Raw genomic sequence first — 68,494 nt, forward strand, 5'->3', positions numbered from 1 at the left:
AGGCTCGCTGGCCTCACGTGGTCAGGGGGCACTGGACTCCACACAGTGCTTTCCTCCCGCACACGCCAGCCACGTAGTTCTGCAGCATCAGCATGTCTCACCACGCTTAGACCAAGCCGTCGATTCTCCTCCAACGTGTTCCTCAAGAAACTGCGGCAGTTGAGCTTCATAACACAAAACAAACAAGCCAGCACCTGCTGTCGGGCCTGCGGCCAGCTTCAGCGTTTGGGGGTTTGCCCCTGAGCCCCTGTCCTGTCCCCCCACACAGCCCCCTTTCTCCGCCCCTCGCAGACCCTGGGCCACCCTGACGCGGGGGACGTCCGTCTGCCGCCTCTTCGTTCTGTGATAGAACCCAGGCTCTTCCTTCATCCTCAGCCGGTCTCGCTATCCTCGTTATCCTGAGGGTAGTTGGGTTCCAGCCGCCCGCTGGGAGAACTGGGTTGAGTTTCCTGCTTCAGCATGAGCCCGGGCCCAGCCCACGCCGTCGTGAGCATTTGGGGGGTGAACCAGCAGCAGGGAACTTCCCCTCTACCTCTCAGAAAAACATGCTCTAGAACACTCCCAAAGCCCCCAAAACTTGCTGGGGGAATCGCTCTAGAACCTCACACTGGGCCTGCTGACGGGACCCACAGCGAGCCAGCAGCTGACGGCAGGGCGGCAGAAGGCAGGTGTCTACGGCAAGGCAGAGAGCTATCACCCTGCCCCCCGAGGGGTTATGGGTCAATGTCCTTACAGACGGAGGCCAGGTCCGAGAGGGGCCTGTTCTGCTCGTGCCTGGGTCCCTGGTCAGTCTGCAGTGCCCTTGGCCCTCTGTCCATGGCTCAGGGATGTCGCGTCCTTTAGGGAATTTTGGTGATGATGGAAGGGTGGGCCCTGGTCGATCTGGGGACTGTGTGTAGCTGGAGTTCATGATTTTGCTCAGGGCCTGGGTTTCCTGTGAAAGAAACCGCTCAAGGCAAGGCTGCACAGGGAAGATAACCGACCTCACAAATCCCGTGTTCAGGGACCCTGTAGGGCAGGCGGCACCACTCCCTCAAGTCAATGAGCTAACTTTATTTATTTTAAAGATTTTATTTATTTATTTGAAAGGTAAAGTTATACAGTGAGAGAGAAAGGTCTTCCATCCGATAGTTCACTCCCCAGATGGCCACAACAGACAGATCTGGGCCAATCTGAAGCCAGGAGTCAGGAGCTTCCTCCAGGTCTCCCACGCGGATGCAGGGGTCCAAGCACTTGGGCCATCTTCCACTGCTTTCCCAGGCCACAGCAGAGAGCTGGATCAGAAGTGGAGCAGCTGGGACTCAAACCGGCGCCCATATGGGATGCCGGCGTGGCAGGCAGAAGATTAACCTACTGCGCCCCAGCACCGGCCCCTCAATGAGCTAATTCTAGTAAGAGGTCAGTTTGCAATCATGGAAACACGGCAGGGGAACTTATGGTGAGGAGGGGAGGCTAGGAGACCTCAGACCAGGGCCCGAGGTGTCTATCACCTGGATCCCAGACGGCTTCGGCAATATTTGCGTGCGACCCACACGTGTCCTCCCAGACACTTCCAATCATCTGCTCTATACCACGCCTGCCACAGCGTGGCTGCCCCACAGACAGTGCACGCTCGGCCGTGACTGGCGGGGATGCAATGGGGCCCTCCCGGAGGCGAGCCCAGCCGCACCCAGCCAGACCCTGAGCCCTCCCCTCCACCCAGCAGGCCCTCTGGGAGCCTCCCCCGCAGCGACGCCCTGTGGAGGGCAGCCCCGAGCCCACCACCGGCTGTTCATTCCCTGCGTGACACCCCTGCCCTGAGAAGGGAGTGGACCTAGTGATGGACCAGACCACGTCTCTCGGGGTCTGGTTGCTCGCGGAGCTGGGCGCCACCTTGTGGACAGCCAAGGAGCTCCAGGCAGCGCTAACCTCAGCGCCCACCCAGGAGGAACTGCCTGTGGGCAGCCAATGGGGAGCTCGGGGCGGGTCCTCCGCAGCTGGGCCCTGGTGGGGGCTGCAGGCTGGAGGGAGACGGAGCCAGAGCACCCAGGAGGGCCTGGGAGTGTCCCATCTTACAGAGATGGGGGGAGAGAGAGAGAGGGAGGGAGGGAGGGAGAGAGAGAGAGCGAGCGAGCGAGAGCTCTAAGAAATGATACAGCCCATTTCTAGGGTGTTACTGGTGAGTAAAGGCAAAGGCAAACGTAACCAGAGAGCGCACACGTGTCAGTGTATGTAGGAGGGGGGGTGGGGAAGGTGTGCACACGTGTCAGTGTATGTAGGGGGGGGTGGGGAAGGTGTGCACACGTGTCAGTGTATGTAGGAGGGGGGTGTGGGGAAGGTGTGCACACGTGTCAGTGTATGTAGGAGGGGGTGTGGGGAAGGTGTGCACACGTGTCAGTGTATGTAGGAAGGCGGGTGTGGGGAAGGTGTGCACATGTGTCAGTGTATGTAGGAGGGGGGTGTGGGGAAGGTGTGCACACGTGTCAGTGCATGTAGGAGGGGGGTGTGGGGAAGGTGTGCACACGTGTCAGTGTATGTAGGAGGGGGTGTGGGGAAGGTGTGCACACGTGTCAGTGCATGTAGGAGGGGGGTGTGGGGAAGGTGTGCACACGTGTCAGTGTATGTAGGAGGGGGGTGTGGGGAAGGTGTGTGTACACGTGTCAGTGTATGTAGGGGGGGTGTGGGGAAGGTGTGCACACGTGTCAGTGTATGTAGGAGGGGGGTGTGGGGAAGGTGTGTACACGTGTCAGTGTATGTAGCGGGTGTGTGGGGAAGGTGTGCACACGTGTCAGTGTATGTAGGACAAGGCCACGTGTGGGGAAGGTGTGCACACGTGTCAGCGCATGTAGGAGGGGGGTGTGGGGAAGGTGTGCACACGTGTCAGTGTATGTAGGAGGGGGGTGTGGGGAAGGTGTGCACACGTGTCAGTGTATGTAGGACAAGGCCACGTGTGGGGAAGGTGTGCACACGTGTCAGTGTATGTAGGAGGGGGGTGTGGGGAAGGCGTGCACACGTGTCAGTGTATGTAGGAGGGGGGTGTGGGGAAGGTGTGCACACGTGTCAGTGTATGTAGGGGGGGTGTGGGGAAGGTGTGCACACGTGTCAGTGTATGTAGGACAAGGCCACGTGTGGGGAAGGTGTGCACACGTGTCAGTGTATGCAGGAAGGGGGGTGTGGGGAAGGTGTGCACACGCGTCAGTGTATGTAGGAGGGGGGTGTGGGGAAGGTGTGCACACGTGTCAGTGTATGTAGGACAAGGCCACGTGTGGGGAAGGTGTGCACACGTGTCAGTGTATGTAGGAAGGGGGTGTGGGGAAGGTGTGCACACGCGTCAGTGTATGTAGGGGGTGTGGGGAAGGTGTGCACACGTGTCAGTGTATGTAGGAAAAGGTCACATGTGGGGAATGTGTGCACATGCGTCACCGGGAGTGTAACCTGGCATCCAGTGGCAGCAGCCCCCGGGGGTGGTGGGTAGCCCACCCTGCGCTGAGCTCTGATTCCTAGACATGGTGTCAGCGAGGACCTGGGGGGCCCAAGCAGAACCAGACGGTAATGCAGGAGCCGCACTGAATCCTGGGTAAGTCACATTACTGCACCAGGGCTGGGCATGCAAACAGCTCCCCTGTGAATCCGAAGGCAGTGTGCTGTGGCCACGGTAAACCACGAGACAGGGATCTTACACGGATTCTGCACGCTCACCGGGCGGTTCCCGCGGAGTGTGGGTAAGGGGTGCTCACAGGTGTCTGCTGTATGTAGGATTCAGCGAATGAGCAACTGTAGCGTAGGTGACGGGAGCCAAGTGTCTCCCTGTCAGGAAAGACGATGCATTAGGAAAACCGCAGGATGGGGCCAGCGCTCGGCACAGTGGGTTAAGCTGCCGCCTGCCACGCTGGGGTCCTGTGCAGGCACCAGTTCAAGTCCCGGCTGCTCCACTTTCCATCCAGCTCCCTGCCAATGTCCCTGGGAAAGCAGCAGATGGCCCAGGTCCTAGATCCCCTGCATCCACACAGGAGACCCGGATTGAAGCCCCAGGCTCCTGGCTCCTTGCTCCGGATCTGCCCAGCTCCAGCCTTTGTAGCCATCGGGAGTGAAGCAGCGGACGGAAGACCTCTCTCTCTCTTTCCCTTTCTCCTCTCTCTCTGTAGCTCTTTCAAATAAATATAACAAATCTTTAAAAAGAAGACAGAATGCATGCAGGTATCAGCATGAATTGATGGTTAACATAAATAACAGGTTAACATTTTATTGTTAATAATACGTGAACCAAAAGTGTTAATAAATACAGAGACCCCTGACTGTCGTACACAGCCGTCTCAACCGCAAGTTCTGTGTGATACGTATGGATAGGTATAGAAGCCCGTGAAAGGCAAGGACATGGGTCCCCGACATGCTGTGTACCCCAGCTCTGCCTGCTCAGGTGACCTGAAGGAAACGATGTCCCAGTAGCAATGGGAACTTCTAGAATCCAGCTGTTAGCTTCTGAATACAAATGGAAGGGAACCGGACGCCTTGGAAATGGCCGACTCCAGGTTTGGCGTGGCAGGTGCAGGATGAGCTTGGAGCGTCCGTGGCACCAGAAGCTAAGGACACAATCAGGGCAGGGCAAGAGGACATGAGAGCCTCACCGCAGACGCTCCCCTGGCCCAGGTGGGACCATGTGAGCCACGAAACACACACGGTGTAACTCGGAATCCATAGGATAAAACAAGCACCCGAGGCCACGGTCACGTGGGTGAGGAAATGGACGAATGCGTAGGTGCACAGGAGCAGAGGGGACGGCTCTGCCTTGGGCAGAATCCCAAGAGCAAGGAGGGGGGAACGACGGAAATCAAACAGTGCCGCTCGCAGACCGGAGTCATGAAGTGCAGCCAGGGGCCTCCACAGGCCACTGCAAAAAGTCTGGAGAATGGAATTAAAAGGTAAGTTTATTATGGTACGAAAAATGCCTTAACCCATGCATATTTTTTTCTCATAGTGATGATCAGGCTGTGGGCAGAAGGATGGTGAGAAATGGGACTGGGCGTCCGAGATCCTCCCCCTAGCCAAGCGCTGGTCAGAGGAAAACAGGGCGTCCACAGTGGGTGAGCCTGGCTGCCCCCATCCTGTCCTCACGGTCAGAGCCCACAGTGAGTGCACGGGACACATGGGACACGTGGCCCCCCACGGCACGCCCTCTCCGACTCGGGGCCCTGCCAGGCCGTGGCTGTTCTGTGGCATGCGTCACCTCCACACCACCAGGAGCCCCCAAGGCCAAGATGAACCCAAATGCAGCAGCGTCCTGCAGAGGGACTGGCCAGCAGCCTTCAGATCCACCCGGACTGTGAAACTCAGAGAGAGGCCGTGCCCCGGCCCAGGGGAGGAGGCCAGGGCGCCCGCCAACGGGGCGCGGGGGGCAGTGGGTCCTGGACCTGCAGCAGCCCCTCCCAGGGCGGCCGCAGAGCCGTGGGCAGGGGCAGGTGGGGCAGCCGGGCGGCGGTGCTGGGCGACACGTGATCATTGCTGCCCGGTGGGGGCGGGAAGGGTGGGCAGGAGCAAGCACTGCCCTTCTGTGCACAAGTGATTTCGATGGCGACACGAGGGGCCCACGATGGACACTATAGTAGCTAACATTAGGTGGGCACCCAGGATGTTTTGGGAACCTCCCACACCACACACGCTCCCGTTCACAGGTGCAGGGAGGCTGAACACTTGTCTGGGGTGAGCTGGAGCCTGCGGGGGCCGATGCGCTCGCCCAGCTGCTCGGCGAGGCTGTGGGCCACAGCCCGGCCGTGCTCTGCTGAGTGGCGGCGGTAGGCGGGTCTGACTGTTGTGTGGCCAACGCGTGTGCTGGTCTTGCTTCACTTGGTTCTCGGCTCAGCTCCTAAAAAGGAGCCCGGGCATTTCCAGTCCCGCAGAGTTTTCCCAGCTTGGGCGCAACAGAGCCGGGAGAGCTCGGAGCCGCTCTCAGGCCAGGGGCGGCCTCGGGCTGTGGGGAGCAATCCGGACTGGACTAAGTTACTGAAATTAAGACTTATTCTATGCATCTGCTCTCCCACAACATGGCGTTGGGAGAGAAGTAAACAGCTTCCGCACAGCTGCCTCCAGTTCAACTAATAAACTGTAGGACTTGCTCCTGATTGGAGAGCAGCGTACTCGGCGTGTGGGCAGCCGAGTTGGGATTGGCGGAGGAGGACTATAAAGGAGGAGAGAGACGGCATGCACCAGGAACATCTATGGGGAACATCTAAGGGAACCCGTGCAGCCCCCGAGAAAGCCGGCCGGCGGTCTGCCGCTCCCCTGCGGAAGTGGGGAATGTGGCCAGGGGGAACTGCCCTTCCACGGAGGTGGAAGGGATAGTAGCCAACCCGGGAAGAACCAGCAGCAAACCCGGGGAGGGCCGAGCAGACGAAAGAACAGCGCAGGGTCCTGTGTCGTTCCTCCACGAAGAGGGGGAGCGACATAATGGTGCCGTGACTCGGATATGAAGCCTAGGCAGGGTTTAGTGTCGTTCCTCCACGAAGAGGGGGAGCGACATAATGGTGCCGTGACTCGGATATGAAGCCTAGGCAGGGTTTAGTGTCGTTCCTCCACGAAGAGGGGGAGCGACATAATGGTGCCGTGACTCGGATAGGAAACCTGACTCGGATAGGAAACTTAGGACGGATATGAAACTTAGGAGGGAAGAAGTGACTCGGATTAAGAAACCTAGCTCGGATTAGGAAACCTAGCTCGGATAGGAAACCTAGGACGGATAGGAAACTTAGGAGGGAAGAAACGGGAAGAACTAGGGAAAATATCGGAGAGAGAAACTAGCAAACAGCCTAGGGAAAAGCCGGACGAAAAAGGAGCCGGAAGAAGCTATTGAAAGCCTAGGCATAGACTCGGATACGGACTACGGGGGGAAGCTGGGAGAAATCTCTAAGGTCGAAAGCGAAAGTGAAAGCTAGAACAAACAGACTCGGACGTGGACTGTGGGGAGAGGCCAGGAGAAATGAGGGAGGAATATCGTTGGAGGAAAGCTTGGGGAAACATACCGGGTAGAGAAAAATGTTAGGGAAATTGAAGCCGCGGGGGGCAGGCCGAGGCGGAAACGGAAGCCACTTTGGGGTTCTCAAGTTAGCCCGGGAATAGGGGGCGAAAAGTTGAAACCAGAAGCTGAAACGTGAGCCAGGTTGGGATCCGTCTGGTTAGCCCGGGGAGCAAAGGACGGGAAGCCAAACCGTGGGGCGGAGACGTACGCTGGGTTGAATTCGCCAGGCTAGCCCGGGGAACTTGGATTGAATGCTAGTGGTGGAGACGCAAGCTACGCTGTGTTACTCGCGGAAGCCGCCGCGTGCAGAGAGAGCACGGGGCGTGAATAGATAGGGAACGCTGGCGTAGGCCGTGGTTCAGACGCGAAAGGGTTAAGCGTGGAGACCGCGGAGCGCGAGAAGCCGAGCCGCGCAAAGCCGGGAAGCTGCGCAGATGAGAGAGGTGCGCGGGCTGAAGCGGCGAGGTGCCGGGAAGCTGCGGGGATAAGAGAAACAGAAGTTTGGAAGTGAAGTAAAAGAGAAATGGGAATGCTGGAAGATAGAAGTGAAATGGGAGAGGTAGGAATGCCCGGAGATAGAGAAATAGAGAAAAATAAGGCCTCCCCTCAACATGCCAATTAGAAGGCTTGGATTCGGTCTGCCCGATTAGTGAGGCGATGAGCACCTGGGCGGCTAGCCGCAGGTCACCGAAGACAGGCACGAATTAACATCAGTAAAGCTTCCCCACAATGCAACAATTAGGAGGCTTGGATTCGGTCTGCCTGATTTAAGGCGGTAAGCGCCAGCAAAGCTGGACCAGAGTATGAGCTGCAGGTCACCGAAGATAGGCACGAACCAACACTAATAAGTCTCCCCCACAATACGGCAATGAGAAGGCTTGGATTCGGTTTGCCTGATAGAGCTTGTAAGCCCCTGCAGGCTCGACCAGAGCATGCGCTGCAGGGCACCGAATACAGGCACGCATCAGCGCCTAAAAACCTCCTCACAACATGGCGAAGAGAGGACCCGGATTCGGTTTGCCTGATAGGACTTGTAAGAGCCTGTGGCAACTCTAGCAAGTAGAGCAGAGTGTGTGCCGCGGGACACCGAAGACAGGCGCGTATCAACGCCAAAAATAAAAAGAAAGGGGGATCTGTGGGGAGCAATCCGGACTGGACTAAGTTACTGAAATTAAGACTTATTCTATGCATCTGCTCTCCCACAACATGGCGTTGGGAGAGAAGTAAACAGCTTCCGCACAGCTGCCTCCAGTTCAACTAATAAACTGTAGGACTTGCTCCTGATTGGAGAGCAGCGTACTCGGCGTGTGGGCAGCCGAGTTGGGATTGGCGGAGGAGGACTATAAAGGAGGAGAGAGACGGCATGCACCAGGAACATCTATGGGGAACATCTGAGGGAACACCTGTGCAGCCCCCGAGACGAGCCGGCCGGCGGTCTGCCGCTCCCCTGCGGAAGTGGGGAATGTGGCCAGGGGGAACTGCCCTTCCACGGAGGTGGAAGGGATAGTAGCCAACCCGGGAAGAACCAGCAGCAAACCCGGGGAGGGCCGAGCAGACGAAAGAACAGCGCAGGGTCCTGTGTTGCTCCTCCATGAAGAGGGGGAGCGACATCGGGCCTCTCGCCTTCCCTGTTTACTTGGGCTCGGGCGCGAGGGCTAGAAAAAAAAAAAAAAAATATATATATATATATATATATATATATTTGTTGACTTGATGTTGGTTTTAGCAACCGATCAAGTATAAAATATAAATATAAATATAAATATAAAATCTTGACGTCATTGCCACACCCATGAGTGACTCAGAGCCGAAGCTCCCTGGGCGTGAGGCCCCCAGCCCGTGAGAGAAGTGATGTGCAGCTGCCCAGGACAGCCTGGACACTCCCAGCATGCCCCGGGGACGCCAAGAGCCCCCATGCGCCCTGTCCTGGGGACAAAGACGATTGGTGGTGAAATGGTGTCCCCTTGTGGCAAAGTTAATGATTCACGCCCTGAGGGCCGAGTTGTGCACCCAGACTCCAGTTTGCCTAATTGTTGTAGGGAAAACACAAACATTTTCAACACACACACACACACATTCTCCTTCATAGTCCATCCCTTTAACTAACCCATATATGCATGAAAACCAGAGACAAAATCCCAAAACCCTTATGGATTTTTTAAAAAATTTATTTGACAGGTAGAGTTACAGACAGTGAGAGTGAGAGAGACAGAAAGGTCTTCCTTCCGTTGGTTCACTCCCCAAATGGCCACTATGGCCAGAGCTGCGCCGATCCAAAGCCAGGAGCCAGGAGCTTCTTCCTGGTCTCCCACGTGGGTGCAGGGGCCCAAGCACTTGGGCCATACTCCACTGCCCTCCCGGGCCACAGCAGAGAGCTGGACTGGAAGAGGAACAGCCAGGACTAGAACCCGGCGCCCGTGTGGGGTGCTGGCGCTGCAGGCGGAGGATTAACCAAGTGAGCCACAGCGCCGGCCCAAAACCCTTATGGATTTTTGTAAATGTAAAATTTTCAGATTTAGTGTCCGAGCAGATTGCCTGGGACAGTGTAGAAATTTTATTTTTTGTTTGTCTCAATCCTTCTGCAAGAGCGATTAACACATGGTTACACTACTCCGGGAGTAGCTGAGGAAGCTAGCTCTCAGCCCCCACCGCCCGGAAGGGAAGGGAAGGGAGTTGGGGCCCATGGCCGACGGTCCTGAGTCCCACCGGCTGCTGTATCAGAGCAGGAGACAGAGGCCACGCCTTCCCGGAAAAGGAGAAGCAGGAGAACCAAGACCCTGCTCTCCCGAGGGACTGCTCGTCTCTGCGCTCGTTAAGTTCCTTTTAAGCAGTTATCTCCAGCTCCTCCCCCCCCACACACACACCATGGCGAGTCCTGGCCACTGCCCTGGGTGTGCCTCACATCTGCCTGGTCTTTTATCCTTCATATCAATTTATTTTAAAGGCAGAGTGCTAGAGGGGGAGACACACACACACACACACACAAATATCTTCCACCCACTTGTTCGCACCCCAAATGCCAGCAGCAGCCGGAGCCTGGCACTCCATCCCAGGCCCCCACGTGGCTGGCAGGGTCCCGAGGACTTGGGCCATCCCAGCAGCGTTAGCAGGAAGCTGACCCAGAAGCAGGGCACAGCTGGAATTGGAACCAGGCGCTCCTGTGTGGGCTGCAGGCACCCTAAGCAGGGGCGTAACCCCTGTGCCCCGAGGCCCACCCCTCCTCCCGGTCTCCTGCCGCTGCACAGAGGACCCAAGTGGGAAACTGCTCGTTCCCAGCCTCGGGGGTCTTTCATCTTGACGGGAGCACAGAGGCTGCATCAGCGTCTGGAGCAAGACTGGCGGCCCTGGCCGGAGGAGCAGTTGAGCTCAGGAGGGCGGAAGGAGCCCGGGGAGGGGCTGCCACGGGATGTCCGACACTCAGGGCCGTGCGGACTTCTTCACACGGTCCTGCCCTCAGGCTGAACGCCACAGGAGAGTGTGTGACTCAGTGCGCGTTCTCCCCCAGCACAGGCTGCCGGCTCCCAGACGGGGAACGGGAAACTTGGAACCCTGGGAGGGGGCTGCAGCGTCTCTGCTTTAAAATGCCCATGAGGCCCCGCGGGGAGAGCCTCCTGTGTGCATTTGTGAGGCCGCCGGGACGGCGGGCGTGGCGGCCAGAGGCCAGCAGCCTGCGTGGGCACTGGTGTGAGTCCCGGCTTCTGCTCCGCTGTGGTCCAGCTCCCTGCTGTGGCCTGGGAAAGCCGCAGAAGACAGCCCGAGTGCTGGGCCCCTGCGCCCACGTGGGAGACCCGGAAGAAGCTCCCGGCTTTGGCCCGGCCCAGCCCAGCTCAGACTCGGCTGCTGTGGCCATGTGGGGAGTGAACCAGTGGATGGAAGACTCCTGTCTCTCCTCTGTAACTCTGCCTTTTAATTAAATAAATAAATCTTAAAAAAAAAAAAAAAAAAAGAGGAAGAAGAAGAAGAGGAAGAGGAAGAAGCCCTCTGGGAACCCAGCCCCTCTGGCCCCAGTCATGGGCACGGGTGGGAGGAGGTGTGTGTGGGGTCCCATCAGGGCATGGTTCCTGCTGCGGGGCACACAGCCTCACGGCCTCACCCACTGGCACCTGCTCCTCTCTCTGAATTTGCCTTCGCCCCTCTCACTTCTGCTTTCCTGCAGCCAGGGAAGAGAAGGAGGGGCCGGGCTGACCTCCAGTGTGGAGCGCATGACCTTGACTCCGCGGCCCTGGGCAGGCAGAAGGGCAGAGTGCTCAGCCCAGGGCATGGTGGACACCGCTCCCCAAGGGCCTTGCCTCTCCACTCTTGTGCCCTCCTCCTTGTGCCCTGACTGCCTCTGTCCTGGAGGGCTGTGAGGCCAGGAGGCAGGAGGAGCAAGCCAGTCGGAAGCTGCCTGGAGTGTCTTCTCTGAGGCCATGGGCGCAGTAAAAGCCCACGGCTTTCCTCACAAAGCGTCATGGTTTGCACAGGATTCGGCTCCCGAGACGAGGCCAGATGTTGAAACCACAAAGTGTTTTTTAACGAGCTGTTTGAAAGGCAGAAGGACAGAGAGTGTAAGAGACCTCGCATCTGTGGGCTCGCTCCTCTAATGCCCTCAGCGGCTGGGCCTGGCCCGGCTGAAGCCGGGAGCCGGGAGCTCCATCCAGGTCTCCCAGGTGGGTGGCAGGAAGGAGCCCAAGGACTGCAGGCGCCATCTGCTGCCTCCCAGGCACAGCAGCAGGAAGCTGGATCACGAGGGGAGGTGGGACTTAATCCCAGCACTGATAGGGGACACAGCGGGGCCAAGTGTTGGCTTCACCCGCTGCACCGCAGTGCCTGCCCCCGAACCCCAAGATCTCAGGCTAATGACTGATAGTTGAGGACCCGAGGGTGGAGCGCTGATCTAAGTGGGGGCCCAGCGGGGCCAGGCACGGGGGGCTGCCCTCGGAAGGTGGCTCTTGCAGGAGGGCTGTTTCGGGGGGGGGCTGTTTCAGCGCCTGGCTGCCTGTGTTCCTCCACGCAGGCTCCACCGGACCTCAGACCCGTGGGGCCGGGGATCGTGGGCGAGAGCCTGCAGACTGAGAGCCGGCGTGACCGCCTTTCGGGTACCTTAGAGCAGTAAGAAGCCACCACAGTGTTCAGTAATTCACCGGGGTGAGAAGCCAGGCAGGGAGGGAGCACACAGGACGTGGGATGAAGCAAACTGCTAGATGACAAAACCCAGCGCTCAGCCAGCACTGGGCGGTGCTGGGCCCTGGTCGGTCTACAGGTCTGCAGGGACAACCGGTTCTGGTGACTCGGGGCAGACACAGTCTCCGTGAAGCCGCAAACGCTCGCTCCCCACCCCCCGCTCCTGGGGGAATCCAGGTGAGCTTCTTGCAAGCCGCCACTCGGCATCGCCTTGTATTCTGTGTGCTTATCTTACTGACTGGCTAAGCTTCAGCCCTGACCACAGCTCCCTGACTCACCTGAGCCACGCCTCTCCAGCCCACGCATTTTCTCCGTGAGGCACGTGGCAGCCTTCTTGTGTTTGTGTTAGGTAGGAAGTCAGTTATGAGCTTCTGTGTGTGTGACATGAAGGCCTAAAGAGAAGACATCTATGTCCAGCATATGCATCTGCTGACAATGTTTCAGGGGCAGCCCGGCCTTCGCATCCTGCCCTGCCCCTCCTACCTGACAACCTGCCAGGCACTGCGGTGCAGCGGGTAAAGCCAACACCCACTGTGTCCCCTATCAGTGCTGGGATTAAGTCCCACCTCCCCTCGTGATCCAGCCAGGTGGAGGTCCCGCCCCTTCTGCCTGACAAACCTTCCACAGTCTCCCGGTGCAGCCCAGTATCTGCATCTCAAACACCCTGCTCTGATCCCCATTCTCCAGGGGTCTTGCTCACCCTTCCTCTGAACCCAGGATGGCGCCAGCTAGGCTTCCTCCTGTCTGATACCTTCAGGGGAAAACTCAGATAGGAGCTTCTTAATATTTACAGCCATAAAATCCTGTGTTTCAGGAGGAGATGTGTGAAGACAAAGACCCATCTCCTTAAAAACCCCCGGCCTCAACCGGACTGTGCGCTCAGCCCTCTGCCTCTCTGCTGAGCTGCCCGCCTGGTCTGGCCTGGTGTAATCTCTCCACTCAACCATGTAACCTCGATCCTTCCTCCCCCCGCCCCCCCCGCCCCCAGTCCGAGCTACTACACTGTTTCCCAGGTCCTGTCTGGGGAGGTGCCCATCCATTCTTGCGGATGTCCCTTCCCTAATAAACCTTGCTATTTTACCTCCCACTACTCTCTGTCTCATGCCTGAATTCTTTTCTTGTGCGAAGACAAGAACCCTGCAATTTCTCCGGTAACATTTGGACCTGATAGCCTCCCAGTTAAACAGTAAAGCCGCCAACACAAAGCACGAGCCAAAGAATCCAGGAGCCTGCTCACGGTAGAGTTACAGCAAAGAGGCAGAGCGCGGCCGCGGTCAGCCTCGGCTGGGAATGTGCACTTCAGGTAACTGCAGTTTCTCTCCTCTGCCCGTGACCCTGAGAGTGCTTTGAGCATTCACTGGGGAGGGAACAAGTTTTAGTGAATTGTGAATGCAAAGCCTGTGTAGGAAGAGACTCCAAAAACATCAGTGGAAACGGAGTTAAATATCAGCGCTGTGGCATATTGGGTAAAGCCGCCACCTGCAGTGCTGGCATCCTATATGGGCTGCTCCACTTCCCGTCCAGCTCTCTGCTGTGGCCTGGGAAAGCAGTGGAAGATGGCCCGAGTCCTTGGGCCCCTGCACCCATGTGGGAGACCCAGAAGAAGCTCCTGGGTTCTCCGCTTTGACCCGGCTCCCTGCTGATGTGCTGGGGGAAGCAGAGGGAGACGGGGCCCTGCCACCCGTGCGGGAGACCGAGCTCCTGGCTCTGGCCTGGCCACTGCGGGAGGATCCTGTCTGTGTCTCCCTCTCTGCATTGCAGATGAGCAAGTTCCTGGGGTGAGGACACGAGTGAGCGGGCGCTGTCCCGTGGGTGGAGGACCCTGGGGAGGCTTTCCTGGGCTCCCTTTCTCAAAGCACTCTAGGGCGTCACCAAACGCCAGGAGCTCCCGGAGACAGGCGGCCAGAGCTTCGATCTCCGGTCTGCTTTTGCCGGGCCTGGCCCACTTCCCACGCCCGGGATCACCCGGCTGGTTCTTGGAGGAAATGCTTCCGGATCCCTAGCCGGCTGCCGGCTGTGCAGTTTTGACAGTCTGCTCCATTTTCTTTCTTCCTGTTAAACAGCATTTTATTATTTGAAAGGCAGAGGCAGACTCTTCCGGAACCGGAAACGGAGCAGCCGGGACTCGAACCGGCGCCCAGATCAGCCCCGCTTTCTGACCCATCCCACGCCCCACTGCGCACGCTCCCATCACGTGAGCGCGCGCAGCCGACGCGCATGCGCACATTGCCCCGGGGAAAGGGGTGGGGCCGCAGGGCGAGCGCCCGTGCGCCGGAAGTAGGCGAAACGGACTTCCGGTGGGCTCTGGGGCTCGGGTTCCGGGTTTCCCGGTGGTCGCGAGGGGCCGGCGCTGCGGCCCGGGAGCAGGGCCATGGAGAAGCTGCGGCGGGTGCTGAGCGGCCAGGACGACGAGGAGCAGGGCCTGACCGCGCAGGTAGCCGAGGGGCGGACGAGGCGGGGTCCGGGAGAATCAGGGCGCCCGCCGGCCGCGGGAGAACTGGCGCTGTCCGGGGTCCCGGGTCCGCGGAAGCCTGCCTGGAAGGCCACCCCACCTGGCCTTTGGCCGTCGGGGCCCGGGCGCCGGCTGCGGGGTGCGGCGCGGCTGTGCGGGCGGCCCGGGCCCAGCTCCTTCGGCCCCGGGGTGACCGACGGGCTGTGACTGTGTGGCGGGTGTCGTCTGCAAGCGGGGAGACGGCAGGACTTACAGGTCACTGCGAGCGACATCGCGCCCAGTGGGGAGTTACGGCCGTGACAGCCCCGTGGGGGCTTCTGTAAAACCCTGCGTCTGCTTCGCCCCGGGGCGGGAGGAGGGGCCCCGGGAGGTGTCCAGCCGCCGGGTCAGCCGCCCTTCCTGATTGCCTGTCCGGGAGCGGACGCCCGCACGCCGGCTCGGGGGCGCAGGCTCTTTCCTGCCCCCTTTCCTGCCCTGCTGTGCAGCAGAGTCGGGGCCGAGACCGGCGCGGGCGGCCGGCGGGCTCCCTACACTGGAGTCCGAGAGCCGGAAGCAGTGACCGTCAGCCGGTCGGTGGGGCGGCCCGTGCCCGTTCTCCCTGAACGTTCCTGCCAGAGATCGCCCGCCCGCTGGTTTACGCCCCCGAAGCCTGCAGCCGCTGGGGCTGGGCTGGAGCCAGGAGCCGGGGGCTCCGTCCAGGCCCCCCCACCCCGCCTGTGCAGCGGTCACCTGCCGCGCCCCAGCGTGCACCGGCAGGAGGCTGAGCCCAGGCACGCCCTGTGGGGTGCCAGCAGCCCGGGTGCATCAAACCACGCACCGCGTGCCCGTCAGGCCCTTTGACGGCTGGGGACCTGGTGCCACAGCTGCGTGCCGCGTAAAGTAAACTGTAAAACTGCGTTCCGAGGCCGGCCCTGCGCCCGGGGGCTTGGCGGGCACGGGTGGTTCCTGGTGATTGTATCGGACGGTGCAGATACCAGCATCGCCTTGGAGGACGTTCTGTCGGACAGCGCTCCTCTAAGCGCGGGGACGTGGAAGGGAGTGGACACTCACCTTGAGCAGACTGGAGGAGTGGCTGGCCGGGGGTAGAGTGACAGCGCTGTCGGGCGGTGTCCTGAGCTCATCTTCCAGCCGATTGGCAGGTTGCCGCATACGGGTGCCCGGCTCAGGATGCGGGGTTACAGGGTACCAGCACAGAGGTCGCCCACGTGGAGCTTACATTGCAGTGGGGGAAACAGAAAAAACAGTCCTGGGTGTGGGACGTGCTGAGCGCCATGGGAAGGTTTTCGGTGGGTTGAGGAGGTTGGAGGTGGTCAGATGAGACCCTGTTGGGGTGAGAGGGGGTGCAGGGGTGCCTCAGGGCGGGCGTGTCCTGCGTGTGGAGGTGCGGGTGCGGTTCCTGAGACACAGCGCCCGAGAACAGTGTGGTTGCCCCTTCCAGGCCATCGGGAGGCCCAGAGCAGGAGTGGGCAGAGGGATCTGCCGACCGTGGTCAGTGGTCCGGAGCCTGAAGCAGTCATCAGCATAGCACGTCCCTGTCCACTTCAGCAGCAGGCGTTCAGGGCAGAGGTGAAGTGGGGGATGTCTGAGGAGTGGCTGCGGGACGGGTGCGGGCGGGGTGGGAGGGGGGGCTGTGGGTTGTGAAGTCGGGCAGAGTGGGGGGGTCTGTGGGTTGTGAGGTCGGGTGGGGTGGGAGGGTAGGGGGGGCTGTGGGTTGTGAGGTCGGGCAGAGTGGGGGGGTCTGTGGGTTGTGAGGTCCGGCAGAGTGGGGGGGTCTGTGGGTTGTGAGGTTGGGGAGGTTGGGGGGGGTCTGTGGGTTGTGAGGTTGGGGAGGTTGGGGGGGGTCTGTGGGCTGTGAGGTCGGGCAGAGGAGGGGGTCTGTGGGTTGTGAGGTCGGGTGGGGTGGGGGGTCTGTGGGTTGTGAGGTCGGGCAGAGTGGGGGGGTCTGTGGGTTGTGAGGTCGGGTGGGGTGGGGGGTCTGTGGGTTGTGAGGTCGGGGAGGGTGGGGGGGTCTGTGGGTTGTGAGGTCGGGTGGGGTGGGAGGGTAGGGGGGACTGTGGGTTGTGAGGTCGGGCAGAGTGGGGGGGTTCTGTGGGTTGTGAGGTCGGGGAGGGTGGGGGGGTCTGTGGGTTGTGAGGTCGGGCAGAGTGGGGGGGTCTGTGGGTTGTGAGGTCGGGGAGGGTGGGGGGTCTGTGGGTTGTGAGGTCGGGCAGAGTGGGAGGGTGGCGGGGTCTGTGGGTTGTGAGGTTGGGCAGAGTGGGAGGGGGTCTGTGGGTTGTGAGGTCGGGCAGAGGGGGGGTCTGTGGGTTGTGCGTGTGGTGTGGGGATGACGGGAGGTGTTGGAGGGCAGAAAAGCAGGAGACACGAGTCGGAGGTCACAGTGCGTTGTTACTGACAGGCGGGTGTGGAGGAGAGGAAAAGGAACTGAGAGTGTTTATTCCAGTGTGAAGCCCCCAAGCGTGAAGACACACATGGTGGGGGTGATGGGGACCCCGTGCACAGATGCTGGCAGGACGAGGTGGAGCCAGGCACCGTGTCGTGGCAGGAAGGGCCGGGAGGGCATCTTGCCCACCACCTGTCCCGTGGTCCAGGTTGTCTGGGAGAGAGGGTGCAGGGTGCACTGCAAGTCAGAGCCAGCAGGGAGGAGAGGGGGGGAGGGGCTCAGAGCAAAGGTGCCCAGGCCGAGCGGGCTGAGGGCTCTGCGGCAGGGTGTCATCAGGAAGTGATGGGAGCACCTGGGCTGCCCAGGGTGTTGTTGACACGGGGTGGGGGGTCAGGGCAGGTGGCATCCTGCGGTCTGGGCTGCTCCATCCGCCAAGGTGGTTGGTGGCCTGGGAGAGACAGAACGGGCTGAGCCGTGGTCCTGGGCTCGCCACAGTCAGCCGACTCTGCTGCTCAGGGCGAGCCCTTCTGTGTCCAGGGCCCTGGTCTCCTTTTTGAGGTCGAATTTGTCAGCTCTGTGTCTTCACTCAGGGTTCAGTTGTTCACTCGATGTCGCTGGGCCAGGCCAACTTTATAAAGAGGCTCCCGGGGCCCACCTTTGAGGAGGCTGAGCCTCGGGACAGCAGGTGCTGGTTCTTGCGAGGACTGCCCCTGGAAGCAGAGAGCTAGGTGGGGCTGGCCTTGCTCCGTGCCTGGCACCCCCTCCCAAGAAGGACCTCTTGGTCTTGGGAGAACTACCTGGTGACCTCCCACGAGGGCCTGCCACCCCCCAGAGCCACCACCCTGGGGGCCAGGCCTCCGGCACGGGAACCCCTGGGGGACACTCAGGCCTGCTCCCAGCTACGGGGCCCCTGGGCCTCCTCTGCAGAGCTGGCCCCAGTCTGAAGCTGTGTCTCTCGCCTGTTCCCCTCAACTGCACCGGAAAGGCTTAGAGCTTGTCTTATTCCTTACGTGTATCTAGAGTCGTCCAGGTCCCTAATAGCTGTCACAAAGACTTGTTGAGTGGACAGAGCAGTGAAGGAGTGATGGGCAGTGCACAGCTGCTGAGAGGAGCCCTTGCTGGGGGGGTAACAACGGAACACCTGCAGGGGTCCTTTGCTGGACACCCGCACCCCCACGGCCACTGCAGCTTTATCAGATCTGCAAAGTATCCTACCCCGGCTTCTGTAACAAAGCACCTGAGACCCGCGGCCCAGTAGCTGCGGGGGCTCAGTTCTGGGGGGTGAAGCGCGAGATCACGGCAGACCCAGGCCCTCTCCTCCTCCCTGGTGCGGGATCGGGAAGGGGCGTGGGGGCTCTCCCGACTAGGGGATGCTGGGACCAGGCCCTCCCACCGCCAGGGCCCTGCTCTCCACCTCATCCCGTCCCCTCCCCTCCCCTCCCCTCCCCACGGCTCCACTTCCCAACACCACCACTTCAGGGGTTAGGATTGCACATAGGAGTTTTAGGGGAACATGGTAGCACAGGGTTTGAGAAAAATCATTTGTGTATGGATAGTCCATAGTCAGGATGTAACTAACTTGTCAAAATGTTTCACTTGGCAGGTGGTAATGAGAGAAAATCCCCTTTGCTAGACAAGTTAAGCTTCTCTCTGCCTCTCACCGGGAAGTTTACATCGTGGTCTTGGAGAGGGTGGAGGGGCACCCTGGGGGTCCTGGGGGAAAGGCTTCCTTTCCTGACGGAGGCTGGGAGCTGAGCCCGCAGAGGAAGCCTGGAGAGCGGGCGTGGGGAGATGGGCCGCAGGTGTTGGAGGTGGGGTGTGCGTGGGGTCCAGAGCTGTGGTGGAGCAGAGGAGACCAGGGTCTCCGAAGGGGGCTGAATGAACGGCAGGGAGGTGACTGCTTCCGGGGCTCTCAGTCAGATGAGGGGGGAGGCTGGAGTGGGCAAGCCAGCTCCCAGCCTGCGGGCCCAGAGCCCTGGGAACGAGGGCCCCCCGCGGCTAGAGGGCACCTGTGTGAAGCCTTCCTGCTTGGGGTGTGCTGGCCGAGCTCGGAGCCCGTGGGAGGGTGCAGCCCGGCATGGCGCCCTCCAGGGAGAGCCTGTGTCATTGCTGGGTCAGGCAGGGAAAGTCCCCCAAAACCTCACCCCACTGTGACTGTTGAGAGGTAGATGTGCGGTGTGACAGAGAGACCCCTGCCTGTTCCTCCCTGTGAGGTGCGAGCAGCCAGGTGCTGTTTGTGTGCCAGAGCGGGGCCCAGGCCCACACGGCACCTGCTGCGCCTGGTCGCGGGCGTCAGAGCCGGGAAGTCTGCGCACATGTGTGTAACCAGGAGCCGGGCCCACGCAGCGCTCTGGCTCTGTTGGCTCGGTGAATGACCGCACAGGCTGGGGGCAAACTCAAGTGAGCTCTTTGTCATGAGACAGACAAGCTTTAGGTGATTTCCTGCAGAAATCTCCAAGTCATCTGAGCCCCCCCCTCAAGGTGGAGATGAAGAGCCCCTCCCTGGAACCAGAAAGGGTGAGGGATGGGTGCTGTGGCAGCAGCCGGGGCTGGGGGTTCTCTGAAGCAGAGGAGGGGAGACTGGGGCAGGGGTAGAGAAAGTGGTTGACTTGAAGCAGTGAGAGTTAGGTGCCAGGCGGGAGGAGGCCCCTGCCTGCCCCACCCACCCGGAGCTGAGGAAGGAAGGCGTGGCCTGGGTGTTTTGCCAGATGGACGCAGGAGAAAGGGGATTTCAATTCTTGTTGCGGTAATGGACCTTGTGGTTCCCACTGACAGAGCAGAAGGCCCGGGGCGGCATACAGGGGCCCTGGCGTGGGAGGAGGGCAGCTGTTGCGTGTTGGAGATGGAGTGGGCCCGGTCACTGTGGGTTAGGCAATGAGAAACAGAAAGGCCAGGCTGTCTGTGTGCTTGTGGAAACCATGCCGGTTCCGTGACGTGGGTCCTGGGCGGTACTAGGGACCCGGAGTCCTGAAAGAGCAGTGCCAGGTGGAGGGCAGCTCTTGAATGGGTCGTGGTGGAGCCAGCAGGCAGTGCTGAGGGGCAGGTGCAGCGTGGAGCCCACTCGAGAGGATCTGCTCTCCAGCCATCACTGTAGCTTTGGAAGAGGACTGGTCGGAAGAGTGGGTTCGGGGTGTTTGTTCACGGAGGCCGCTGGTGACGTGGCGGCAGCCGTGCCCTGGCCACGGGGCTCGGGCTGCATTCTTCCTCCGTGGTGCGGTTGCTGCTAGGAGACGTCCCCCAGCCGGCTTGCTGAATTGGCTCGGTTGTCCTTGTAGGCAGTGTTGTTTATTGGGTCAGGAAGAGAGCACCTGAGAGCAGGGAGCGCTGCCCCCTAGAGATGTTGTACTTGGTGCTGGGGCGGTGTCTTTAGTGCAGCTGTGTTTCTCCTTTGAGGACGATGCAGAGAGAACAGAGTTGCTGGCTTGGTGGGATTGTTGCGCCCTACCTGGAAAGCAGAGTGGTTCCTGCGTGCCGTGCCGTGAGAGTGGACCTGGTGCCGCCGCCGCCGCTCAGAAAGGCAGGGCGGGTTCTCTTGTTCACTGCAGCATGGCCCCGCCTTCCCAGTCAGGAGTTGGGGATCAGTGATTTGTGTCTGTGTCCTGGGTAATTTGCAAGGCATGAGACAAGTCACTTGCTTGTGGATTGAATGTTCCCCATTTAGGAGTGGGGGTAGTTGGTCAGGGTGTTTTGTCTTTGTTTTAAATGCCGTCATGTGGAATATGCAGTCAGGGAAGAGCTCCACCAGAACGCACTGTGCTGTTTTGTTGCTGAGAGAAAAATGAACTATTGAAAACCAGCGGCTCAGCTCAGGAACAATGGGGTGATTTAAAGTTGACGGAAAGGAAAGTGGCGTTTAGAAGTCAGCATTGGGTACTGCCTCTGGTTTTAAATCGACAAATAAAATTGTATGTGCTCATGGTCTGTAACAATGTTTTGATGTGAATATGTGGCGGGATGGTTAAACTAATCAACATTCCCCCCTTTTTTTCTTTTTTACATTTTAAAAATTTTTATAAAGGTAACAAGTTTCATGTATTTTCTGTGTTTTTAACCCTCTAGGCCACCTGCTGTGTGATGTGCTTAGGGTGTATCCTGCTGCGTGTATTAGAATAGACTCAGCATTTGTCCTAATCAGGAAGCGGGAAGTGTGGGTGTTCTCCTTTCTACAGGCGTGTTTGTTCTGTGGTTAAACCGAGTGAGCGTAAACCAGTGGTACTGCTAGAAACAAGTGTGCCTGAAGTCGAGCACATTTACAATACCGTGTTAAATATGTTCAGAGTGACGTGTTGACAGCACACTTGTTCTTGTCTGCTTTCCATGCTGCGTGAGGACTCACAGGTGCATCTGCTGAGGTAAGGAATGTGACCACAGGTACCTTGTGTGTACACATCTCAGTGGGGAGTGTAAGTCCTCATCCTGTCCTGGAACAGCCGCCGCTGGCACTTCTTCAGCCTTGTTGGGAACAGAAGTAGCAGTGTGTGGCGTCACGTACAGGCGTCCGCTCAGTCACTGTGTGCTGGGATGTCACACTTGGTGAAGTGTGCGTAGTCGTTTCTGCTTTTCCCGCACAGTTAGAATTTGCACGGCACAGAGGCATGTTGATGCTGCAGATCAAATTCTCATCTCAAAAGCTGGTTTTAACGCAGTTGCGGGACACCCAGGCTTTCACAAGCTGGCAGCGGTGAACCTCCACGGTGGAACCGTCAGATGTGTGCGGTGTAGCACTCCTGGGGCCTGCTCAGGCTCCCTCTGTGGGCCGCATGCCCCCCCCCCACCCCCGGCTGCTGGGCACCCCCCGCAGGTGCTGTGCCCTCTGCTCGCCCTGGAGCTGTACGGTCTGTACAGTCAACCCCTGCCACCCCAGCCAGCAGCCAGGGGCCATCGCCGAGGGGAGGTGGCTCCGGAAAGCCAGCCTGCCCCCCACCCCCCCCCCCCGCGGGGCTCACCTGCCTGCAGCACAGGCCCGGCCCGTCTCTGGATGAGCTCGTCCTTGACGCTCCTCTGCCCTTCCATCCGACCTCCCCGCCGGGAGGTTTCTGCTGAGAGCATTTTCCAAAGGAACTACGGCCCCTCCCCGCTCAGTCTGTGTGGAGCGAGAGCGCTGCAGAGCCACGGGAGTTGAGGGGGTGAATCGCGAGTCCTGTGCCCCCGAGAGTCACTTGCCTGCCTGGTTCCGTCTCTGTCTGGCTTTAAATCCTCACGGGTGTGTGTGTGTGTGTGTGTGTGTGTGTGTGAAGATTAGTTGATAGAGTTGAAAGGCAGAATAACCGAGGAGACACGCAGACACGTAACGAGCTTCCATTGCTGATTCACTTCCCAACAGGTGCAGTAGCAAGGCGCCTGGAACCCCATTGGGGTCTCCCACGTGGGTGGCGGGGGCCTAAGGACTTGGGCCATCCTCCACTGGTTTTCCAGGCACATTAGCATGAAGCTGGATCGGACCTGAAACAGCCAGGACTTGAACCGGCACTCGGGTGTCAGGTGCCGTCCTTGCAAGCTGGTGTCTCAAGGGCAGCTTAGCCTGCTGTGCCACGGCGCTGGCCCCAAAGCGCTCGTGTGTTTTCTAACGTGTCACAGCTGCTGTCCTTCCATCTGTCAGCATGCGTCTCCTGTCCGTAACGGGGAGCAGTAGTATGTTCAGACCTGGGCAGTCGTTCTGATGTACTCTGGTGCTCCATGTCCAGCTGCCCCTTGGCAGCCTGGAAGTGGTGCTGGGATACGGGTGTGTGTTAGTGGAAGGTTGCCTGCATTTAGTGTAGAGGAGGAGCTGGGGAGTGCTGATGTGAGCACATGTTCGATTCTCTCCCTCCCAGGTGCTGGACGCCTCGTCGCTTAGCTTTAACACCAGGTTGAAGTGGTTTGCCATCTGCTTCGCAGCCGGCATCTTCTTTTCCCTCCTCGTGAGTGAAGGCTTTTGTTACTTACTTTGTTTTATACTAGACTGGCTGTCTGTTTAGTACCAGCAAGCACCTAACCCTGTTAAACACTTTTGATGGAACGTATTTAGTTAAATGAAGGGCTAGAGATCAGTAAGATGTACAAATATTTTGGGGAGATTTGCATTTTGAAATAATTTTATTTAAGAAAAATCAGCATATGTGAAAAGAGCAGGACATTCGGGGATGTAACTGTATTGCCTCTTCTACCTGCCGTTTAAGATGTTTAGGTAGGGTGAGATTCACTGACAGGTAGGAAGAGAAGTGCGTATGGCTCAATTATGTGCACTTAGCAAATCAGGGTCCAGTTAGTGCCTGACACTGAAAACCAGCGGATAGTTTTCACTATCATCAGAGACTGTGAACTAGCACATTTGTATTTTAATATTGTTAATATATTATTGCTATCATAGTGGCATATTTATGTTTTAGGCCATTAATATCATAAAGCTTTTTAATACCGCACTATCTTAACCTAGGGAACTGGATTGCTGTGGCTTCCTGGTGGCATAAAGCTCTTTGCCGTATTTTACACCCTTGGAAATCTTGCTGCCTTAGCCAGGTATGTATGTAAGTCTGACTTCTCAAACTAGTTTGTGTGCTGTCGCTTCCAAATGCACCTTTCTCTGGAGCACTGTGCTAACATAGGGCATGTTTCCGTGGCTCTGTCTGTGGTGTGATTTCAGCCACAACATTTATGTTCATTCAATAAATATTTATTGGCTCTTGTTCTGTGCCAGCTGCTATAACCGACGGAGCGTTAATGGTGACAGTAGCTTTGGGGGCACCTCCTGTGTGCCGGGGACTGGGTGCTTCACCCCTACTCCAGCACGCTCATGGGGCAGGCACTGTCACCTGGAGGTGGCAGCTCAGAGAAGGTTTGTTGCTTGCCCTCGTCACGATCCTGGTGAGCTGACTGAGGCTGGAGCCCAGGCGTGGAGCTGCCACCCTCAGCACCGTGCCGTGGACCTGGGGCTTTAGTGCGTGAGACAGTTGGGCCATAGCTGGAAAAGGATCGAGGTGTTGTGCTGCACAGAGATTTTTTTTTTTTTTTTTTAAGATTTATTGATTTCTTTGAAAGGCAGAGTTACAGAGAGGGAGAGAGAGAGAGAGAGAGGGAGAGAGAGAGAGAGAGAGAGAGACCTTCCATCTGCTGGTCCCCTCCCAGGGTTGGGCCAGGCCAGGAGCTTCTTTTGGATCTCCCACATGGATGTGGGGGCCCAAGCACACACTGATTCCAAAGCACATGAGCAGGGAGTTGGATTGGAAGTGGAGCAGCCAGGACTGCGGACGGTGCCCCTGTGGGATGCTGGTGCTGCAGATGGCTGCTTGCCCCGCTGTGCCTCAGTGCCCGCCCCCTGCACAGAGATTTTAGATGGTGTGAAGCAGCAGTGACCGGTGGCTGCTTTAGACTGGGTGTTCGGGGTCCCTCCTGAGAGCGCTGGTCGATCTTTGGTTTGCTGATTGCCTTGGTCTGTGCCGCTGTAGCGGAATACACAGCCTGGGCAGTTCACAGAGAACAGGAGCTTATTCCTCAGAGTTCTGCAGGCTGGGGGTCTGCGCTGGGGCACTGCACTGTGCCCCCTCCCGTGGCAGGAGAGAAGCCGGCAAACGGGCTGAGCGCTGCGCGGAGCTGCTCTTGCAAAGGCCCTGGTCCTGCTCCCAAGGGACAGCCCTCGTGGCCCGGCCCCTCTTGATGCCGTCGCTGTGGGCAGTGGATAGGTCCTGCTCCCGAGGGAGAGCCCTCGTGGCCCGGCCCCTCCTGATGCCTCGCTGTGGGCAGTGGATAGGTCCTGCTCCCGAGGGAGAGCCCTCGTGGCCCGGCCCCTCCTGATGCCTCGCTGTGGGCAGTGAATAGGTCACGTTCAGCCCAGGTTCGTGGGTCCCGCAGGGATGGAACTACTAAGTGGAGCCTGGTACTGTGTACAAACAGGAGACTGTTTGGCAGTGAGGGAATAAGCACATATGCACACAGGAGTGTGGACCGCCCCACACTGGGAAATACCCAACGTGATTGGGCCAAAGAGTCGCCTATAATCTAGAGAGAAAGAAAAACCAAACATGGCACCTGTCACTGGGAAGGTGGGCCTGAGAGTGGGTTAGTGGGGCAGTGGGAGAGGCCTGTCCGACAGCGCTCCACGAGGAAGGAGAGAATGGGAGCAGGTGCTCCAGGTGAGGGCCACGGCAGGGAGAGTGCTCTCCTCCTCCCACCTCCCACCCTTTTTATAAGGAGGGGGTGACACCGTAATAGGATATGCAAATGGAGTGGGGTCTGAGCATACGCCTGGTCCCTGATGGAACAGGTGCATCCTGGGAGGGTGGAGGTACCAGACTGATGACGGCATCATTGTGTGGGGTACATGAGTTCCGGCTCGCCTAGACTCACTTCCTGCCTGTTTATCCCACATCAGTGCCACAGCGATGGCACCTGGGTTTTAGAAGGGACGCCTCAAGCCACAGTAGTATGTTGGAAAAGCAGATTCATCGTGAGACTTTTCTCAAGCTAATGTAGGGTTTCTTTTTTTAAAAAGCTGTTTACTTTTGCATACCCAGACAAATTAGTTGCCTGTCTCAGTTACTGTTCTTTTTTAAGATTTATTTATTTATTTGAAAGTCAGTTTCAGAGAAAGAGAGGTCTCTATCTGTTGGCTCACTCCCCAGGTGACTGCAGTGCCCAAGGCTGGGCTGGGTTGGGCTGGGCTGGGCGAAGCCAGGAGCCAGGAGCTTCTTCCGGCTCTCTCACATGGGTGCAGGGGCCCTAGCACTTGGGCCATGCTCTCCTGTTCTCCCAGGCCATTAGCAGGGAGCTGGATCAGAAGTGGAGCAGCTGGGACTTGAACTGGCGCCCATAAGGATGCCGGCACTGCAGATGACGGCTTTACCCGTTGTGCCACAGTGCCGGCCCCACAGCTCAGTTACTTTATTTTTTTCAATAGTACCTGCTTCTTGATGGGACCCATGAAGCAACTGAAGAAAATGTTTGAAACAACAAGATTGCTTGCAACAATTGTTATGCTCGTAAGTAAATGTGGTCATTTTAAAACCTTTTATTGAAGATTTTGCTCCGTGAGAAATGATTTCTGCGTATGTTGCTGTGACTTGTTGAGTGGAGTTGTTGCGTCCTCCAGGCTGCGTGGTGTGAGTGTGGCTGGGGAAGCCTGCTTCTGTTCCTGTGTCTGGTGTGACTTCTGAGTTCATTTGCGTCTCCTTGGGAGACGTGGCGTTATTTATCATTTCCTGCCTCTTGTCCCTTGCCTGCTCACCTGCCTGACAAGTGATCCCACTTGTGTGGCTTCTGTAGCCGCGTCTTTAGAAGAGCCGCGCATTGCATTGTGGGTCAGGCCGTCCTCCTCCGGCTGAGTGTCCTCTGTCTGGAGCCTGAGCCTGGGGAGGGCGTGAGCTCACACCAGGCTTAGAAAGGCTGTGTTTGTCATCTTCTGTTTGGGTTTTGGCTGCTCACTGGGAGAGGGCCCCGTGTTCCCAGGAGCCGAACGGTCTCCGGCATCTGCTTAGGTTTTGCTCTCAGCTGTGAGCACGAGCGTTCTGAACACAGCCACCCACAGTAACTGATAAGGAGGAAGTGTTCTCAGCTGCTTCTGCCGGTCTTCTCCTGTCCAGAAAAATGCTCATTTTAGCTTACTTTTTAATTTTTTGTTTTTGTTCAACTTCCTGTTTATCACCATTTTTGTAACCTCCACTTTTGAGTTTAATATTAGAATCCGTGTCAACATACATATTACTGCTGACTCACCTAGACGACTGAGTATGAATCATTTCACGCCGTTAGCTGGAAGAAGCCTACGTTCTCTTTGTCACTTAGCCTTTCTCAGGTGTGCCTTCGTACCTTGCACAGGCAGGGTGGAGGTGAGAGACTGGAGCACGCTGGGAAGCCTGGAGCGCCGTGGCCTTTCCGTGGTGGGACGTGGCTGTTTCCCACTGATGCCTGCTGCGCAGGTGGCACCGTGGGGAGCGCTGCCGGCCCCTCCCGCGGGCCCGCTGCCCAGACACCCGACACGCTCCTCTTGGCAGCACGTAACCATGAACCAGTGTAACCAGAGCCCAGGCCTCTCCATCTCCAGCCTTAACTCCAGACTTGCCGTGTGGTTGCGCGGTGCCTGGCTTTGCGCCACAGGTGACGGGACCGCGGAGTCGCTCTCGCAGGGTGTGGGATGACGGTCTCACCTCTGTGTGAACGGTTGTTCGGAGCTGACCGTGTGCCGGCCAGCGGGTGTGACAGTCGGCGCTGTCGCGGAACCGCACAAGCGTCCGTAGGTGCAGTTTTGCCGGTCTGACCAACCGTCTTCTGGTACTGCTTCCACGCCTTCCGTTAGCCAGGGAGAGCCGGTGACCCCGTGTTGTTGGTAGTAACTTTCTGTGCGAGTGGGGACAGCGTAGCTGTGTGTTCTCGGGCTTTGAGGGGATCTAACCGCCCTGTGCTCTCCTTCCCGTAGCTGTGCCTCGTATTCACGCTGTGTGCTGCTCTCTGGGTAAGTCGCCCAGCCCTGCTGGCTTCCTCCTGACTGAGCAGTGTCCTCACGTCCCCTTCTCAGCGTAGCTCCCAGTGGGGTCTTCAGACCATCCAGAGAGATCCTGGAGTCTGACAGGGCAGTGCCCAGCGGGGTCCTCTGGGCTTTAGGGCCTGCGCCCTGCACGGGAGGCCTGTGCTCCCTCGTCCTGCTGCCGGCTCTCGGGCTGTGCTATGACCCTGTAGCTCAGGGAGGTGCTGCTCACGAGGCAGGTGTGTTGAGGAATGACAAAGTGGTTAAAAAAAAAAAAAGGAGAGAAGAAGCCGGTGTCTCGGCGTAGCAGGTAAAACTGCCACCTGCAGTGCAGGCATCCCATATGGGTACCAGTTCGAGTCCCAGCTGCTCCACTTCCGATCCAGCTCTCTGCTGGGCCTCTGCACCTGCGTGGGAGACCTGGAAGAAGCTCCTAGCTTCAGATCGGTGCAGCTCTGACCGTTGCGGCCATTTGCAGAGTGAATCAGTGAATGGAAGACCTCTCTCTCTCTCTCTCTCTCTCTCCCTCTCTCCCTCTCTCCCTCTCTCCCTCTCTCCCTCTCTCCCTCTCCCTCTCCCTCCCTCTCCCTCCCTCTCCTCTCTGTGTGTAACTCTGACTTTCAAATAAATAAATAAATCTTTAAAAAAAAAGAGAGAGAGAGAAGGCAGGAAAACAAGGCAGCAGAACCTGAGTCAGTGTTGTAGCACCAACGGGTAAGATGAGCTCTCTCCATCAGCCTTCAAGCAAATCCCATTGTTCAGTTCAGTTCCTGGTGCTGCTGACTCTTACTGTGTGTTAGCCAGCCAGCTCCCGAAGTGCTTGAGGTGGTTTGTTTTTTTTTTTTTTTTAGATTTATTTATTTATTTGAGAGAGAGAGAAAGAGGTCTTCCATTTGCTGGTTCACTCCCCAGATGGCCACAATAGCTGGAGCTGCATCAATCCAAAGCCAGGAGCCTGGAGTTTCTTCCAGGTCTCCCATGTGGGTGCAGGGGCCCAAGGACTTTGGCCATCTTCTACTGCTTTCCCAGGCCACAGCATAGAGCTGGCTTGGAAGTGGTGCAGCCAGGACTTGAACTGGTGCCCATATGGAATGCTGGCCCTGCAGGTGGCAGCTTTACCCACTATGCCACAGGCGGTTCTTGAGCTGTCGACAAAAGCATTTTTTTTTTTTTTTTTTGGAAAGGCAGTGTGTAATATATTTTAGAAATACCACGTGAAACATGTTGTGATTTTCTTTTTTGTTTTAGTGCTACATGGAGTGAACATAAGATATAATGTGCACCTCATTTATCAAAGATGATGTAAGAGGAGATTTTTAGATTTTGCATGTCCCTATGGATCATTGATTCTGATTTTAGGATGGCATAGCAAACTGTTAATGAACTGTAGACTAAAACTAAAGTAAATAAAAATTTAAAAACAATGGTGGAAAAAGAATTCCCCAAATAGGTAATTTTAAAACAATCATAGAAACTGTTTATATTATTCCAGAAGATCACAATAAAATACATTTTTCCTTTAAAATATAAGTGAGAATAAGTAAAGTAAGTAAATTCCACGTGGGAGATAGATGGATAACTAATGAGGCTGATTCTAGAAAAGCTGACTGGAGTTGGAAGACCTAACCTTTAAGAACTTAATATTGTGGGGTGGGCATTCGATGCAGCGGTTAGGGTGCTCCCGGGGTGCCCCTGGGTTGAGTCCCTGCTGTGCTCCCGAGTCCGCCTTCCTGCTGACTGTGCCTCGGGTGGCAGCCGGTGATCGCTCCGGAGGTTCGGTCCCCGCCACCCACGTAGGAGACCCGGGTGGAGTTTCTGGTTCTTGGCGTCAGCCTGGCCCAGTCCTGGCTGTTGCAGGCATTTAGGGAGTGAACCAGCCTTTCAAATCAATATATAATTGTTTCAGTAATGTTTAATATGTTTCGTAATATTCAACTTGATGGTTAGTCTTAGAATGAAATAGGGATATTTTCAGATCAGTTGTATCTTAAATTTATTAGACTAACAAAATAAATGGAGCTGCTGTCCACGTTTTTGAAGACAAGAACTTGATTGTGGAAACACTCCTTAAACGTAACCCAGTTCTCTTGACTGTTTTTAGTGGCATAAGAAGGGGCTGGCCTTACTATTCTGCATATTGCAGTTCTTGTCAATGACCTGGTAAGTCGTCTCCCGTGCTGGGTAAGTCTTCAGACTGCCTGAGAGTTGGGTGGGCAGGTGTCAGGTGGGTCCTGTGGCACCTCCAGCGTGGTTCCAGGCTGCCTCTGGGTGCCTGACGCTGGGGCGAACAGCGGAGGGTGGGTGCCTGCTCACGTGGCGACATGGCATGGCTCTCTGTGAAGAGCTGATGGACCGGCAGGTGGTGCCGTACGGGTCCATGGAAGCAAGGCCAAGTCACAGGACGGGCCCGAGAAGGACGAGTCTGCCAGGCACTGTGCGCCCGGCCGTGGGGTGATGGGGGGCTGGTTGTGATGCCGGCTCTGTGGCCGTGCTCCGAGCCGGCAGTGACGCCGTACTTGGGTCCTGCCTCCCGCTGTGTTCTGGGTGCCGAGCAGGGCTGTTCCTCTCCTTACGCCCGCGTGCAGGGCTGCGAGCGTTAGTCGGATGCCTGGCTGTGCCCGCTGGCTCCCTGCCCACCTCCAGGTCAGACGGGAGGGTGTCGGTCCTTTCTTTTCAGAGCCAGCTGTGTCTCCTCTTTGACGTTGCCCACTCGGGGCCACTGGTTCTGTTGGCCCTTTTCCTCCCTCTCTGCTGATGTAATAACAGCAAATGATAAATGTGGTTCTCTGTGTGCTCCAAATTAAGTACATGAAGTTAGCTTTTCCATTGATGTGGAAAAATTGAAATTGAATCTCGTGGTTATCTTCTAATATTTTGCCAATCCATACTTAATAGCTGATCTATTCCTGAATGAGAATGCAATTTATTTTCAGTTGTTTTGCCTCTATTAACAAAAATAAGTTTAAAGGTAACTGGAGAAGTTCAACCTTTAGCACGCATCAACCCTGGAGGGTTGGTAGGACACAGACGGTTAACTTGGCCTCTGATCGGGAATCCGAGCTGAGCCTAAGCTCCCGGGCAGTGCTGCTCTGCCGCCGGGTTCTGGGGTGCTCTGCTCTGCCGCTGGGTTCTGGGGTACACTGCTCTGCCATTGGGTTCTGGGGTACACTGCTGCTGGGTTCTGGGGTACACTGCTCTGCTGGGTTCTGGGGTGCACTGCTCTGCTGGGTTCTGGGGTGTACTGCTCTGCCGCTGGGTTCTGGGGTACACTGCTCTGCTGCTGGGTTCTGGGGTACACTGCTCTGCTGGGTTCTGGGGTACACTGCTCTGCCGCTGGGTTCTGGGGTACACTGCTGCTGGGTTCTGGGGTGCACTGCTCTGCTGGGTTCTGGGGTGCACTGCTCTGCTGGGTTCTGGGGCACACTGCTCTGCCGCTGGGTTCTGGGGTACACTGCTGCTGGGTTCTGGGGTGCACTGCTCTGCCGCTGGGTTCTGGGGTACACTGCTGCTGGGTTCTGGGGTGCACTGCTCTGCCGCTGGGTTCTGGGGTGCTGTGGGTTCTGGGGTGCTGCTGGGTTCTGGGGTGCTGTGGGTTCTGGGGTGCACTGCTCTGCCATTGGGTTCTGGGGTACACTGCTCTGCTGTTGGGTTCTGGGGTGCTGTGGGTTCTGGGGGCGCAGTGCCCTGCCGTTGGGTGTAGCCCCTTGGTTGAAAGAAAATCATTTAGATGAGATTTCAACGTGCTTGGTTTTTTCTTGCAGGTACAGTCTGTCGTACATCCCATATGCAAGGTGAGCTTGTTTAAATTTCATTTTATTTCTGGCCCTTTAATTGCCTTTACACAAATTTAGGAATTTAAAGTATTTTTACATTAAAGATTGTTTTAAAGACTTTGCATGGTTGACTTTGACTTCCTTCCTGCTGAGATGGGTGGACGTCTGCAGTGGGTGGCAGGTGTGGGCTCTGAGGGGTGGACGTCTGCAGTGAGTGACCCAGGTGTGGGCTCTGAGGGGTGGACGTCTGCAGTGAGAGTGACCCAGGTGTGGGCTCTGAGGGGTGGACGTCTGCAGTGGGTGGCAGGTGTGGGCTCTGAGGGGTGGACGTCTGCAGTGGGTGGCAGGTGTGGGCTCTGAGGGGGTGGGCTCTGGGGGGTGGACGTCTGCAGTGGGTGGCAGGGGTGGGCTCTGAGCCTGCACGGGTGTCTCCTCTTGAATTCTGGCTGCTGGGGAGTTGCAGCAGGAGATGGCAGACTCTGCACGGCTGTAATGGGCACTAGCTAGATGCAGGCTTCTTTAAACCGTTTCTGCTCTTGGAAGTAGCTTAGTGACGCTCTCAGGTGAGATGCTTGCCTGTTCATCCAGAGACACAGTGTAGGCTGTGTGTTGAGCGGTGACTGCCGTTTTCTTACATCTGTGGAAGAGCAAACAACATCAGTCCACCTTGAAAACTGGTAGATGCAGAGAGGCTGCCGGTGAGGCCCCGGTGCTGCTCTGTGGCGTCCGTCAGGTGTGCGCCTCCTGTCTGGAGAAGGAGACTGTAGACACGCTGTGGGGGTTGCGTTTCGAGTGGGTGGTTCTTGATGAGCTTAGAAGGAGACACGCAGAGTGTGCTGCACGTGAGAGCTGGCCAGGTCAGGGCGGGCCCCGGAGGCCAGGGCAGGGCAGGCGTGGCTCGGCTCTGGAGCTGCCCCCGCGTCCCAGAGGCCGGGGTCCTGCGATGCGGGGCAGGAGGGGCAGGAGGGCAGGAGCCGCCGAGTCTCAGGTTGTGTTAGTGGATTTATAACAGTCTCCTTCATGCGTAGGGTATTAGTGGTAGTTCAGACACCTAGTTACAGAAGCACATGAATTCTCAGGGTGCTTGTGTAAGTTGTTTGCTTTTAAAGTGCTATTTAGATTGATTTCTCGGTGTTAAGGCCAGCTTGTGTGTGGATACGGTTTCCTAGGATGGGTGCAGGTTCAGAAGGCAATGCAGTGTTGCCAGACCTCAGGTCCCGGTTGCGGGCGAAACCCGGCAGAGTTTTCACGACTGGAAACGTGGGGGGACCCTGCGTCCTGGGCAGGGGCGGTGCGTGGGGGGACCCTGCGTCCTGGGCGGGGGCGGTGCGTGGGGGGACCCTGCGTCCTGGGCGGGGGCGGTGCGTGGGGGGACCCTGCGTCCTGGGCGGGGGCGGTGCGTGGGGGGACCCTGCGTCCTGGGCGGGAGGCGGTGCGTGGGGGGACCCTGCGTCCTGGGCGGGGGCGGTGCGTGGGGGGACCCTGCGTCCTGGGCGGGGGCGGTGCGTGGGGGGACCCTGCGTCCTGGGCGGGAGGCGGTGCGTGGGGGGACCCTGCGTCCTGGGCGGGGGCGGTGCGTGGGGGGACCCTGCGTCCTGGGCGGGGGCGGTGCGTGGGGGGACCCTGCGTCCTGGGCGGGGGCGGCGCTGTGCGGGCTGCACTGTGCTCCTGAGGACTGAATGCTTGCCTCCCTCCCGTCTGCCCTCAGGGACGCAGTCATCAAATGCTGCTCTTCTCTCCTGAGTTGAGACCCCGAGCTGGGGAAGGAGCGCGAGTGCTGAGCCGCGGTGCCGTGAGGTTTGCCCGGTGGAGAGCACTCCAGGCCGTGACGGCCGCAGCCCGCCCGCCCGGTTTCCTGGTAAAACGACCTGTTTGATTAAACTGTTAAATGCCTGTAGCCGTAGGTTCCTGTGTCTCAGTGTGCTCTTCCAGAGATAAGGAGGTGTGATCATGGGAGTCGTGACTCCCTGCGGCCTCTGAGACTGAACGTGGGAAGCGTCCACCCGTGTGCCAGAACGTTCGGCTTCGTTGGCTTTTTTAAATGTCCGCCTGTTTTTTAAACTTTAAATGTGAACTTTTTACTTTGAGGCTAAAAATTGCTTATTACGTGTAATAGAAAGTAATATATAAATGTTTATATTTTGAAATAAATTTACCCTTGGAAAATAGCATTTTCTGGATCAAATGTGCAATACTTGAAATGATTGATTTCAGTAAAACAGGTCAGGCACAGGGCAGCTTTTCTGTAGAAAACCAGGTGAGGGGCTGTGTCCCCACGCCACTGGGCAGACGTGAACGGTCGCGGGGCTGTGCAAGTCCAGGAGGAGGGCGGAGAAGTGGCCCTCGTGGCCCGGGGCGGCGGGGGAGGGGCGGCTGCTTTTGCCCCAGGGCTGGAGGTCGGGTCACTGGCCAGAGCCCTGGGAGGGCAGTGTGGTAGGGCCGGGCCTTGGAGGAGAGAGCCCAGTAACCCCCGCTGTGCTCCCCCCCGCCCCCTCAGCTGGTCAGTTGCTGGCGGGTGTGTACGGTCAAGGGTGGCCAGGCAGAGGCCAGCGTGGCGCTGGTGTGGGAGGCAGGGCAGCCTGGGCGGTGGCGGAGTGACTGCTAGCAGTCAGCCTGCTGCGCGAGTGCCGGGACAGTGTTGTGCAGGGAACAGTGGGGAGGTGGGCAGAGGTGCGAGCCCCTGCAAGACAGGACGCGATGGCCGGGCGTTGTAGCTAATTCAGGCGGACGTCGCCAAGGAGGGCAGTGGGAGCGTGGCGGGAGAGGAGGCCGGGGCAGCCCCGAAGGACGTCGGCAGTCAGAGGCACACCTCTGCAGGTCACCCCGCCCGGCCCGGCGACCCCCAGGACGCTGGCTGAGTGCAGACGGCCAGCTCGGGGCCAGGCCGCGCGTGCACCGCTGAGGAGCAGCAGTGGTAGTAAACACGGAGGAGACCCTGGTTCTCAGGACAGACAGGGCAGAGGAAGGCTGGGCGTACGCCCTCCAGGCACCTGGCCCGTCCACGTCCGCCTGCTCACAGCCCCACGGCCTGGTCAAGGAGCCCTGGTTTGTGGACACCCACGGTCCACGCCGCCTGCGGTAGCACAGGGCGCGCAGAGGCCTGCGTGTCGCCAGGACTGCCCCTGCGGCGTGCTCTCCCCGTGGAGACCGCCCCATCCAGGTGGTGTTGGCTTGCCCTGGGTCCTGATTTGCTGAGGGTTTGAGCTGACCAAAGAAAGGGGCCCTCTTCCCTCTGGAAGTCATCAGGAGAGGACAGGTCAGCTGGAACATCGTGACTCAAGCAGCCGCTGACCCCTGCAGGGGCAGTGACGCGCGGTGAGCAGAGCCTGCAGGCTGTCTTGAAAGGAGCCGGCCTCCCCAGACGGAAGACGAGTCGGAGGCCTCCACGGGGGTTAGCGCACCGGAAGTGGCGCCTGGAGGCGCCTGGCTGTGCGCTGGGCACGCAGGAGGTCCCCAGGGGCCTGTGGAGCAGCTTTGCGTGAAGACGCCCCCCATGGGGGGGCGTAACCTTGGGGCGCAGAAGGGGCTGTTCCTGCACCGAGGGGTGAGGAGACACCCACCTGCCTGTGTGGCGCTCAGGCTTCCGTGATGGGTCGGCCGATGGCCTCAGGCCTAGCCAGGACGTCCGGGGCCGTGGGGGCGGGGGTAGGAAGGACTAGCGACGTGTGAGCGGGGACTGCGCAGGCGGGGAGCTGTGCTCTTGGAAATGTGATGCTTGCCGGAGCCGCCCGTGCCCAGGTCCCCGGGGGCCTGGCAGGTTCGGAGTTCGAGTGCAGATTCAGTGGAGTTTGCTCGTTTCCTTCCCTGGGAGGGGAGCAGAGGCCGCGGACGGCCGGGGAGCCTGGGCGTAGGGGCAGGAGGCAGGCTCCCTCGGGAGTAGCCCATTTCAGCCTGGAAGTCAGCCCAGAGACCCCCACGAGACCCCTGCACAGCTGTGGGGATGGCGCCCCAGGGAGGGCCCTGCCGCTTCCGAGCGTGGCTGCGGGTCCTGGCCGCCGTGGTGCGTGGTACGCCCTGCGCTGGCTGTCTTCCGTGTGCCACAGCGGCCCACCACCTGCCCTGTCTCCCAGCTGCTCCTGCGGCTGGCCCATAGCAGGGCAGGTTCACTCCTGTCACCACAACCTGACAGCACAGCTGCACTCTGGGTGTGTTCCTGGGATTGTCTGGTGGCTTCAGGGGCGGGCTGCTTGGACCCAGGAGGCGGCCCAGCCATGACTGCCTCCGCTGACCCCTGTCCTAAGGGCTTGGGTGTCCCTCCACCGCAGCTCCAGCACGTGCCCTACCCCGTGAGCCTCGGTGTGCTCATCTGAGTCAAGACTTAAGACTGAAGTTGGGTTGGTGATGACTCTGGGACCGCTGGGAAGAGTAAGCGGCGGACGGTGCCCACCCAGCACGTGGCCATCAGTGCATGGGCTACTGAAGAGGGGCCGTGGTGTGAGGTGGCTGCAGCCTGAGGCTCCGTGGATGTCCTCGGGTCACACCCGGGTGCCCCTAGAGTGCGCCCCACGCATAGCTGAGGGCCTGGGCAGCAGGGGTGGCGCGGGCAGCTGGGACAGGGCGGGCAGCAGGGGCAGGGCGGGCTGCCCGGCAGGGAGAGCAGCCGTGCTGACAGGGCCTCGTGGCAGCTTCTAATCCCAGCGGTGTCGGCGTCAGGAACTGGGCCCTGCCCTGCGTACGGCGGTGACCGCAGGTGACCTGCGGGCGAGGGTCTCGGGCAGGCGAGGGCACAGTGATGGTCAGGCTTGCACACTGCCTCCCTTTGTATCCCCAGGCCGAGGGGACCCAGAGAACGGCCTTTGTCCCGCTCTGCTCTTCCAACACCATTTACGCCATCTCTGGAAGTGCAGACCTAGCCGGGAGGATGTTTGCACGCTCACTTCAGTCACTGTGCGCGTACCGAGCCCCGTGGAAGCTGCGGTTGAGTTTGTAGTGGCTCCGTGGGAAACACCCGGTCCGCGTGTTGGTTCCTGGGGTGGGCCTGCTCCAGGGCAGTGGAGCCCCTGCCACCACCTCGTGCACCCAGTGTGCCCACGCCCAGTGTTGGCTGACTATGGCTTTGAACAACTTCAACCTAGATGCTTTTCCTGGGGGACAGGGGAGCACGCTGGGGAAGTGTCTGGTGTTTGCATTTAACGCGTCGCGCAGTGAACCGCAGCCGCCGAGGACGAGCGCGCTGACAGGGACCTGCTGCGTGGAGGCAGCCCTCGGTCACCGTGGAGGACGAGGCTCAGGGCTTGAGCGCCACCCGTGCCGCCGCGAGCCGTCTCTGGACACACCTAGCTTTGCCCCTGGTAACCATCGCCACCGCCTGAGTGCACGACTATGGCCGCCGCGCCAGGCCTGGCAGTGGTGGAGGCTGGCTTTCTCCTGGCTGACCCCAGCTCTTGGCCGCTTCGCTTCTCTCCAGGTTGTTAGGAGGAGGAAGCAAACGCTACGTTTTGCTGTCAGAGCGGAGAGCTCACTACATTGGCTGGGACTAGGGTCAGCCTTGGGGGCGGGCACGTTCACCGGGAGACACAGCCGAGGAGGCGTGCCTGGGCCGTTCCCGCGAGTACGCCGAGCCTGCCAGTGCTTTTCCCACCGTGACGGCCAGGACTGAACCCAGCGGTGTGGAGGGCAGCCTTCCATGGCCCTCTGGCCCCGCCTCTTATTTGCTGTAGAACACACTGTTCTTTTCCCATTAAACATACATTAGTAGCTGGCGCTGCGGCTCACTAGGCTAATCCTCCGCCTTACGGCGCTGGCACACCGGGTTCTAGTCCTGGTCGGGGCGCTGGATTCTGTCCCAGTTGCCCCTCTTCCAGGCCAGCTCTCTGCTGTGGCCAGGGAGTGCAGTGGAGGATGGCCCAAGTGCTTGGGCCCTGCACCCCATGGGAGACCAGGAGAAGCACCTGGCTCCTGGCTTCGGATCAGCATGGCGGCCATTGGAGGGTGAACCAACGGCAAAAGGAAGACCTTTCTCTCTCTCTCTCTCACTGTCCACTCTGCCTGTCAAAAAAAAAAAAAAAATTAGTGAGGTTTGCTAACATCAGTAGGTCAGGCCCACAAGCCCAAGCTCTTTGGGGCCCTTGGTAATTAAGAGCTGGAGGACTGCAGAGTACAGAAAGACGCCTGGGCCTCGAGGGACGTGTGCTCCCAGCCTCTGCCTGCAGGGGGCGCCCTTGGCCACGGGCCAGTTGTGTGCCGATTGGTTCCACCTTGGTTTCTTACCTGTGAAATGCGTTCCTCCTACTTCTGTCACAGGCTCAGGAGCGGAAGTGGAAGAACCCGGATAGAATGGATGATTTCATGCGCGTAGGCACTGCCTGTTGTTATCTGAGTGGCGAGGAGGAAGACTTCAGCATCTAGGATGCCCCGACTGTTCTTCCGTCCCAAGGCCGTTCATAGAACAGACCGTGTTAGAAGAAAGGGAAGCGGTTCAAAGCGATTGACAAGTTCCTACTTCTAAATAGTGGGATTTCTAAAACTAGTGTTAGTTTTTCCTGTTTTAAAATTCAGGTCTAGTTTTGGTTCCAGACATTTGACTGCCTACTGCTGCATCGAGTAAATTATGTAAATTACGTCAGGCAAAGCACAGACGTCAGGGTGGGCGTCTGCTACAGCGTTTCCGACGCCTCCGCGGACGCCTGGGCCTGAGCACCAGCGCCAGCTCCGAGCCCAGCTTCCCTGGCACTGACGTGGGAGACCTGGATGGAGCCGCGGCCTCCTGGCCTTGGCCCTGCCCGGCCTGGCCCTGGTTCTACAGGCGTTTGGGGAGTGACCCAGCCGGTGGAAAGATCTCTCACTGTTTCTTGGTCTCTTTCAGACACACAAAAATAAATTTAAAATCCATGCACGGGAATGGAGCACAGCAGATGGTGAATGGGAATAATTAGGGAGGCAGTGTGTGGCCTGTTTACGGCTTGAGTGTCTGAATGAATGAACTAAGGATAACAGGCCTTAGCAGAGCCGACCAAGAGGCTGAGAAAATAAACGTCGTAGAGCTGTGGCTCCTGGTGTAGGTGACCACGGGTGACTCTGCTCCCTGGTGACCCCGTGAGAACATGGGCAGCAGACACGTGGGGGGGCCGGCGCCGTGGCTCACTTGGTTAATCCTCCGCCTGCGGCGCTGGCATCCCATATGGGTGCTGCGTTCTAGTCCCGGTTGCCCCTCTTCCAGGCCAGCTCTCTGCTGTGACCAGGGAGTACAGTGGAGGATGGCCCAGGTGCTTGGGCCCTGCACCCCATGGGAGACCAGGAGAAGCACCTGGCTCCTGGCTTCGGATCGGCGCGGTGCGCCAGCCATAGTGGCCATTGGAGGGTGAACCAACGGAAGGAAGACCTTTCTCTCTGTCTCTGTCTCTCTCTCACTGTCTAACTCTGCCTGTCAAAAAAATAAAAAGTAAAATAAGAAAAAGAAAGTTCATGGACAATAAGGCACTATGGGAAAACGGCCACGTACCCTTAGTTCCACTTCTGCAGACGCGGAGCGCCATGTCCGTGCCTGCGTGGGGGTGCGTTCGGGGGGGACCCGGGCACTCGGTCCAGCGGGATCGCAGCCACGGCCCCTCCGGGCAGAGCAGATCACAGGACTCGGGACTGGGACGCCGCCCTCTCCCTCTCGTTGGGCCTGGATGTCATCTTCCTGCTATTTTATGTTAGTGAGGGACACATTCCCCGTGCAGTGTCTTCACTGTTAGAATGGAAAGTCTTGGACAACCTTGGCAGAACAATGGCGTGTTACTGTGATATTTGGAATTCGAAAGTCAAATTTAATTAAGATTAAATGCCGCAAGTAGGAGGTGCGGACAGTTCTAAAGGCCCGTGCTTGGGTTTGCTCTCTCACCTCTCGGGTCAGCCTACTGGACGGCGCATCTAGTGACCTCACGAGGGACAGGAGCCACGCGTTCCACAGGTCACCTTCCGTAACAGACGGACCCAGAACTGTGTTTGCAGACCTCAGCACGCATGTTCAGTGTAGACGCTGTCACCGCGTGTTCCCAGGATGCCGTGCAGCGCCACGTCAGTTGTAAGTGAATTTGCCTCTTCGTTGCTGTCCCCCCCCCCCCCCGAAACTTAGCTTCTCTTAGTGGCCTTCTCGCTGGGGATCGTCACAGCAGTAAAAGCCAACCAGAGAGAAGGTGTAATAGCCACGGCGCCAGGCCCGGAGGACCAGTGACAGACACCCACCCACTTCCCAGGCCTCACCCCGAGGTGCATGCACCTGCTCGGGCTCCTGGCCGTCACTGTGCTAACTGTGTGAGGTCCTGCTCACCCCCCCGAGGCACCCCTGCTCGGGCTCCTGGCCGTCACTGTGCTAACTGTGTGAGGTCCTGCTCACCCCCGAGGCACCCCTGCTCGGGCTCCTGGCCGTCACTGTGCTAACTGTGTGAGGTCCTGCTCACCCCCGAGGCACCCCTGCTCGGGCTCCTGGCCGTCACTGTGCTGACTCTGTGAGGTCCTGCTCACCCCCCTGAGGCACCCCTGCTCGGGCTCCTGGCCGTCACTGTGCTAACTGTGTGAGGTCCCGCTCACCCCCCTGAGGCACCCCTGCTCGGGCTCCTGACCGTCACTGTGCTAACTGTGTGAGGTCCTGCTCACCCCCCTGAGGCATCCCTGCTGGCTCCTGGCTGTCACTGTGCTAACTGTGTGAGTTCCTGCTCACCCCCCTGAGGCACCCCTGCTCGGGCTCCTGGCCATCACTGTGCTGTGTGAGTTCCTGCTCACCCCTGAGGCACCCCTGCTCGGGCTCCTGGCCATCACTGTGCTGTGTGAGTTCCTGCTCACCCCCCGAGGCACCCCTGCTCGGGCTCCTGACCGTCACTGTGCTAACTGTGTGAGGTCCCGCTCACCCCCCTGAGGCACCCCTGCTCGGGCTCCTGGCCGTCACTGTGCTGTGAAGTCCTGCTCACCCCCCGAGGCGCACGCACCTGCTCTGGCGGCCCCGGAGGGAGCTGGCAGCTGTGGGGAGCAATTCGGACTAGACTAAGTTACTGGAATTAAGACTTATTCTATGCATCTGCTCTCCCACTGTGGGGAGCAACTCGGACTATATTGTTACTGGAATTAAGACTTATTCTATGCATCTGCTCTCCCACAATATGGCGCTGGGAGAGAAGAAAGAGGCTTCTACACAGCTGCCTCCAGTTCAACCAAGGAACTGTAGGACCTGCTCCTGGTTGGAGGAGAGCAGCGTACTCGGCGTGTGGGCAGCCGAGTTGGGATTGGCGGAGGAGGACTATAAAGGAGGAGAGAGACGGCATGCACCGGGAACATCTATGGGGAACATCTAGCTGAAGGAACACCCGTGCAGCCCCCCAGAGAGCCGGCCGGCGGTGTGCCGCTCCCCTGCGGAAGTGGGGAATGCGGCCAGGGGGAACTGCCCTTCCACGGAGGTGGAGGGGACAGTAGCCAACCCGGGAAGAACCAGCAGCAAACCCGGGGAGGGCCGAGCAGACGAAAGAACAGCGCAGGGTCCTGTGTCGTTCCTCCACGAAGAGGGGGAGCGACATAATGGTGCCGTGACTCGGATATGAAGCCTAGGCAGGGTTTAGTGTCGTTCCTCCACGAAGAGGGGGAGCGACAGGCAGCACCCAACGTTTACTTTGCTGTTTCTGTAGGGGCACACGGCTCCGCCAGCTGCAGGCTGCTGGGCTGGGCAGATGGAGGGGTCCAGTTCCTTCGCCCGGCAGTCGTGTGCCCTGCTCTGATCCACTCTTCTTGGCTTAAAAATGCCCGGTCACTAGGGGTGGCAGCGGGGCCCTCCATCCGGTCACCTCTGCCAGCGACCCCCCTCCTCTCCTGAAACTCCTGGGTTTGGGGCCTCTCCCATCCCCCGGGAGCTGTGTCTGGTGGGCAGGAGCCAGCCTCTGGAAGCCCCATTTCCCTGAGCTGTCAGTCACCCTCAGTCCCCACCATCCTTACTCTGAAGCCCCCTGCCTGAAGAAGCGGGAGTGGGGCAGACCCTGCATGGCGCGCCAGATCTGCGAGACTCCACGTGGACGGCCGTATCCAGCGGTTGTCTTCCTCCACGGTCTGTCCCTCCCGTTGCGCCCACAGAACTGGTTCTGGTCGAGTCCTGCCTCCACCCCACCCCTGCAGACACACCCACCCCACCCCACCCCACCCCTGCAGACACACCCACCCTAGGACCTCCGCTTCAAACGTGAACAGCCTGGGCCTGGCGGGAGCCCACAGACGGCTGTGGGCTGGAGCTGCACCTGCAGGGTTGAGTGTGGCTGTGCAGGCGGTGAGAACTCCCTGCGCTCCAGCCGCCTCGTCGGCCCAGACCGGTAGCGCCCAGTTCCCTTGGGGCAGGGAAGACGACCCGCCGGGACTGCTGTCACGGGCCGCGCTCACGTTAGCGCCCCACCTCTGATCTCCAGCTTTCTCTGTGATGCCAGAATGGTGCCAGCGGGGTCGCCCACGTGTCAGAGGCCCTGGGGCGGGCCACTCCAGCTGCTCCCCGGCCGACACCAACCCCCTGCCATGGGCGGGCCAGCTGGGGGAGCCCTGGGACGCCGGGCCCCGCCCTCGGGCACTCGGCCCCCTGCTGCCAGCGCTTGGCTGTGACACCGCGGGCGCAGCCCCGGACCTGGCAGGCCCGCGTCCCCGGACAGCGCCGGCTCCTCCTCCCGCCGCCCGGCCCGGCGCAGCGCGGCGCGGTGTGAACCGGGCGGCGCCGGCACCCGCGCGCCGTCCGCGGCTGCTGGCCGTGCCCGCGGGGTCCGGCCCGGGCGGCGCCCAGACAACGGGCGCCCCCAGCTCCGGGAGGAGGGGAGGGGCGGGGACTTGGGCGCGGGCATGTGAAGAGGCCAGAGGCGCGGCGGCTGCACGCAGGTGGGTGTGCGGGGAGCGCGGGGCCGACCCCCGCGCCAGGTGGGCAGGGCCGCGCGCGGCGGCTCAGACCCGCCCTCTTCTTGCAGGCCCCTGACGACCCGCCCGCCCGGCCGCGCCATGCCCTTCCCGCCCAGGCCGCCGCCGCCACCGCCAGCCCCGGCCGCGGGGGGCGCCGCCGCGCGCCTGCCGCCCCGGAGGCCCTGCGCGCCCGCGCCCGCGCCCCCGCCCGCGCCGCCCCTGGCCGCCGCGGAGAAGAAGAGGCGGCCCCCCGAGCGGCCCGCGGCGCTGCTCTCCAGCTCCTGGCCCTCGGCCACCCTGAAGAAGCCTCCGGCCCGGCGCGGCCCCGGCCCCGGCCCGAGCAGGACGCAGCCGCCCGCCCCTCCGCGCGCCCCGCCCCAGGCCTCGCCCGGACGCGCAGGGGCCCCGGCCACGTGCGCCACGCCCCGGCCGGCCGGCACCGGCCCGAACGCGGCGGCCGGCGCGGGTCCCGGGCCCGACGACGCCGTGCGCTTCTCGCTGAGCCTCACGCCGGAGGCCATCCTGGTCATCCAGAGGCGCCACCTGGAGAAGCAGCTGCTGGCGCGGCCCCGCCGGTCCTTCCCCTCGCCGCTGGCCACCGGCCCCGGCCCGCGGAGGGGCGGCCCCGCCGCGCCCCCGGCCGCGGGCCTCGCCTGCCGCCCGCTGCCCCGCGCGCCGCTGCTGCCCGGCGGCCTGCGCCCGGTGCTGCAGGTGTCGCTGCTCAACGAGCGGCACAAGTACGACGACGTGGAGTACGAGGAGGAGGCCGAGGCCCCGGACGAGGGCGTGGTGCGCAAGTGCACCGAGTGGCTGCGCGGCGTGGAGTCGGCTGCCGCCGGGCGGGGCCGCGCCGCGCACCTGGACGCCCCGCCGCGGCTGAGCACACTGTGAGCCCTGCGGGCCGCGGGCCCGCCCACCGCTGCTTCCAGGACTCGGGGGCGCGGGCGGGAGACCCACAGCCGCCTGTGATGGCATCCCCGTCTCCTGGACACGGGTGAGCACCGCGGGCCCGCGAGGGACACAGCCTCCCGCGGCCCACCTGCTGCCGCCTTGGTCTCGGCGAGAAGCCCCCACTGTGCACCCATCCGCCGCCTCTGGACTCCCGGAGGTGCCCTTACCGCGAAAGTGCCTCGGCCATGTGCCCAGGGGCGCGCCCCGGGCTGCATCGCTGTCGCCAGGGAGGGGGCGCCTGCTGGACTGCGGGGACGTGGTGCTACCTGTGTGACTGTGTTGTCTCCCGGCTCAACAATGCTGGATGTTCTGAAAATCGAAGCTTTGTATTCTAATCTCCAGTCTCGGAAGCGAGCGCGAAGTTGCCACCTGGAGCCAGGCGCCTGGTGAAGAGGCTGCAGGTGACATCACCGACCCTGTGCTCCGTGCACGCCCACGCACAGGTGCACCCACGTGGTCACGCGCACGGAGATGCACCTGCACGCCCCCAGCCACAGGTGCCTGCGCTGGGTCACACAGGTGTCTGCTGGATGACCTCTTTCTTTGAAGTGCTCACAAAGTATCTTGTGCTAGGAAAAGAAGCAGCAAGCACGTGGAGGGGGGGGGCAGAAATGTGCACTCCCTGGGCAGCACGGAATGTTCTGGACTTTGCCCGGGGAGCAGGAGGCCTCTGGGTGGGGGAGGCTGGCTGGTTTTAGCCCTTTGGGTCTCTGTGGAGCTCAGAGGCTCGCTGGCTCTGTGCAGTTGTGTGTGCCGGTTTGAAATGCTGTGTTCTCTGCCTGGTCCCCGGCTGGCTGCAGGCCCCCGGGGAGGAGCCGCCTTGCACCTGGGTCTGCTTGATTCCAGGCATGAGAAGGAGGTGGGGTGGGCGGCTCAGGCTGAGCCCCAGGAGTCGTGGATTACCTCAGCTTCTGACTTGCTTCCCGAAAGCCACCCCGTGTAGTGTTCATCCGTAGACCCTGGCGTGTCTCGTCTTAACTTTACATGGAAGCCTTACATTTTTAACAAGTTTTCTACTTCTCTCGTGGAGGTTTCTCCCCCAACCCGTCTCGGTGTAAGCACGGTTTAGTTAGCTGTGAAGTGTCTCAGTTTTGGGGGGCGCTGCCTCAGCAGCCCGACCCCCAGCCTTGCCAGTAATTTCTGTTTTGTGGCCCCTATTTAAATGTGGAGAAACGGTTTCTCTTTTACTTAAAGCCAGTGGGTTAGGACACGAGAGGCAGAGTGAGCAGTCCTGGTCCAGGAGAGCCGGAGGGGCGCGACCCTGGACAGCGGTGCTTCTCGTGTCCCCCACCCCGTGAGCCACGGTCAGTCCTGTGCAGTGCACGGCGAGGCAGGTGCACGGTGCTGGCTCTGGGGTGGTGTGGGGGCGGGTGAGTGACATGCCTGGGTTTCTGCCCCTGGTTACGGTGACCGCATTTTGAAGACTCCTGGTGGCGTCCCCAGGGGCCTGGCTTTGGGAAGCACCTCGCTGGCTCTGCCCCAGTGTGCCAGGCGTCCGTGTCCGCCCGTCGTCCCGCCCCATCTCCGTCTCCTACTGGCAGCAGCTTGCATCCTCGCACACCGTCCCAGGCGTTCGTCAGCGAGAGTCCATGTGCCTTGTCCTCCCTCGGCCGTGCGCGCCCCCTGCTGTCCGTCCACTGCTGTGACTGACGTGTTGAGGATGTGTCCGACTCACTGTGCTGCAGTTTCTTGGTGTTTAAATAAAGGAGGAAGTCACTGGCCTGTGTTTCTCTCTCTCTCTTTTATTTGAGAGGTAGAGTTATAGACAGTGAGAGGTAGAGATAGAGAAAGGTCTTTCTTCTGTTGGTTCACCCCCCAAATGGCTGCTATGGCTGGCGCTGTGCCGATCTGAAGCCAGGAGCCAGGTGCTTCCTCCTGGTTTCCCATGCGGGTGCAGGGCCCAAGCACTTGGGCCATCCTCCACTGCACTCCCGGGCCACAGCAGAGAGCTGGACTGGAAGAGGGGCAGCTGGGACTAGAACCCGGCGCCCATATGGGATGCTGGCGCTGCAGGTGGAGGATTAACCACGTGAGCCACGGCGCTGGCCCCCTGGCCTGTGTTTCTTTGTAGGGGCTTGGGGACCAGTCAGGACGCGCCCACGCCGTGCTCACCGCTGGCTCCGGTGCCCAGGGCCGGGATTCTCAGTGATAATCGAGTCGCCCCGAGCTCCCTGGCCAGCACCCTAAGCCTTCCCCCGAGGGCTCCACTCCTGACATCATACTCCCGAAATTGCGGACCACGTGACGACAGTTTGCACGGAATTTGCGTATATTTTGCAAAGCTCACAGACTCGTCGAGAAGTGTTCCTGTGTGCAGTCGCCAGAGCAGCTTCCTGTGCCTGATGTCAGACTGGTGGGCCTCCAATCAGAAGTGAAAGCGGCCGTCTGAGCAGTGCCTAGGGCCACCGCGTCGCCGAAAGATCATTCCTGTGGCTCGCCTTGGCCTTGGAGCCGGCGGAGGAAAACAGCGATGAACGCTGTCCGTGGGAGTCTGAAGGCAGGCAGCCCACGCCCCCGGTCTCCCGGGAGCAGCTCCACGTGAGTGTGCTGTGCCCTGGGGGGGCGAGGAAGAGCCCACCCCAGAGGGGACCGTGCAGGAGACGAGAGGAAACCACAGGCCCCCGAGTGCGCGCCAGAGCCTGCGAATCCCAAAGACCCGCGTGCAAACGTGACTGAATCCCGGGTGCTGGCCCCGGGCGGGTTTCTGTGGATCTGCTTTGTTGTTAGAGGAAGCTGGTGCCAAAACGTTGGGATGTTTGGTTTCTGTGGTTCCCCAGAAGTGGCGCAGCTCATTTTAGGGTGGTCAGTCAGTGGGACCTGGGCTCCAGAGTCACAGTTTTGTACCTGTCTATTAGCCGGCTCGTCAGCCACCTGTGCTGCTATTCAAGGGAAGTCTTACAGTGCCAGCCTTTCTGATCAACGAGAGCCCCTGTGGGCTCACAGCAGGCGCTGTGGCTCAGCCGCTCAAGGTGCTGCCGGCGGCCTGCGTCCCACATTGCAGTGCCGCTTCCAGTCCGGCCACCCCGCTTCTGGTCCAGCTTCCTGGGAGGCAGCAGAGGACCCTGCCACCCACATGGGAGGCCCAGGTGGAGTCCTGGCCTGGCCCAGCTCTGGCTGTTGCGGGCATTTGAGGAGTGAATCAGTTGATGGAAGATCTCTCTTCTTGGTCTCTTCCTCTCTCTCTCTCTCTCACTCTCCCTTTCAAGTAAATAAATCTTTAAAAAAAAAAAAAAAAAAAAAAAAAAAAAAAAAAAGAGGCTAGCGCCGCGGCTCACTTGGATAATCTGGCGCTGGCACCCCGGGTTCTAGTCCCGGTTGGGGCGCCGGATTCTGTCCTGGTTGCTCCTCTTCCAGGCCAGCTCTCTGCTGTGGCCCGGGAGTGCAGTGGAGGATGGCCCAAGTGCTTGGGCCCTGCACCCCATGGGAGACCAGGAGAAGCACCTGGCTCCTGACTTCGGATTGGTGCAGTGCTGGCCGTAGTGGCCATCTGGGGAGTGAACCAATGGAAGGAAGACCTTTCTCTCTGTCTCTTTCTCTCACTAACTCTGCCTGTCAATGAAAAAAAAAAAAGGCTTGTGGGGAAATGGAAGTAGATAGTGTGGGGAGCAACTGGGAGCAACTTGGACTAGACTAAGTTACTGGAATTAAGACTTATTCTATGCATCTGCTCTCCCACAATATGGCGCTGAGAAGGGAGGAAACAGCTTCTACACAGCTGCCTCCAGTTCAACCAATAAACTGTAGGACCTACTCCTGATTGGAGGAGAGCAGCGTACTCGGCGTGTGGGTAGCAGAGTTGGGATTGGTGGAAGAGGACTATAAAGGAGGAGAGAGACAACATGCACCAGGAACATCTAAGGGGAACATCTATCTGAAGGAACACCTGTGCAGCCCCCGAGAGAGCCGGCCGGCGGTGTGCCGCTCCCCCGCGGAAGTGGGGAAAGTGGCTAGGGGGAACCGCCCTTCCACGGAGGTGGAAGGGACGGCAGCCAACCCAGGAAGAACCAGCAGCAAACCCGGGGAGGGCCGAGCAGACAAAAGAACAGCGCAGGGTCCTGTGTCGTTCCTCCGCGAAGAGGGGGAGAGACATAATGGTGCCGTGACTCGGATATGAAGCCTAGGCAGGGTTTAGTGTCGTTCCCCCACGTCGTTCCCCCACGAAGACGGGGAGCGACAGATAGCAAAGCACTTTCCTTTTAAACAGAAAGACGCCCTGGTAAGACCAAGGTGCACATTGCCTTTGTGGCACGCGGGACATCCTGCATCACTTCTGTGCCGGTAGAGCAGTAAGGGGGCCGGCGCTCCCGTGGCCTGGGCCGACGGCTCCGTGGCCCACTTTATGCACTGTTCTAGTATGGGAGATGGTGCCACACAAGGCCACGGACGCTGGAACCCAATCCGGGTCTCCCGGGCGGGTTTTGATGGGATTGGCGGTGGAGGGAGCGCAGGGTGGGGTTCGCCTGGGCCCTGGCTGCTCTGCCCGACTGCTGGGTTCGCCTCTGTGCCACCCGTGGCCCCATGGTGGGCGGAAGCATGTGAGCGGGTGTCCTGCCAGACCTCTCTCTGCCGTCATCCGACTGCTCTTCCTCCCGTCTCCTCTCCTCTCCTTCTTCCCACTGGCTCTTGTCTGGTTGCTTTGCTCCCCGTGGGCCCCTTCTGTGGCTGCTGCCGCTTCCATGAGGCTCGCTCTCTCTCTCTCTCTCTCTCTCTCTCTCTCTCTCTCGTCTTCCTGCTTGTCTAGGAGCCCTGGATTCAGGCTCTGCAGGCCTCCTGTGGCTTCCGTGGGAGCCGGCAGAGCTGTGGCCGCACTGCCCTCGTCCTCCTTCCCACGCTTGTGTCTTTGTGCACACTCGTGTGCCAACACACGCACACAGCGCTTCCAAAGCCAGTGTGGTACAGGTGAGTGCCCCTGCGTGAAGAGCCTAAGGTGGCTTCTCTTTGGTGACAGCACGAGAGGCTGTCAGGCACCTGCCCAGGCAGGCTCCGCACGGGTTCCCAGAGCCAGCTTCTCCCACGGCCTCAGACTCACGGCGGGTTGGGTTGTGCACACATGGGCGGGCTGCAGGCGCCCAGCCACCACGCCTGTTCACAGGGGCAGAAAATGCGTCTTGGAAGGCAAAGTGACTTCCGGGACGCCTTGAAGCCCGCCAGCGGCAGAGCTGCGTTCGCTCCAGGAGTTCCCAACCATCACGCTGGGGCCCAGCCTGGTGCTGTGGGGGCCGAGGGGGGGGACAGGTGTTACGTCCAAGGCCTCCCGAGCTGTGCGTTTAGAACCCTGGAGGGCTCCCTGCAGCAAGACTGCCAGAGAAGCCACGTGGGGAGCATCCCACGTTCGCAGGGGGCGGAGCTCCGGATCCCAGAGGCCTGCAGGGAATCTGACAGCGTCACGGGGACAAAGGCCGGCAGCCACTGCCCACGCTGCCCTGAGCGCGCACTGAGTGATGCTCTCTCTGTGTTATTTAGAAAAATGCCTTTGGGGCCAGTGCTGTGGCACAGTAGGTTAAGCCACTTCTGAGCGCTGGCTCGTGCATGTCCCGGCTGCTCCACTTCCCATGCAGCTCCCTGCCAGTGCGCCTGGGAAAGCAGCAGAAGACGGCCCCAGTGCCAGACCCCTGCACCCACATGGGAGACCCCAGTGAAGCTCCTGTCCTGGCTTGGGCCTGGCCCAGCCCTGACCATCACAGCTGTTTGAGGAGTGAACCAGTGGATGGAAGGTGTGTGTGTGTGTGTGTGTGTGTGTGGCTGCCTCTTTCTGTCACTCTGGCTTTCAAATAAGGAAAATAGATTTAAAAGAAGAGAAGAAAAGCAACCTTTGCATAATGAACACCTCGCTGGCTGATGTCCATTATCTGAGGCTGAGGGAGCCCTCACAGGAATCCAGGAGAAAACACAGCGTTTCCCTGGCGACGGTGAGCCCAGAGGGCACGGCCAGCGCCCATCCTCCCGGCACCAGGCTGCTGCCGCGCCCGCCCCTTCCCGGGGCTGTGCACTGGGTCAGAATGCCCACAGCGTTTATAACGTGGGACATGGGACAAGCACCGCCGTGGCTTCTGAGTGCCGTCCTCACCGCCTGATTGGATGCACCCCTGGGATGTGTCTGCCGGTGAGGCTGTGGGGGAGGGGAGGCTCAGGTGGGACCAGAGCAGCGAGGTCACACTCAGTCCCTGGCAGTTACAGCCCCCAGGCCCAGCCACACCCCCAGTCCTCTGCTGTACGCCCCCGGGAACAGCCCGGTAGATGGGGTGTGGAAGCACGCGCTTGTCCCTGTCACCGCGCAAGCTCCGGTGGCGGAAAACGACCATTTGATGGCTTCACTCAGAGCAGGTGGAGCAGGTGAACACACGAATGCCTCATCCCAGGGAGCGGGCCAGGCCTGGGGAGGAGACCAGGTGTCCAGCCGAACGACAGTGGCTGGGGGACGCTGGGCGCGACCAGGAGTCCTGCTTGCCCGAGCCGGGCTGCCCACGCGGATCCTAGCCCATCCTCTCCTCCGGGGGTGGCACGGACCTCCGTTTCCAAGTTGCTCTCGGCTGTCACTCGTCACCCGCGTGTCTCACCCTCTGGCACAGATCCACGGTGTGAGCCTCGCATGTGGCAACCCAGAGCAGCCCGGCAACAATGGCGCCAAACAGCTCGGGGACAATGGCCACCTCTGTGAGCCCCCTGCGGGGCGTCCTCACGGAGAGAGCAAGCCGGCTCCGTGCACAGGAGACCCGGCTCCAAGTGAACGCTTTGTTCCCGTCTAAAGGACAAGGGGCGGCCACCTGCGGTCACTCTTGGGGCTGCAGGGAGACACCGGGAGGACGCAGGACTAGAGCAGCTCACAGCCCTGCGTGGTCACCATGAATCACTACCGTGGTGGGCGGAGCCGAATCCCGGCGCTGCCCCAGGGTTCATCTCCCTTTCACAGAGGGGGTTTCCTGGGGATAGAAAGTTACCAGCACCTGTTTCAGGGGCACCTAGCAACGCAGACCGATTGTACCCACTCCTGCACGAATGACGGAGTGGGGAACAGAATTGCCAAAAAACGTGCTCAGAATACTGTCAGCACAGCATGGAGGGGAGGGGCCCTGCGCCGGCCGCAGGAGGAGACAAGGGTGGGACTTGGTCACGTGCATCACGCATTGCGGCGTGTGGAGTTGAGACTGCACCTGCTCTAGAGCTGTCAGTGGATCAGCTGGGCAGACAGACGGGGAGCTGGGCAGCAGGGGGACTGCTCTGAGGAGTGAACCAGCGGATGGAAGTGAAGGGGGGCGAAGGAGATGGGCCTGGCCTCCCTGACCACAGCCAGGCACCAGCCACCTGGAGACCAGCCTGGGGCTCTGGGGGCCACCCCAGCCCTGGACCCAGCAGGCCCGCTGGCTGAAGCAAGGGTGATTTGCTCCACGGTCAGTTCTGGATATGCTGATGTCGAGGGCATGGGGCCTGCGAGGAGCCATGGGGCTGGGAGGGGAGCGGCTGGCAGGAGCAGGGAGAGAGGTGAACGGGACAGACGGGGCTGGACGAGGTCGCTGTCCTCGTGTTCTGCTCCCCAGGCCCCGGGAGGGAGGGAGCTCCGGGCAGGAGGGAGGAGGAGCTCGCTGTGGGCAGCCCCACCCGTCCCCAGGTCCATTCCAAAGCTTAATCACGCTCACATCCGTCTCTGTGGGACGTGTCTATAACTGTTCTGAGAAACCAGACCCAAGTCACACTTACAGTCATCATGTCCTCGTCCAAGCATGCACTTGGACACATGCCACAAGCTTGCTGGGGCTGTGCCAGGCCTGCGGTGGGGAGCCCACCCCACCTCTCACCCCGGCCCCGTAGGCTGCTGCTCCCCGTCCATGGGTTGGTTGGAGTGGACTCGGGGACCCCGGCTCTGCAGGCTGCTCCCCGTCCATGGGTTGGTTGGAGTGGACTCGGGGACCCCGGCTCTGCAGGCTGCTCCCCGTCCATGGGTTGGTTGGAGTGGACTCGGGGACCCCGGCTCTGCAGGCTGCTCCCTGTCCATGGGTTGGTTGGAGTGGACTCGGCTGCTCTTCCCTTCTGCAGCCCAGTGTTTCAGCTCCACAGGGGGCGGGCGATGTGTCAGCCCTTCTCACTGGAATGAGCCACTAGTGTCCCCATGCTGTGGCAGAGGACTGGGGACTGAGAGCCCGCTGTTGTCCCCAGAGCTTGTTGTCCACCACCCACAGCCTGCTGGTGTCGCTGAATTGCCCAGCATGGCGGGAGATGAGAGATTCCAGGTGCACAGCCTGGTGGATGAGCTGTGAATCGTCCTCCTGGGATGCTGGCTGGTGGACAGGGCATGGTGGACAGGGCATGGTGGACTGGGCAGTGGACGGGGCGTGGTGGACTGGCTAGTGGACTGGCACTGTCAGGACACTCGTCAGGACGTCATCCAGGGATCCTCGGGGGTCCGTCAAGTGGGAGTCATTGGCTGTCTCCAGACCCCGAGCCCTCCGTGTAGACAGGGCTGTGCTGACGACATGGCCGTGTGAGTTTCTGAGCTGCGTTGGAAGGCCCAGGTAGGGGCATCACAGAGAGCCGGCTGTAGCTGAACACCATGGACAGGTGAGCCACACACCCTGAAGCCTACCGGGCCGTGGCAGGTTGGGGGGGACGGCACTGGGCCAGGGTGAGGCTGAGGGGTGGGCACGGAGCCGTGGCCAGAGGAAGGGCAGGGGCCACCCCCTCTGTAACTGACCCACCCCTGGGAGACTCAGATGGAGTCCTGGCTCCTGGCTTGGGTCTGGCCCAGCCCCGACTACTACGGGCATTTGGGCAGCGAAGCAGCAGGTGGGAGGTCTGTCGCTTCACTCTGCCTTTCATGAGAACTTGGGAAGCAATGAGTGGACGCATGAGTCAGATAGTTTCTACGAGTTAAAAGGGCCAATCAGGGACTCCCAATCCTGACTGAACAAGACTCCTTCCTACTCAGCTCTCACTCTTCCAAAGCAATGGACAGTTCAGCAAGGAGCTGGCACTTTAGCGGCCAGAGATTCTTTTCCCAAATGTTGACTTGAAAGACAAGAGGAGAGGAGAGGTGGGGAAGGGAGTGGAAGGGAGAGAAAGCGCAGAGAGCGCAAGAGTAGTCACCATCTGCTGGTTCATTCCCGGATGCCTGAGCCCGGCACCCAATCCAGGTCTCCCACTCGGGTGGTTGGGACCCAAGAACTTGAGCCAACACCTGCTGCCTCCCAGGGTGCGCACGAGCAGGAAACTGAGACACGGAGTAGCCAGGACTTGAATCAGACTGATGACCTCTGACCTTGGTGTCTGCTGTCCATGGCCTCACTCCACAGAAATACAGGGAAAGCATGATGCAGTTTGGGGTGCTCTGGTTCCCAGTGCGGGAGTCAGGACGGACCCCTCAGGATGCGCTCCGCGCTGGAGTCACTGGGGTTCAGGGAATGCCTCAGAGCGGAGCCCCCCAAAGTTCTCATCCTCTGATCAGCCGTCTGTCCTCCCACTGCACCGCCCCCCCCCCCGAGTTCTCTAGCCTGATCGAGTATTACAGTGTATTTTTTAGCATAATTCCAAGCACCAGATGTTGGTGCGTGCAGTTTTATAAAAGACACCAAGAGTGCTTCTGAGGCCGCCCAGTGTCCAGGCGCCTGAGATGCGCACTGGGGAGCAGGCGCAGAATCCAGGACGGCAAGGGGCTTTCCCGGAAGAAATAAACCTAAAAAAAAGCAAGGAGATGCGACAAAAAGGAGAAACCAGCAATGCTTCCAACGTGAACCAGGCAGCCCCAAGAGGCCGGAGGCAGTGGGGCCACGGCAAAGGGCGCGTGGGGACTGAGCGGCCCATGGGTGCGTGCCCCGGGTCAGAGTGCGCAGAGGGGGAAGCGCACAGCAGGCTGAACGCAGGCAGGGCCTGCCGAGCCCGGGCTGAGGGCGCGTTGGTCGCCCAGGCACTGCTCTGTTGTGACAACCGGCTGGACACCCTGAGCCGGGGCGAGGGCGGAATGTGGCAAGCCCGTTCAGGGAACCTCGGCCCGCCGGCAGCCTGCGGGGCGCGGCGGTGTCTCCAGGAAGCGCGGAGGTCTCTGGACAGCTGGGGAGAGGCGCGGGCCGGCCCCGCCAGGCCTGCTTACTTAGAGGAGCCCTGGCAAAGCTCACGTTGCACTGTTTCCCAGGTTGGGGTGTTTGGCTTTCCTTCTGCCAGAGCCACTCCAGCAGGCAGAGCGGGGCGTGAGCGCTCCGATGCACTGCACGGCCTTACCCCGTGCGCGTGGATTTCGGAGTGGCCAGGCTGGCTGAGGGGGCGGCACCCTGCTGCGTTGTCTCCTTCCGCCAGCTCAGCGGTCCCCCCACTCCGTGAATGAACCGCTTGTTCTCATCCCTGGGGCACTGGGCCAGCGAAAGCCAGGGCGCCCGGTCTCTGGGGGTGGTCAGGGAGGCCGTGGGCGGCATTCCCCCTCCTGACCCCCACGGAACTCGCTGCAAAATGCGGTCCACACCAGCCCCTTACACTCCTGTGTGCTGGCTGTTCTCACCACTGTCTATGTGCAGGCGAAGGGACGCAGCTGTGCCCGTGCAGGTGGGAAAGTTTAGACCAAGGCACGAGGGGGCAGGGGGAGTCCCAGGCAAACCCGTTTGGGGTCTGCACACCTTGGGGGGCAGCTTCCTGGCTTTGAGGCTGCTGAGATTCCTCCAGGAAGGACATGGTGACAAAGCGGACCCAGAGAAGTGCTGGACCGTAAGCCCCTTGGGGTTTGTAAAGAACAGACAGGTTGAATCTGCTGGCAGGTGAGGCTGCAGCAGCCCCGGCCTGCCCACGAAGGACCCAGTGGCAGGAACTAGCGCCAGGGCCCTCTCTTGTTGTATCCGCTGTGGCAGGAGGCCGAACAGACAGGGATGGAGGCCCCTGTCCACACCAGGCCCCGAGCTCACCCTCTTGCAAGCCACACTTGGAGGAGGGGACAAAGACACTGGGAGGGCAAGGCCAAGGCCGAGCAGAGAGCTGGCCCGTGAGCTGCAGGGGCCCAGAGGGACGTGTTCTGAGCTCTTGGCAAGGCTGAGCTTTGGAAGGATGGTTATGGAGGAGAAAGGGTGACAAAGGCCAAGTCCCCAGAGGTGTGAAAGTCACCCCTCATTCTCACCTCCCCCACCTGGACTGCATAGCCCAACACGGTAGCGCCAGGCTGTGCAGTGTCCCTCCCGTTGCAGGTACCCGCTCGGCTAACCGCTCCCATCCCAACGTGCCCCGTGGGGCTCCCTCGGCACCAGTCACTGGGAGACTTCCGGGAATGCTAGTGTCAGGTTGAGGGCGACATCAGGGGATGCTGCCTCCGACTGAGAGGTGACGGGTGACGCCCTGGTGCAGCCTGGCCCACTCAGAGCGCGTCCCACACCCCCGGGAGCTGGTTAGCCACAGGCCACCCAAACCTGCCGGGTGCAGGCGTGCATCCCAGCAGGCTCCCCGGGGGCTCGGGCACACGTAGGTTGGGGTTAGGCCTGGGCGGCTCAGGAACAGCACCGCTGCAGGGGCTGGGGAGGCGGGAAGCGTGCTGAGTGTGCAGGGCACAGAGCTGGGGCATCGGGCAGAGAAGCCAGGGGTGGCTGAGACCGCCAGGGAGCCACGGGAGCTCCGGAATCCTCGGGCCGGGCTGCCAGGCCCCTCACACAGCCGGGCCCCTCACACAGCCGGGCCCCTCACACAGCCGGGCCCCTCACACAGCTGGGCCCCTCACACAGCCGGGCCCCTCACACAGCCGGGTCCCTCACACAGCTGGGACCCTCACACAGCTGGCGCTGGCGGGGGGCGGGTCCTGTGGGAGGATGGGAAGTTTCTCAGCATCCCTGGCCTCTGCCTACTGCATGCCAAGTGTCCTCCTCCCCCACCCCACCTAGAACAGAGCTGCAGGCTTGGCCAGGTGTGTCTCCCTGCCCAGCTGTGGTCAGAGCGCTGCGGGCTGCGTCCGGTACAGGCAGCGCTTGTGTCCATGGTTCTGGATCTGTGAGTTCTGCATCCTTGGATTCAACCCGCCTTGCATCAAGAATATCTTTTCTTAAGCAGTTGCTTCTGTTCCGAGAACTGACACTCTTCTTGCTGTTATGCTTTCGGGAGCAGAGGGTGGGAGCCGTCTACACAGTGCTTCCCTTGTTTCGGGAGCAGAGGGCGGGAGCCGTCTACACAGCGCTTCGGGAGCAGAGGGCGGGAGCCGTCTACACAGCGCTTCGGGAGCAGAGGGTGGGAGCCGTCTACACAGTGCTTCGGGAGCAGAGGGTGGGAGCCGTCTACACAGCGCTTCGGGAGCAGAGGGTGGGAGCCGTCCACACAGCGCTTCCCTTGTTTCGGGTGGGAGTGACCCGGGGGTGACTGCAGGAACAGGGCGATGTCGCAGGCGCTGTGTCAACGTGATGCCGTTCACACGGGCACAGCAGCAGCCGTGGATTTGCTGTCTGCCGGGTCCTGGCACAAACTCCTGTGGATACCGAGGGGCGGCTCGGTGGGTCCCTGAGCCAACCTCAGGACTGCAGGGCGGAGGTTCTGGATGTCTGGCTGGCTGGCTGGCTATCTCTGTATCTATCATCTACCCTTCGATGACCCATCTCTGTATCTATCATCTACTATCTTTGAGGCTCTCCGTGTCCTGTGTTACTCTCTTGCCCTGGAATACCCAACATAGAACATGATTGCAAATATTTTTCAGCTGTTCCAAAGAGGAGCTGGTACTCAAGCACTAGTAGGAGATATGATTTTTGTTATTATTTTAATTTTTTAGTATTTATTTATTTTTATTTGAAAGGCAGAGTTACACAGAGAAAGGGAGAGACACACAGAGAGATCTACCTGCTGGTTCACTCCCCAGTGGCTGCAACAGCCGGGTCTCCCACGCAGGTGCAGGGGCCCAAGCACTTGGGGCATCTCCCACTGCTTTCCCAGGTGCATTAGCAGGGAGCTGGGTCAGAAGTGGAGCAGCCGGGACTTGAACCGGCGCCCATGTGGGATGCTGGTGTTGCAGGCGACAGCTTCACCTGCTGCACCACGTGCTGCTCTCGGTTTAAATGAATACTGAGCTGCAGTCCGATCCCCCAAGCGTCTGGCCTCTAGGTCTGCGTGGCTGAGCCGCCTGGCTCGTGGACCCACAGTGATGTCATGACCCCCCCCCCCAGGAGTAACTGCGTGGAGCCAAGGTGCCCGTGCCGGGTGTGAGCACGGTGAGTCCTTTCAGAGCCTCTGAGCCCTCAGACACCACCCACAGCCACGGCCGCCTGGGCTGCCACCCTGCTCTCCACACAGGGTGTTCCTGGCCGGGGAGCACTCTTGTGGCCATGCGGTGCACGCCGAAGCATGGGTGCCGTGGATGTCAGCACCCTGCTCAGAGACGCTGACGCCCCGGTCCTGGCTGGACGCTTCGGATTTGGTCTTCACCAGTCTCCCAGGCCTCTGTACACCTCCTCTATGCCCAGTTTCTAGAATCGGCCATCAGATGGGCCTGGGGCTTCTTCCAGCCTCTTCTCCCTGAGGTGTGTGGGGGTCACAGGTCTGGAGCTTTGCACAGGCACCCGCACAGCAGGTGGTTGTCACAGGCAGAGGGAGGGAGAAGACAAGGTGATGGTGGTAATGGTGCTGATAGCGTTGCCATGGCAACACAGCGTGGAGGCCTACTCTGAGATGCTGAGTGCACACACATCAGCCCCATGTGGACACAGCCCTTCTGCATTAATAGGAGATACGATTTTTGTTGTTGTTGTTGTTGTTGTTGTTTAAGTTTTATTTATTTTTATTTAAAAGAGTTACACAGAGAAAGGGAGAGACACAGAGAGAGAATCTCCCATCCACTGATTCATTCCCCAAATGGCCGTAATGACCAGCAGCCAGGAGCTTCTTCCAGTTCTCCCGCATGGGTGCAGGGGCCCAAGCATAATATCAGTTTTTTAATGCAGCAGAAGAGAAAATAACATTCCACAAAGTGTGAGATAGAGCAGGTGCCAGCCCCTATAGCCCCAGCTTCCTTTTGCGGGGGAGGCAGGGGCCTGGAGAGATTTTTCAGCCACTTTGTTAAAGTGGCCCCGTGGCTGGCGCTGTGGCGTAGCGGGTGAAGCCACCATCTGCGATGCTGGCATCCCATATGGACACCGGCTTGTATCCCGGCTGCTCCACTTCTGATCCAGCTCGCTGCTAATGTGTCTGGGAAAGCAGTGGAGGATGGCTAAGCGCTTGGGCCCCTGCACCTTCGGGGGGGGCCTGGAAGACGCTCCTGGCTCCTGGTGGTGTGGCACAGAGGGCAGAGTGCTTGTGTGGGAGCAGCAAGGTTTGTGCAGCTCCTCGGGGGGGAGGAGGAGGAGGATAGAAGTCTCCCCACGTGCCCGGAGGAAATGGAGGCTCCGCCAGGGCTGTGTGCCCCTGCGCCCAGTCCTTGCTGGTTCGCCCAGCTCTGTCCGCTGTGCACGGCACGGGTGTGGCAGGGGTCCCGACGGTGCAGAGGCCTGCAGTCCCAGGATTCTGTTTTCTGGAGTTCACTCATTTGGGTGAGATATGCAGGAAACACTCAGTGTGGGGACGGGGGAACGGAGCCGTCACAGTCCCTGCACATGCAGATGAGGGCATCAGTGCCCAGCGGGTGGGGCACAGCAGGAGGGGCCAACGCGCCACTGCTCACCTGGGGGTCGGGTCACCACTCCCCAGAGGCCCCTCAAGGCTTCCTGGGGGAGCCAAGGACCAGTGGGGGTAACAGGCCAGGGGGAGCAAGGAGGGACGGGGTGGGTCCTGGGTGAGATCCCAGTGCATCTGAGACCCTGGGTGAGGTCCCGGCGCATCTGGGGTCCTGGGCGAGGTCCCGGCGCATCTGGGGTCCTGGGCGAGGTCCCGGCGCATCTGGGGTCCTGGGTGAGGTCCCTGCGCATCTGGGGTCCTGGGCGAGGTCCCGGCGCATCTGGGGTCCTGGGTGAGGTCTCGGCACATCTAGACCCTGGGTGAGGTCCCGGCACATCTGGGGTCCTGGGTGAGGTCATGGCATATTTGTAGAGTGTACTGCGGAGAGAGATGAGAAACATGGGGGAGAATTCACCATGGGCCAGGTCAAAATGGGTCTTGGAATTCTCACTAGAGTGTGTGGGCTCTGTCCTCAGGGGAGCTGGATCCATGGGGTGATTTCCCCAGGGCTGTGCCACGCCGCGGGCATCTGGACGAGGGACGGGGTGAGGAGGACCTGACATTGCCACAGCTGCAGAGGTGAGAGCAGTAGGAGAGCAGTTGGGGCAGGGGTGTCAGGTCCGGGTGCCCAGTGCTGGGTCTGAGCGGCTGAGCAGCCAGAGAGGCCATCGCAGGGCCGCTGACCCTGCACCTGGGTGTGTGGAGGCCCATTCTGGCCGTGTCACTTTTGGGATACCTGTGTGACATCCCAGGTTTCTGCCAGTCGGGAGGGAGAGGGAGCTGGAGCCCTGGCATGGGGGCTGTCGGGGTCCGAGGAGCAGTCTAGGGATGGCCGCACGTCGGAGGGGGAGCTACGGCATGGGCGGGCAGGGCTGCTCGGGAGCGGGACAGGGAAGCTGAGGGCCCTGGGGGTGGCCAGAGGAAGGGCGAGAAGGACTTGAAGCGCAGCCGAAGCCCACGGGGGCGTCTGGGCAGTGGACAGCGGAGCTGGATGCAAACATGGCGTGCAGACAGAAGCCCGGTGCATTAGAGTGTGGCAGCGCCAGTGTCCCCAGCAGCGGGGGAGGGAGCGCTAGACTCCAGAGCTGGAGAACCAACACGAGTGTGGGCAGTCCCTCCTGGGGGTCAGCGCTGGGGACGAGAGGGCCGGGCGACAGCCGAAGGGAGAGTCGTGGAGACGGATTTACTTAGAAAGTGGAAGAGATTTGAGTATGTTTAAATGATGGCAAGGAATAGATAGAAGTCTCAGGTGCAAGATCAAAAGGGAAGGCAAGACAGGTCCCTGGGGGTGGGAGGCAGGCAGAGCCCACAGCAGAAAAGGGGAGACTCACGGGAGGAGGGAGGGACAGCAGGAACAGGTGCGCAGGAGGAAGGAGCGACAGGTGTGCGGAAGAAGCAGGTGTCACAGCGAAACAGGTGTGCAGGAGGCATGGGCTAGAGACCTTGATATGTGAATTTGGGGTTACGCGGTGTAGCCGTGACACCCACCGAGCCACAGAGCAGCTCGTGGTCACCGAGGGCAGGGGCGGGGCGCAGGCAGTGACTGCCATGGGCTCTGGGCTCCTCGTGCTGCGGAGCGCACTGTAGGACTGGTTAGGGCGTCGGTCACATCAGCTTCCCAGGCACAGGAACCGCTGAACCACCGGCTGTAAATGGGGGTTTGGGGAGTCCTTGGCTCGTGAGTTAAGGCTCTGGATTTCAGAGTGGGGACTGGGCCAGCGCCAGGACAGACAAGGACACACTGCACTGGCAGAGAGGAGGCTGCTGTCCTCCTCCTGTCCCCAACCTTGCACAAGCCACCTGCTCAGGGCTCACCCCGCCCAGCCCCAGCCTCAGAATGCAACACCAGGCCCTGCCCTGGACAGTGAAGCCCAGCCCAGGGCTGACTGTGGGACGGGGTGACTGTGGGGATGGGGGGACTGTGGGATGGGGTGACTGTGGGGTGGGGTGACTGTGGGGATGGGGGGACTGTGGGGTGGGGTGACTGTGGGACGGGGTGACTGTGGGGATGGGGTGACTGTGGGGAGGGGTGACTGTGGGGAGGGGTGACTGTGGGATGGGGTGACTGTGGGACGGGGTGACTGTGGGATGGGGTGACTGTGGGATGGGGTGACTGTGGGACGGGGTGACTGTGGGGATGGGGTGACTGTGGGATGGGGTGACTGTGGGACGGGGTGACTGTGGGACGGGGTGACTGTGGGATGGGGTGACTGTGGGACGGGGTGACTGTGGGGATGGGGTGACTGTGGGGTGGGGTGACTGTGGGGATGGGGGGACTGTGGGGTGGGGTGACTGTGGGATGGGGTGACTGTGGGGAGGGGTGACTGTGGGACGGGGTGACTGTGGGATGGGGTGACTGTGGGGAGGGGTGACTGTGGGACGGGGTGACTGTGGGATGGGGTGACTGTGGGGTGGTGTGACTGTGGGGATGGGGTGACTGTGGGATGGGGTGACTGTGGGGATGGGGGGACTGTGGGATGGGGTGACTGTGGGATGGGGGGACTGTGGGGAGGGGTGACTGTGGGGAGGGGTGACTGTGGGATGGGGTGACTGTGGGATGGGGGGACTGTGGGGATGGGGTGACTGTGGGATGGGGTGACTGTGGGGAGGGGTGACTGTGGGATGGGGGGACTGTGGGGTGGGGTGACTGTGGGGATGGGGTGACTGTGGGGAGGGGTGACTGTGGGATGGGGGGACTGTGGGGATGGGGGGACTGTAGGGAGGGGTGACTGTGGGCAGGGGTGACTGTGGGCAGGGGTGACTATGGTACGGGGTGACTGTGGGGTGGGGTGACTGTGGGATGGGATGACTTGGGATGGGGTGATTGTGGGATGGTGTGACTGTGGGGTGATTGTGGGATGGTGTGACTGTGGGGTGACTGTGGGATGGGGGGACTGTGGGCAGGGGTGACTATGGAGTGAGGTGACTGTGGGATGGGGTGACCGTGGGCAGGGGGGGTGACTGTGGGGTGGTGTGACTGTGGGATGGGGGGACTGTGGGGATGGGGTGACTGTGGGATGGGGTGACTGTGGGGAGGGGTGACTGTGGGATGGGGGGACTGTGGGGTGGGGTGACTGTGGGGATGGGGTGACTGTGGGGTGGGGTGACTGTGGGGTGGGGTGACTGTGGGGTGGGGTGACTGTGGGCAGGGGTGACTGTGGGATGGGGTGACTGTGGGGTGGGGTGACTGTGGGATGGGGTGACTGTGGGATGGGGTGACTGTGGGGTGAGGTGACTGTGGGATGGGGTGACTGTGGGATGGGGTGACTGTGGGGTGGTGTGACTGTGGGGTGGGGTGACTGTGGGATGGGGTGACTGTGGGCAGGGGTGACTTGGGATGGGGTGATGTGGGGTGGTGTGACTGTGGGGAGGGGTGACTGTGGGATGGGGTGACTGTGGGGATGGGGGGACTGTGGGGATGGGGGGACTGTGGGGATGGGGTGACTGTGGGGTGGGGTGATGTGGGATGGGGTGACTGTGGGGTGGTGTGACTGTGGGGAGGGGTGACTGTGGGATGGGGTGACTGTGGGGATGGGGGGACTGTGGGGATGGGGGGACTGTGGGGATGGGGTGACTGTGGGGTGGGGTGATGTGGGGATGGGGGGACTGTGGGGTGGTGTGACTGTGGGGAGGGGTGACTGTGGGACGGGGTGACTGTGGGATGGGGTGACTGTGGGGTGGTGTGACTGTGGGATGGGGTGACTGTGGGGTGGGGTGACTGTGGGCAGGGGTGACTGTGGGACGGTGTGACTGTGGGCAGGGGTGACTGTGGACAGGGGTGACTGTGGGGTGGGGTGATGTGGGACGGGGTGATGTGGGACGGGGTGATGTGGGACGGTGTGACTGTGGGGTGGTGTGACTGTGGGGTGGGGTGACTGTGGGGTGGGGTGATGTGGGCAGGGGTGACTGTGGGGTGGGGTGATGTGGGGATGGGGTGACTGTGGGCAGGGGTCACTTGCGGGAGCTGGGAGTGACTGCCGGGTTCCGTGAAGGAGCTGACGTCACAGTGGGCGGAGTCGTCGCACCGCAGGGCCGTGGCCAGTGGCAGGAGTGGTCAGCTGTGTCAATGTCTAATTCCGGCAGAGCTAACCGTTTCTCGGAGCACAATGTCGCAGATGCTTTTAAAGTCAGCTTTATTTCACGTAAGTGAACGCATGTGGAAAGCTCCCCGCAGCCGCAGTCGCCGCCCGACGTCACAAAGCCCGCGATGACCGACCCCCCGCTATGACGTCACGGCCGCGGGCTCGCGCTCGCCGACTCCGGCTCCGCGGCGCCCTCTGGCGGAGCAGCGGGGAAGAGGCGCGGCTCACAGAGCCGAGGCCCGGATCCGACTCCGCGCAGCCTCGGGACACTGGGGTTCCTGCCGCCCCCGTGGGTTTAAGTCGAGAAGTCCGAGGTGTGGACAGAGGCTGTGTGTGACCTCGCGGGCCCGGGGAGACGCCGCGCTCCCCGCGACGCCACCCACGGCCCCCGGCCAGCGGCCCCCAGGCGGAGCAGCTTAGAGCTCATGAGGCCCTAGGGAGAAGTCCCCGCGTGCAGAGCCGCTGCGGGATGCGGGGTACCCGTGTGCAGAGCCGCCCTGGGGTTCAGGGGTTCCCGCGTGCAGAGCCGCCCTGGGGTTCAGGGGTCCCCGCGTGCAGAGCTGCCCCGGGGTTCAGGGGTCCCCGCGTGCAGAGCCACCCCGGGGTTCGGGGTCCCCGCGTGCAGAGCCGCCCTGGGGCTCGGGGTCCCCACGTGCAGAGCCGCCCTGGGGTTCAGGGGTCCCCGCGTGCAGAGCCGCCCCGGGGTTCAGGGGTCCCCGCGTGCAGAGCTGCCCCGGGGTTCAGGGGTCCCTACGTGCAGAGCCGCCCTGGGGCTCGGGGTCCCCGCGTGCAGAGCCGCCCTGGGGTTCGGGGTCCCCGCGTGCAGAGCTGCCCTGGGGTTCGGGGTCCCCGCGTGCAGAGCCGCCCCGGGGTTCAGGGGTCCCTGCATGCAGAGCCGCCCTGGAGTTTGGGGTCCCCGCGTGCAGAGACGCGCGTGTTCAGAGGATCCCTGTGTGGAGGGGTCCAGGTGCACCCGCTCACCCGAATTCCCCAGCGCAGCGGTGGGCGGGGCTGAGCGGAAGTGAAGACCCCGCCCCCTCACCTCTGTCCTGGAGTAAAGGACACAGAGCGCAAACCCCACAGCTCCGGCTGGGGAAGCTGCAGACCCCTCCCCGGGTGAAAACCTGGGGTGAAACAGGGATGTGGGCGGGGACACATGGACACATGCAAGACACATATGATCACGCACAGACACAATCACATAACACAGACACAATACACACAATCATACACATGGACACACATGACGACACCCGTGGACACACAGTCACGCACATGGATACACATGATCACACACATGGACACACATGACACCCATGAACACACAGTCACACACATGGACACACGACCAACACCCACGACGCAGAGTCACATGGTCACACACAGGGACACACGATACCCACAGACCCAATCGCACACAACCATACACATGGACACACATAGACACATGAACAGACACACAGGCATGCAGATACACAGGTACATGTGGGCACATGGACACACACAGATACACAAACACGCAGACACACATGGGCACACACAGGGACACACGCACACACACGCTCAGACAGGAGCCAGGACTCGCTGTGCACAGGGACTCCATGGAGGGGCGAAACGGGGCCACACCAGGGGCCTCTGCAGAGCACAGGAGCCGAGGGGGGCCTGGCCTGAGGGGCCTGCAGCTGTGGCTTCCATCTAACCAGGGCGGGGGATGTCGGCCCCGCCCCGGGCTGTCTGCACCCTCAAATCAGGATCTGGCCCGCCAAGGCGGCCAGGTGCAGCAGGCCAGCGTTTCAGCTGCAAGTCTGTATGGCCCAGGCTGACGTCACAGACGCCCGCAGCAGCGAGCTGTGAGGTGGGAAGAAGCCGCCTTGAGCCCAAGGACACCATTTACCCGAGGAAGCCAGGAGAGGAAACCACAGCTGCGGTGTCCCGGCGGTCTCTGTGGAAGGCGCACCTGCCGGGGTCGGGCTGACCTGGCACCGTGTGGCTACCGCGGCGCTGTGAGACTGGGGGCCCCCGCTGTGTCCTGGGTTGGGGTGAAGCCCAGAGAAGCAGCAGGAAGGTCCCCGTGCACGGAGGCATGAGCCCCAGGCTCTCAGGAGAGGCGGGGGCTGAACAGGGCGAGGACATGCTGTGCCTTGTGGAGAACAGGTGGGGAAGTGAGATGAACCCAGGATGAGTGACAGCGACAGCCCACAGCCCACAGCCCACACTCCTGTGCGGGATTCCAGCCTTGTAAATGCATCTGATGAAATCAGACAGGCAGGAGCCAGCTCCAGGATGGGAAACTCTAGCAGAGAGCCCAACTGTGCAGCCATTGGTGGCACGAGCCCCTGGAACAAACACTCATTTCATGGGTTTTAATGCAGGCACTTTTTTTTTTTTTGACAAGCAGAGTGGATAGTGAGAGAGAGAGAGACAGAGAGAAAGGTCTTCCTTTGCCGTTGGTTCACCCTCCAATGGCCACCGCGGCCGGCACGCTGCGTCCGGCGCACCGCGCTGATCCGATGGCAGGAGCCAGGTGCTTCTCCTGGTCTCCCATGGGGTGCAGGGCCCAAGCACTTGTGCCATCCTCCACTGCACTCCCGGGCCACAGCAGAGAGCTGGCCTGGAAGAGGGGCAACCGGGACAGAATCCGGCGCCCCGACCGGGACTAGAACCCGGTGTGCCGGCGCCGCAAGGCGGAAGATTAGCCTAGTGTGCCGCGGCGCCGGCCTAATGCAGGTACTTTTATTACCTTGTTGTTCTGGGCCAAGCAGAGGTATATACAAAGGGATCTTAATAATTCTATTGTTCGTAATAACACTGGAATCAATGCTTTAGAATCATGTATGGGGCCAGCGCTGCAGTGCAGTAGGTTAATCCTCCACCTGGAGGCCAGCAGAGGGTTTGAGTCCTGGCTGCTCCACTTCCAATCCAGCTCCCTGCTTATGCACCTGGGAAAGCAGTGGGAGGTGGCTCAAGTCCTTGGGCCCCTGCACCCACGTGGGAGACCCAGATGAAGCTCTTGACTCCTAGCTTTGGCCTGGCCCAGCCCCAGCTGTTGCAACCATTTGGGGAGTGAACCAGTGGATCGAAGAGTCTCTCCCTCTCTCTCTCTCTCCCTCTCTCTTTCCTCTCCCTCCTCTCTTTGCAACTCTGCCTTTCAAAGAGTAAAAGTAAATCTTAAAAGAAAAAAGGAGAAGGCAAGCCCAGGCAGACCCATAATGGGAACAGAAGTGACACTGCAGGGCTGTTTTCTGGGGACAGGATGCTGGTGTCACAGCAGAGGCGGCGCTGGCAGGGAGCTGGAGTCAGGACTTGGAGCCTGGAGCCCAACCCAGGAGCTGGCGGTGGGAGCTGGGGTCTCAGCCAGAGTGAAGCAGCTGCCGACCTCACTGTGACCATTAGGATGCAGCAGCGTGAGCACCCAGGTCAGCACGGGTGAGCAGGGGAGAAGGTGGACCCTCAGGACAGCAGCCGGCACCAAGCCCTGGGCAGCACCAAGTCCTGGCCAACACTAAGTCCTGGCCAGCACCAAGTCCTGGGCAGCACCAAGTTCTGGGCAGCACCAAGCCCTGGCCGGCACCAAGTCCTGGGCATCACCAAGTCCTGGGCAGCACGAAGTCCTGGGCAGCACCAAGTCCTGGCCGGCACCAAGTCCTGGGCGTCACCAAGTCCTGGCCGGCACCAAGCCCTGGGCGGCACCAAGCCCTGGCCGGCACCAAGTCCTGGGCATCACCAAGTCCTGGGCAACACCAAGCCCTGGGCATCACCAAGTCCTGGCCGGCACCAAGCCCTGGGCGTCACCAAGTCCTGGGCGGCACCAAGCCCTGGCCGGCACCAAGTCCTGGGCGGCACCAAGTCCTGGGCGTCACCAAGTCCTGGGCGGCACCAAGCCCTGGCCGGCACCAAGTCCTGGGCGGCACCAAGTCCTGGGCAGCACCAGGCCCTGGGCAGCACCAGGTCCTGGCCGGTACCAAGCGCTGGGCAGCACCAAGCCCTGGCCGGCACCAAGTCCTGGGCGTCACCAAGTCCTGGGCAACACCAAGCCCTGGGCATCACCAAGTCCTGGCCGGCACCAAGCCCTGGGCGGCACCAAGTCCTGGGCGGCACCAAGCCCTGGGCGGCACCAAGTCCTGGGCGGCACCAAGTCCTGGGCAGCACCAGGCCCTGGGCGGCACCAAGTCCTGGCCGGTACCAAGCCCTGGGCAGCACCAAGTCCTGGTCGGCACCAGGTCCTGGGCAGCACCAAGTCCTGGCCGGCACCAGGCTCTGGGCATCACCAAGCCCTGGGCGTCACGAAGTCCTGGGCAGCACCAAGTCCTGGGCGTCACCAAGCCCTGGGCAGCACCAAGCCCTGGGCAGCACCAAGTCCTGGCTGGCACCAAGTCCTGGGCGTCATCAAGCCCTGGGCAGCACCAAGTCCTCGGCGTCACCAAGTCCTGGGCAGCACCAAGTCCTGGGCGTGCTGCTGCCCTGTGGGCTTTTCTGATCCTCTCAAAGGGCCAGGTCTTTGTTCTCATTTCTGTTCCTTTTCATTTCCTTCATTCTGTTACAAAACAAGTGATGATATGAACATTTTCGTTTGCTATAACCTAAATTACAAACTTGCTGCAAAATAGGACTTATATCTCCAAACTGATACACAGGTGTAACTCAGTTCCTATCCAGTGCTGGCAAGACATCTCTGTAGACAGAAACTAGATAGTTTGTATGGAAAGGCAGAGGAACTAAAGTAGCTAAAAATAATTCTGAAAAAGAACAAAGCGGGAGGACCACCCTGCCTGATTTCAAGACTTCTGGAAGCTACAGGAGGCAAGACCTTGCAGTTTCTAAGAAGGGACAGAGAGAGAGAGAGAGAGAGAGAGAGAGAGCAATGGGGCAGCCAGAGCTTGACCCACACCAACCAAGCCCAGCTGGTTTTAACAAAGGCGCAAAGCAATTCAGTGGAGAAGAGGCAGCAATGTGGCCACCACAGACAGAAAAGGAACTTCACACCAAGTCTCACACCTTCCCAAAGCCAGATCTTGAAAATCCAGGCAGATGCCTTAGACATCAAAAGCACACAGCCTGTGACAAGGAAAACTGATAAATTTAATCAAAATCATTTGCTTTGCAAAACCCCTCTCAGGAGGATGAAAAGAGAAGCTGCTGGTTGGGAGTGAATATTTGCAAACTGCATTTTGACGAAGAATTAACATCTAGGCTATTTGTTAAAATCCTTAAAATTCAAGCCTAAAAAGCTTACAACCTGGGGTGGGCCAGGGTAGACTGGCAGTTAAGATGCCCATTAAATTCACTTGTCAAATCAGAGTACAAAAAAGAACCCTGAATGACTGAGAGTGAAACCACACCTTAGGATTGGATTATTCTTACAGTCCTCGGCTATCTTCCTGCGGAACAGTGGACTTTCTGCTTTTTACTTGTTGAGCTCTGTGTTTAGTTGAGCATTGGGCCTGTGATTATGAAGTAAATTCAAAGTATGCTGTTGCAAAAATAAAAGAAAAAAAAAGAGGAAGGAAGGAGGAGAGAGGGAGGGAGGATGGGGAATATCTTGTGCTCTTAGAATTGTATCTATGAAATAGGAGAAATCTGCCCTCTTTATACAGATAATAAAAAAAGGAACTTTTAAACAAAGACGCGCACAGGTCCCACCATTGCTGACTCCCACTCCTGTTCGTTTCCTGCTAACGTGTACCCTGCCGGGCAGTGGCGATGGTTCAGTTAGGTCACATGGTGAACCCAGATGGAGCTCCCGGCTCCTGGTGTCGGCCTGGCCTAACTCCGGCCATTGTGGGCATTTGGGGAGTGAACCAGCAGATGCACTCTATCTCTGTCTCTGCCTCTCACATTAAAAAAGGAAATAAAAAACTAATTTAAAAAGGACACAACCCAGTGCAAACAAGAGCAAAGGCCTGAGGAAGACACACAGATGGCAAGCGGGTGCCTGGAGAGGCGCTCGGGGCCGTCAGCCTCCGTCACTGCAGATTGAAGTCACAATGAGACACGGCAAGAACAGCGGAAGTAAACCACCTGCGGGCTGGCGGGAATCCAGGGGGTGCATCCGCTCTGGACATTGGCCTGGGGATTCTCAGCAGCTAAACCTGCAGCCGTCGTGTGACCAGCAAGTGCACAGCTGGGCGCCGGCCCAGAGAAGTGGAGACGTGGTTCACACGGACACTTCCACACGGACGTTCAGACCTGCACACTTGTCATCTCCCGGGAAGCAGCCCTGGGCTGGGGGCATCGCTTGCATTCCCAACTCCTTATCCCGCCGTGGGACGTTGGTGTCTGCACCCGGGGAAGCAACAGAAGACGGCCCAAGTGCTTGGGCCCCTGCACCCACGCAGTAGACCCGGAAGAAGCTCCTGGCTCCTGGCTTTGGCCTGGCCCAGCCCTGGCTGTTGTGGCCATCTGGGGAGTGAACCAGAAGATGGAAGATTCTCTCTCTCTTTCTGTAATTCTGCCTTTCAAAAGAAAAAGAAAAAGAATAATCAGCAAACAATGTTTAAAAGAAGGGAGGGAGGGAGGGAGACAAGAAGGGAGGAAGGGAGGGAGGGAGGGAGGAAGGCAGGAAGAAGGAAAACAGAGGAGGGAAATGCCCGCTGGTTTTGGCTACAGGAAGTCCCTAAGCTGTGCGGGACACCTGGGCATTCACAGAAGCTCTGACTCCTGGGCAGAGATCCTTGTGCCTTGTGTGAGACCTGCTGCCCGCCAGGACACATGTCACCGCGGTGCCTGGGGCCCTGTACAGCAGTCCTCTCATTGACAGCAAGTGCACAGTGTGGCACGACATAGGGCACATTGCCGGGTGTGGCTGCAGACTTGCACCCTCGATGACGCCAGAGCTTTGCTGCCTGGGA

General features: G+C 60.1%; 2 protein-coding genes across 3 annotated transcripts; both read left to right on the forward strand.

Moving 5' to 3' along the window:
- Nucleotides 1-14,372: 14,372 nt before the first annotated feature.
- On the forward strand, nt 14,373-33,359 carry SFT2D1 (SFT2 domain containing 1). Of its 2 annotated transcripts, XM_051854185.2 has the most exons (8): nt 14,373-14,585; nt 22,797-22,883; nt 23,399-23,481; nt 25,856-25,937; nt 27,371-27,406; nt 29,520-29,578; nt 31,180-31,209; nt 32,900-33,359. In XM_051854185.2, the coding sequence occupies exons 1-8, from the start codon at nt 14,523-14,525 to the stop codon at nt 32,937-32,939; spliced, it is 480 nt and encodes a 159-aa protein (XP_051710145.1). In that variant the 5' UTR covers nt 14,373-14,522; the 3' UTR covers nt 32,940-33,359. The 2 variants fall into 2 exon arrangements, with proteins under 2 accessions (XP_051710145.1, XP_069929391.1); XM_070073290.1 differs by lacking the exon at nt 22,797-22,883 and having other exon boundaries at nt 14,403-14,585.
- An 8,016-nt stretch (nt 33,360-41,375) lies between these two features.
- PRR18 (proline rich 18) lies at nt 41,376-44,700 on the forward strand. The gene is made up of 2 exons (XM_017340398.3): nt 41,376-42,009; nt 42,096-44,700. The coding sequence occupies exons 1-2, from the start codon at nt 41,567-41,569 to the stop codon at nt 42,916-42,918; spliced, it is 1,266 nt and encodes a 421-aa protein (XP_017195887.3). The 5' UTR covers nt 41,376-41,566; the 3' UTR covers nt 42,919-44,700.
- The last annotated feature ends 23,794 nt before the right edge of the window (nt 44,701-68,494 follow it).

The sequence above is a fragment of the Oryctolagus cuniculus genome, chromosome 5, assembly GCF_964237555.1.
Source record: "Oryctolagus cuniculus chromosome 5, mOryCun1.1, whole genome shotgun sequence".
NCBI classification, from domain to species: domain Eukaryota; kingdom Metazoa; phylum Chordata; class Mammalia; order Lagomorpha; family Leporidae; genus Oryctolagus; species Oryctolagus cuniculus.

Coding starts and splice junctions, on each gene's coding strand:
- SFT2D1 (XM_051854185.2), top strand. CDS start 14,523: ATGGAGAAGCTGCGGCGGGTGCTGAGCGGCCAGGACGACGAGGAGCAG. Junction 23,482..25,855: donor AATCTTGCTGCCTTAGCCAG/GTATGTATGTAA, acceptor TTTTTTCAATAG/TACCTGCTTCTTGATGGGAC. Junction 27,407..29,519: donor CGCTGTGTGCTGCTCTCTGG/GTAAGTCGCCCA, acceptor GACTGTTTTTAG/TGGCATAAGAAGGGGCTGGC.
- PRR18 (XM_017340398.3), top strand. CDS start 41,567: ATGCCAGAATGGTGCCAGCGGGGTCGCCCACGTGTCAGAGGCCCTGGG. Junction 42,010..42,095: donor GGCGCGGCGGCTGCACGCAG/GTGGGTGTGCGG, acceptor CTCTTCTTGCAG/GCCCCTGACGACCCGCCCGC.